Below are 72,089 nucleotides of genomic sequence, written 5' to 3'. Positions count from 1 at the left end.
ATGCATATGGCTCATGGATTAGTGGAAACGGACAAGCCAAGATTGAATGTTGAAACAGTTTCAGCAAGTGTAAAACAGCAACATTATGATAGCATGTTTGCAAGCATGGAACAGAGGCATGTGATATCCAAAATTATCAAACTTGGCATGTGGACAAAGAACTCATAACATACTTCAAAACATGTAATTGGAGCATCTCCAAAAGAGGCATAGATTAATTAATATCAAGCTCACAACATAGCATCATGAAGTTAACAGAAAACTAGAACATCATATAGGCATGTTCATGACAATGAAAACACAAGCTACAAGACATATATAGGGCAACAAAAGGCATTGGCATGATATATCATAACATGTACAACAAAACACGTAGCCTACTTCACAAGCTTGATGCACTCACCACAGGGCATATCAGAATAAATGGATTGCACCACTGCAAATATGGCATGATTATGCTCCTAAAACATGTAGATATGATGCTCAAAAGAAAATCACACAAAAAGATACAAAAATGACAAAAGGGCAAGTTATATCAGTTTTCAACAGTTAACAGCAACATGCACTTTTGCAACAGAGATTAAGATATCTATATGAACTCAAACAAGCAAGATAATGACACCAGCATGTAGAGCATGAAGAGCATAACATGTGCATATCAAGATCATCATCATAGGATCAACATGGACAAAGTTATAGTATTCACAAGACACCTAAATGATGTTAACATGCAGCAGGTTTCAGCAATTTATCTCACTTAGCAGTTTTGCAACGAAGATTAAGACATCAATATAAACAGTAACATGAATGCAAATGCAACTCTCATGTAGAGCATCAAGAGATGAACATTTTAACATGTCATACACGCGAAACGAAGCAACATGCACAAAGTTACATCATGTTAAACAAGCACACATGAGATGATCTTTTCAGGGACTTACGAAAAACAACCTCGGAGGGGGGTTCTGGGGCGGACATGTCCGGGCTCCTGCAGATGTGTCCGGCGCGGGGCAGAGGAGGCCGACACCCATGGCGGCTCTGGCGACGGGGCCGAGGCAACGAGGTGCCGGCCGGGTCAGGGACGCAGGAATCCGGCCGCGGGCTCCCTGGATCTGGTGGTGCCGCGACGAAACGGGGCTGGCGGCGAGCTTGGGCGGTGAGGGACGGCGCTGGAGAGCGACGGGAGGTGCGGGTGCGGAGGCGGTGGCCTTCGGGCGCGGGGCGGCGGTTCCGGGGAAGCCGTGGTGCAGCTCCGGCGGGTGGCAGCGGTCGGAGGAGGACGACGGGGCGAATGGCGGCAGGCGAAGCTCCAAGGCGGCGGGGGCGCTAGGACGGAGGCGAGCGGTCGAGGGAGGAGCGGGGAGACGGGCGAGGGAGGAGCGGGGAGCCAGGCTCGCGCGGCCCGGGGTGGGCCTCCCATGGGCCTGGCGGGCTGGCGACGGAGGGAGGAGGTCGAGGGCGACATGTCGCGCCCAGAGTGGTCGCAGGCAACGGTGGGTGGCGCAGAGGCCAGCGACAAGTGGCGGCGGGGTGCTGGTGGGCGCGATTTTCGAGGAGGAGGTGGAAGGTGCGGCTGGGAGGTTAGGGAAGGAGGTCTAGGTTGCCCAAAAATGGACTAGGGTGTCCATATATAGCAGATTTGCTAGGGTTTGGGGTCTAGGGGTTTTTGGGACCCTCGGATCACGATCCCACGGTTTCGGACGCGAGGGGGGTTAGGACGGGCCAGGTGGTCTATGTAGAGGGGTTGGGCTAGGGGGAGAGAAGAGAAGTGCAGCCCGACACTGTTTCCGGGAACCGAGACGACCGACGAATACACCGGCTATACTACGGCTATATGTTTAACAGTTGGGCTATCAAACGGACTCCGAATGCGACAAAATTTGACAGACGGTCTACCTACACTATAACAAGACCGCATGCCAACTTTCACCCCATTCTGAGAACATTTTATGCCACTTATTAAATAATATTTCGGAGGTGCCGCGGGCGCGTGCGAGTGTGTCTGGACTTCGAACGGACAACAGAGAGAACTAGGAGGACCCAAACTGATGCAAGTTTTGACAAACATGCTGATGAAATGCACATGATGACATGGCAAAGTGCAACACGCAAGCGAATTACATGGCAACGACAGCGAATAACTGGAAGACAACTGGCGCATCGGTCTCGGGGCGTTACATAATGGCCCATGTTGGCCCATTATTTCCCCAGGGGGTTCCGGTAACCTCCCGGTACTCCGAAAATCATCTGAAACTTCGCGAAACCATTCCGGTGTCCGAATGTAACCTTTCAATATATTAATCTTTACCTGTCGACCATTTTGAGACTCCTCGTCATGTCCGTGATCTCATGCGGGACTCCGAACAACCTTCGGTCACCAAAACACATAACTCATATAATACCAGTCGTCATCGAACGTTAAGCGTGCGGACCCTACGGGTTCGAGAACTATGTAGACATGATCGAGACACCTCTTCGGTCAATAACCAGTAGCGGAACCTGAATGCTCATATTGGTTCCCACATATTCTACGAAGACCTTTATCGGTCGAACCGCAATGTCAACATACATTATTTCCTTTGTCATCGGTATGTTACTTGCCCGAGATTCGATCGTCGGTATCTCCATACCTAGTTCAATCTCATTACCGGCAAGTCTCTTTACTCGTTCCATAATGCATCACCCGCAACTTACTCATTAGTCACATTGCTTGCGGGCTTCATATGATGTGCATTACCGAGAGGGCCCAGAGATACTTCTCCGATACTCGGAGTGACAAATCCTAATCTCAATCTATGCCAACCGAACAAACACCTTCAGAGATACCTGTAGAGCATCTTTATAATCACCTAATTACGTTGTGATGTTTGATAGCACATAAGGCATTCCTCTGGTGTCCGGGAGTTGCATAATCTCATAGTCGGAGGAATATATATATATGACATGAAGAAAGCAGTAGCAATAAAACTGAACGATCATTATGCTAAGCTAACGGATGGGTATTGTCCATCACATTGTTCTACTAATGATGTAATCCCGTTATCAAATGACAACTCATGTCCATGGCTAGGAAACTTAACCATTTTTTGATCAACGAGCTAGTCTAGTAGAGGCATACCAGGGACACGTAGTTTTGTCTATGTATTCACACATGTATCAAGTTTTCGTTTAATACAATTCTAGCACGAGCAATAAAAATTTATCATGAATAAGGAAATATAAAATAAAAACTTTATTATTGCCTCTAGGGCATGTTTCCTTTGGTGCCCCCTTATGGGTTTTAAATTATGTTTATGAGTACACACATGTGAAAGTCACTGAGGATTTGGTTTAACCAGTGGACGATGAGCCCTAAATGATGCGAGAAGATTGAAGTCTTTGGAATGCCCGTTGAAGAACTAGAAATTGTTGTGTAGACTTTTGCTTACCAGTTTTTATATCCTTCATTTGAGTCATTGGGCAAAACGTGTTGTTAATTGGGGGGGGGGGGGGGGGCTATTGAAGCAAAATTAAACCTTCGTGCGTGTGTGCACGCGCGCTTAGTCGAATTTATTGTTTAATCTGTAAGACTTGGAAATTTCCTTCCAAGCGAGTTATTTATCATCGGTGTTGAAGTTAAGTCTTCAAAGCACCCAGGTTAAATTTCTCGCCGAGGAGTTGGAAAACTTGTCGCCCAAATTGTCCATTAGAGCCGAGTTTAAAATTTAGACTGTTTTCACGTGTCACGTGTACATTTTGGTGAGTGTGTCTCCAACGGCCATATTATATCAATCAGATGGGCTTCCTCGCCAGCTATAATTAGTCATCCAGCCCCCAACCATTTGCAGTTGGGTGCACCAAGTTAATTTGAGATAAGTGTTGTCTAAGCGACCCACTTTGCAATGATTTGAGAGAAATCCCAAGTGAGGAAATTTCACAAGGCCTAAATGTGAGAAATGACTTAGCATCATCGGAGAAAATGATTGAGTCTAACTTGGACTTGTAACTCTTGAGGATTGTGCATCCCCTAGACGATTAGCAGTTGTTTAGATCATCCAAAGTGTTGAACTGTCAAGAACAAGCTTTTACCGGTCCAGAGATCACCGCAAGATCTACCACGAGTGATTGTTCAAGTACTGAAGAACTTAGCTCAAAGAGAACACTCATGTTTCTTCAAAGTTGTGGCTAAGCCTATCGACCTCACGATGTAGAACTAGTAAACACATTGTGTGTCTTCATCGAGCAATAGGTTCTAATTCCTTGCTCAACTTCACTTTATCTAATATGTTGAGTCTTGAAGAGTTTTCCCTTCCTCCTTTCTCTCTGGTTGATGCAAAAGTATCTTTGTACTTTCATTATGTTCTGCTCTTTAGTTTTTGCTAAGTGTTGTAATCGGTTTACTATACGAAGACTTTGTCTCTGCTTAACTGGATATATTTTCTAGCATATGTAGCCTTTTGTCTTTTGTTTTTGTGATAGCATGTTTTTTGTTGTTATACGTGTAACAGTAGTTTTATTGCATGCCCCTTAGTTCATCTAGTTCTTCTGATATAATTCCTAAGTATCGTTCTTTTGCTATCATGTCATTCTTTAGCTTACACAATTATTTCATAATTTCTGAAGAATATGTTAAAATCTTTTTTTCATCCTCTTTGGCTGATTTGATCCTATGCAAGTGCATCGTCATGCTAGGCACGAGAGGGCTTCATGTCCATATGGTGGGTCTAAATTTGGTTTCGAGACCATGACCTTGGGACTTTGACTTCTCATTGAATTTTGGAGGCCTTCTAGTCTCTCATGATTAGGCTCTTTAAACTTTGGGCACCTTGCGTTAAGCTGTGACTCTTTAATATTTGTGCACCTTGGCCTAATATGTGACTCTTTAATATTTTCACACCTTGTCCTAATCTACGATTTGTCTTGGGGTGGTTCCCTTGTGTGGGCCGGTAGGATCCACTCGTGTTGTAGGTATCACTCCTAAAACTATTAGAAGATATGCCCTAGAGGTAATCAAATACATGCTTATATTTTGTTGTATTCATGATTTATATTATTGACTAGCAAGTAAGTGACTTGTCTGTGAAACCCTGTGCTTCAATGATTATTCTAAATTAGGTCCCTAGTCAGAAGTCAAAGAGGACACATATATGGATGTTACACTACGATAGAGGCAAAGGTGTCCCGTCTTTCGATGAGATAGTGATTATCATTTTGGTGGAGTAGACTTTCACAATTCGACTACGAACGTGCGAAGATATCGCACCTTAGCAATGGCTAAGCCAACTCCGAGAGGTTATTGACCACGCCGGAGCACGATCAACCTGACCACGAGAGTCTATTTCCTGCAGGCAAACGAAGAACAAGGAAGAAACTGATATTGCAATCTGGATATTGTGAATATAAGATGAAAAATTTATTGATGAAAGTGGGTTCTGTGACGTCTTGGTCTGGTTGTTGGACACAAACGAAGTACGCGAGTTGCAGCTATGGCGAACTTTAATCTAGACAAAATCCAAGCAAAAAAATTACTAAATTGATCTACTTATATAGGAGCAAGAGGTGGCAACCAAGGAGGTGGAGTACGTCCCAAGGTAGCCTAAAACTAACCCTGGGTCGTACAAGGCCTATGGGCCCAAGTGAAGGTGATGCAACATTTTTTGACTTGTAGTTTGACTCGAATTCAGCTGTAGTGTCAGATTATTTTGTCAATATCTCAACGCTTCGGACGAATTTGAAGGTGGGTCCAATTGGGTTGGAAAGTGCATGAAATAAACTTTTCAGCAAAAATGAATCATCCAATTCGGAGTCCGGATGAAAGAAATCTTGATGTTTTGAGTTAGGTATGTCTGTGCAATCCGAATATGAGTTCAGAAGGGAGACTTGGACTCTATCTTCTTTTGGGCTAAAAGTAACATGAGAGAACTTCTTGAATAGCACCTAAACGACTTTTTTTACCTTATCTTCATATGTGAATTTTATAAGCGTTCGGTAGTCCTGCAATTAGGCATGAAACAAAAAGAGATGGAGTACTTTTGTTCTGGATAGCATAAATAAATTATTGCACAACTTTTACCAGAAATCACCTCAAATAAATACGCATATGCAATATTTGTGATCATATTCAAGGTAGTCATGTCCTCATCACACTGACGTCTGTATGCGTATTTGTGATCATATTCAAGGTAGTCATGTCAGCATATCATATGAAATAGTTGTTGATTGTGTTCCATGGTCACGTACATGATGTCGAACCAATAATGTGAACAGAGATGATGAAACCTGGATTGTGGGGCCTGGTCGACGCATCCTCATCGTTTCTCTCATGCAATGTTCGTCACTCGAGTTGGGGTTGCCTGATTACCTAAACAGGTGGTCGACTGTGTAGCATGACAGACATGGATTTCAGTACCTATCGTGGCGAGGACTTCGTTTGTGGTCGAATTGGGTGAAGTCAGATTAGCTGGCTCCTGCAGGAGAGATGACGATGACGTTGGATGGTAACCTCGTCGGTGTCTCTTTTCTTGATGGCGTGTGTGAGCTTTGTGCTGGTAGCCATGTTGGTATTTGTTTTGCCCTGTGTGGCGTTTGTGACGTTTTTGTGTGCGTTTCAAAAAAAGATAATTCGCACGCAAACACCAAGGAGAATAAAAATTAAGGCGTTGCCGATGCACGGTGCCCCGTCCGGCACGGAAGAAGAGCCTCATTGCGTTCTTGATATGCTGAGGAAGTAAATGGGGTTGCTTCAAGCAAAGCAGGTGGTACGCACCCAACCCGACATCAGCCGCGGGGTAGCGTATCCAGCGGCGAGGAGACAGGTTAAGGAGAGGAAGCTCCCGTGGAAGATGATGCTGACGCTTGTTACCTGTTGCTCCCATCTTAGTGTGTCAGTCACAAGATTGAGCAAAGAAATGCCACTCCAGCATATCTAAACTTCTTTGCTGCCGGTCTCTTTGTTCCTCGAAGAAGCACTTGAAAGCTTTGTGTCTAACTGCCGCTCATTCCATAGAGAAAATGACTTTGTTGCCGCGATCCTAGCAACAGATTTTCCTGAATGTTTAAAAAGTCTTATGTTTTATTGTAATGCGGAGGGAGTAAATTGTTTATTCACGTCAACATTCCCAGTCATTGCAATGATTTATTTTCTCGCTCCCATTTGGACTGGGAATAAAAAGTGAACAGTCAAGACGGTGCAGCGCCCAACACGGCTCCATCGATACAGGCAAGTGCTGGCGTGGGGTCAAGCAAAGTGCTATCACAGAAAACCAACTAGGGCCAGCTTTAGCGAAAAGCCAAAATATATGCAGCTCGCGTCTTTCACAGTCTCTATTTAGTTTACTACTCCCTCCGATCCATATTACTTGTCGCTCAAATGTATGTATGTAGTACTAAAATACATCTAGATACATCCGTTTGAACAACAAGTAATTTGAATCGGAGGGAGTATTTAGTTTACGAGAAAGCTAAAAAACTGCCTACTGGTAGTTAGTATCAGGCGCGTACGACGCGATAGCCGACCGATCCGAATCGAACATCGCGCGTCGTCCGTGTTGCGCGCAGCGCGCGTGGCGATAGCCGTTACGCCGATTCCATGACGATGACAAGCGCCCCCCCCCCAACCCGCCCGTCCCACCCAATGCGCACGATCCCCACTCGCCCCCTCTGCCTCTTCGCCCGCATTACATCTTCTTCCTCTGTTGCTGCCGTTTCCAGTCGAATCCCCTCTCGCTCCCCCTCCCCCTCGTCCGCGACGTTTCCTGGTGGTGGCGTGTTCCGGTTGGCGGCGGACGGCGTCTGAATCTGCGGTGAGGAACGCATTCCCCACCCTTGTTTCCTTCCTGTTCTGCTCTGCTCACACATTCCCGCCGGTCCGCCATTGATTTAGGCTGCACGGAGCCTTCGAATCCGGTGGTTTGTTGTTCCCATTAGGTTAGATTAAGGCCGGCTTCTAGTTTCTGAATCGGCGCTGAGCAGCGCATCCCCCCTTCCCCGCCCCCACACCCGCCCCCGCTCTGTATCCCTGTTGCTCCGCCCTGCATGCTTCGCCGTTGATTTTTGGTGTTCGGACCCTTCGATTGTGGCCGGATGTTGTTCCTATTAGGTTAGATTAGGTCGCCTTCTAGTTCCAGTTGAAGTTGGCTCGGGAATCTGGTTCAATTTGTGGTAAATTATTTTGCTGGTGGGTGTGGATAGGTCTTCATGGTGGTAAGCGTGGTCGGTTTCTGATAAGGATTGTGGTCTCGTGTTAGTGTTGTGGATGTGGATTTTTAGGACATCCAATAGTGTTTGGTGTTTATGGATTTTAAATTGTGCATTAGTGGCTCAGGATTTGAAAAGTAACCCTAAGTCTATTATGTTGGTTTTGTTTGATGCGGTCTGTCTATCGATTAGGCTTTGTGGTGCTCCAATTAGCATGTTTACAATGCTTGAATTTCTTGTGATGTTTTGTTTTGTTTAATTATCATGATGTTTATATTGAACTTGCCAATGACATTGCACTCAAATTACCACATGCTGAAACACTGCTATTATCGGTGTTGTTTTGTTATGGTTAAATTATCATGATGATGGTATTACACTTACCATTGTCATGTTTCTGTAGTTACCAGCAGTTTTCTAGTCTAACTACATGCAGCACAATGCTAAATTCTTATTCAATGGTCTGGTTAATTTTTTTTGTGCTTACCGACATCATTTTTGTGATTATTAATGAACATGTGTGAATGCTAATTTTATGACTGGTAATTTGGTTGTACATCATCAAATTGATGCCGCCTTTCTAACTTACCAATTTCATTGTGCCTCAATTATCAGTCACACATGCTTTTATATACCTGTGCCATCTGTTTTACTATAGTTTATCAGGTGTGATGAACCAATGTCCATTGCAGTTTGCTTGATTTCTTTATCAGCTGTATTATTGCTTTGTCAAACACCAGTTTTATAAATGTTGCTGTTAATTGTGATATCAGTTTTTCACAAGTCATCTAATGGTTTCATTCGCTTTTTTTTTCTACGTGTCAGGGACACAGTGCCGAGGAAGCTCAAAGGAGATGGTGATGGAATCGATGAGGTTCCTTTGAAAAAGGCGAAACGCCCTCCTCCGCGGAACAGAGCCTCACCCAGTTTGCTTCTTCTAGCATGCAAGGGCATGAATGATGACCGGAAGGCTGCCATTGATGATATGGATTTAACAAGCCTTCGGAATATCCAGTGTGACCATCTATTCAACAATCTCAGTGTGTGGCTTTCTGATCTGTACGAACCCAATTCCCGTGAGGTGGTCGTACCAGGGCGAGGCAGGCTTCTGGTCAATGAGAAATACGTGCATCGTGTTATGGGCGTGCCGCGTGGAGGGAAGGATGTCCCTTACAACCTCCCTACTGAATCTGATATTGAGTTAGGGCTTGAGTTGTTTGGCGAGCTTGGATATGCCCCTAAAATGACTGATCTTGTTGATCTCATAAAGAGTTCTGAAAATGCTGATGATACTTTCAAGCGTATGTGGTTTTTGCTTGCGGGGAATACAGTCATTGCCCCGACCACCTCCAACAAAGTTAGCCCCAGATGGTATGTTGTGCTGGTAAGTTTTTATGTAATTCTGTCATTTTCTTTCTTGTGTGCCTGATAACTTTACTGTATGTCAGTGTGGTAACTTTCATATTTTTTTGTGGTGCATTCGGTGAACTTCAGTTTCTTTTTGTTTTTCAACTTGCAGCGTGACATTGATGATATTAAAAATCTCAATTGGTCCAAATTTATTGCTGATGAACTACACAAGGCGATGCTGAAACGCAAGCCTACAAGGGGTTGCCTTCTCTTCTACAATGTAAGTGACGATACTTTCCTCTTACCTTCTCTTTTGTCATATGTCGTTTCCTTGTCATTTTGTGTTTGATTTTTATTTGTGTTTACCATGACGCTTGTATTTTTCTTATCAGCTACTGTACATTCATGCGATTGATCTTTCTGGACTTGGCATCGTATTGCATGATGGTCCTTTTCCCATCAATGTTTGGACAAAGAAGCTGATAACTCTTGTCCTCAACAAGGATGTTCAGGCTGACAAAGTTTCATTCGGGAAGCTACCGGTAATCTATATCTATGTTTTTCAGTTCACACACTGCTTTGCAACTGCATTTTCTTTTCATTGTTTTTTGTTGTTACTTATCTGACTTGTCGCTACATCTTTTTCCAGTTGAAACCTGAGTTTGGCATGAATTTCTGTCTGTTTGGTGGTCTGGAAGGTCTTGACAAGTTTATGCGTGTTCATACTTCCCCAAGCTGTAGTCAGGAGGTGAGCATGTTGAAGGAAATATGCCCTAGAGGCAATAATAAAGTTATTATTTATTTCCTTATTTCATGATAAATGTTTATTATTCATGCTAGAATTGTATTAACCGGAAACATAATACATGTGTGAATACATAGACAAACAGAGTGTCACTAGTATGCCTCTACTTGACTAGCTCGTTAATCAAAGATGGTTATGTTTCCTAACCATAGACAAAGAAGTTGTTATTTGATTAACGAGGTCACATCATTAGTAGAATGATCTGATTGACATGACCCATTCCATTAGCTTAGCACCCGATCGTTTAGTGTGTTGCTATTGCTTTCTTCATGACTTATACATGTTCCTATGACTATGAGATTATGCAACTCCCGTTTACCGGAGGAACACTTTGGGTACTACCAAACGTCACAACGTAACTGGGTGATTATAAAGGAGTACTACAGGTGTCTCCAATGGTCGATGTTGGGTTGGCGTATTTCGAGATTAGGATTTGTCACTCCGATTGTCGGAGAGGTATCTCTGGGCCCTCTCGGTAATACACATCACATAAAGCCTTGCAAGCATTACAACTAATATGTTAGTTGTGAGATGATGTATTACGGAACGAGTAAAGAGACTTGCCGGTAACGAGATTGAACTAGGTATTGGATACCGACGATCGAATCTCGGGCAAGTAACATACCGATGACAAAGGGAACAACGTATGTTGTTATGCAGTCTGACCGATAAAGATCTTCGCAGAATATGTAGGAGCCAATATGGGCATCCAGGTCCCGCTATTGGTTATTGACTAGAGACGTGTCTCGGTCATGTCTACATTGTTCTCGAACCCGTAGGGTCCGCACGCTTAAGGTTACGATGACAGTTATATTATGAGTTTATGCATTTTGATGTACCGAAGGTTGTTCGGAGTCCCGGATGTGATCACGGACATGAAGAGGAGTCTCGAAATGGTCGAGACATAAAGATTTATATATTGGAAGTCTATGTTTGGACATCGGAAGTGTTCCGGGTGAAATCGGGATTTTACCGGGTTACCGGGAGGTTACCGGAACCCCCCGGGAGCCATATGGGCCATCATGGGCCTTAGTGGAAAGGAGAAAGGGGCAGCCCAAGGGGGCTGCGCGCCTCCCCCCTTCCCCTAGTCCTATTAGGACTAGGAGAGGTGGCCGGCCACCCCTCTCCCTCTTTCCCCCTTGGGAATCCTAGTTGGAATAGGATTGGGGGGGGAGTCCTACTCCCGGTAGGAGTAGGACTCCTCCTGCGCCTCTCCCTCTTGGCCGGCGCACCCTCCCCCCTTGGCTCCTTTATATACGGAGGCAGGGGCACCTCTAAACATACAAGTTGACACAAGTTGATCCACGTGATCGATTCCTTAGCCGTGTGCGGTGCCCCCTGCCACCATATTCCTCGATAATACCGTAGCGGAGTTTAGGCGAAGCCCTGCTGCTGTAGTTCATCAAGATCGTCACCACGCCGTCGTGCTGACGAAACTCTTCCCCGACACTTTGCTGGATCGGAGTCCGGGGATCGTCATCGAGCTGAACGTGTGCTCGAACTCGGAGGTGCCGTAGTTTCGGTGCTTGATCGGTTGGATCGTGAAGACGTACGACTACTTCCTCTACGTCGTGTCATCGCTTCCGCAGTCGGTCTGCGTTGGGTACGTAGACAATACTCTCCCCCTCGTTGCTATGCATCACATGATCCTGTGTGCGCGTAGGAAAATTTTTGAAATTACTACGAAACCCAACAGTGGTATCAGAGCCTAGGTTATTTATGTTGATGTTATATGCACGAGTAGAACACAAGTGAGTTGTGGACGATACAAGTCATACTGCCTACCAGCATGTCATACTTTGGTTCGGCGGTATTGTTGGACGAGACGACCCGGACCAACCTTACGCGTACGCTTACGCGAGACTGGTTCCCTCGACATGCTTTGCACAGAGATGGCTTGCGGGCGACTGCCTCTCCAACTTTAGTTGAACCAAGTATGGCTACGCCCGGTCCTTGCGAAGGTTAAAACGGAGTCTATTTGACAAACTATCGTTGTGGTTTTGATGCGTAGGTGAGATTGGTTCTTACTTAACCCGTAGCAGCCACGTAAAACATGCAACAACAAAGTAGAGGACGTCTAACTTGTTTTTGCAGGGCATGTTGTGATGTGATATGGTCAAGGCATGATGCTGAATTTTATTGTATGAGATGATCATGTTTTGTAACCGAGTTATCGGCAACTGGCAGGAGCCATATGGTTGTCGCTTTATTGTATGCAATGCAATCGCGATGTAATGCTTTACTTTATTACTAAACGGTAGTGATAGTCGTGGAAGCATAAGATTGGCGAGACGACAACGATGCTATGATGGAGATCAAGGTGTCGCGCCGGTGACGATGGTGATCATGACGGTGCTTCGGAGATGGAGATCACAAGCACAAGATGATGATGGCCATATCATATCACTTATATTGATTGCATGTGATGTTTATCTTTTTATGCATCTTATCTTGCTTTGATTGACGGTAGCATTATAAGATGATCTCTCACTAAATTATCAAGAAGTGTTCTCCCTGAGTATGCACCGTTGCGAAAGTTCTTCGTGCTGAGACACCACGTGATGATCGGGTGTGATAGGCTCTACGTTCAAATACAACGGGTGCAAAACAGTTGCGCACGCAGAATACTCAGGTTAAACTTGACGAGCCTAGCATATGCAGATATGGCCTCGGAACACGGAGACCGAAAGGTCGAGCGTGAATCATATAGTAGATATGATCAACATAATGATGTTCACCGATGAAACTACTCCATCTCACGTGATGATCGGACATGGTTTAGTTGATTTGGATCACGTGATCACTTAGAGGATTAGAGGGATATCTATCTAAGTGGGAGTTCTTAAGTAATATGATTAAATTGAACTTAAATTTATAGTGAACTTAGTCCTGGTAGTATTTTGCAAATCATGTTGTAGATCAATAGCTCGCATTGTTGCTTCCCTGTGTTTATTTTAATATGTTCCTAGAGAAAATTATGTTGAAAAATGTTAGTAACAATGTTGCGGATTTGATCCGCGATCTGAGGTTTATCCTCATTGCTGCACAGAAGAATTATGTCCTTGATGCACCGCTAGGTGACGGACCTATTGCAGGAGCAGATGCAGACGTTATGAACGTTTGGCTAGCTCAATATGATGACTACTTGATAGTTATGTGCACCATGCTTTATGGCTTAGAATCGGGACTTCAAAGATGTTTTGAACATCATGGACCATATGAGATGTTCCAGTAATTGAAGTTAATATTTCAAGCAAATACCCGAGTTGAGAGATGTGAAGTCTCCAACAAGTTCTATAGCTAAAAGATGGAGGAGAATCGCTCAACTAGTGAGCATGTGCTCAGATTGTCTGGGTACTTCAATTGCTTGAATCAAGTGGGAGTTAATCTTCCAGATAAGATAGTGATTGACAGAGTTCTCTAGTCACCATCACTAAGTTACTGAACTTAATGATGAACTATAGTATGCAAGGGATGACGAAAACGATTCCCGAGCTCTTCGTGATATTGAAATCGACGAAGGTAGAAATCAAGAAAGAGCATCAAGCGTTGATGATTGACAAGACCACTAGTTTCAAGAAAAGGGCAAAGGGAAGAAGGGGAACTTCAAGAAGAACAGCAAGCAAGTTGCTGCTCAAGTGAAGAAGCCCAAGTCTGGTCCTAAGCCTGAGACTAAGAGCTTCTACTGCAAAGGGACTGGTCACTGGAAGCGGATCTACCCCAAGTGATTGGCGGAAAAGAAGGATGGCAAAGTGAGCATAAGTATATTTGATATACATGTTATTGATGTGTACTTTACTAGTGTTTATAGAAACCCCTCAGTATTTGATACTAGTTCAGTTGCTAAGATTAGTAACTCAAAACGGGAGTTGCAGAATAAACAGAGACTAGTTAAGGGTGAAGTGACGATGTATGTTGGAAGTGGTTCCAAGATTGATATGATCATCGTCACACACTCCCTATACTTTCGGGATTAGTGTTGAACCTGAATAAGTGTTATTTGGTGTTGGCGTTGAGCATGAATATGATTTGATCATGTTTATTGTAATACGGTTATTCATTTAAGTAAGAGAATAAATTGTTGTTCTGTTTACATGAATGAAACCTTATATGGTTACACACCCAATGAAAATAGTTCGTTGGATCTCGATCATAGTGATACACATAATCATAATATTGAAACCAAAAGATGCAAAGTTAATAATGATAAGTGCAACTTGTTTGTAGCACTGCCGTTTAGGTCATATTGGTGTAAAGCGCATGAAGAAACTCCATACTGATGGGTTTTTTGAATCACTTGATTATGAATCAGTTGATGCTTGCGAACCATGCCTCATGGGCAAGATGACTAAGACTCTGTTCTTCGGAACAATGGAGCGAGCAATAGATTTGTTGAAAAACATACATACTGATGTATGTGGTCCGATGAATATTGAGGCTCGCGACAGGTATCATTATTTTCTGATCTTCACAGATGATTTGAACAGATATGAGTATATCTACTTGATGAAACATAAGTCTGAAACATTTGAAAAGTTCAAAGAATTTCAGAGTGAAGTGAAAAATCATCGTAACAAGAAAATAAAGTTTCTACGATCTGATCGTAGAGAAGAGTATTTGAGTTACGAGTTTGGCCTTCAGTTAAAAACAATGTGAAATAGTTTCACTACTCATGCCACCTAGAATACCACAATGTAATGGTGTGTCCGAACGTCATAATCGTACTTTATTAGATATGGTGCGATCTATGATGTGTCTTACCGATCTACCACTATCGTTTTGGGGTTATGCATTAGAGACAGCTGCATTCACGTTAAATAGGGCACCATCTAAATCCGTTGAGACGACACCGTGTGAACTATGGTTTGGCAAGAAACCTAAGCTGTCGTTTCTTAAATTTGGGGTTGCGATGCTTATATGAAAAGGTTTCATCCTGATAAGCTCAAACTCAAATCGGAGAAGTGCGTCTTCATAGGATATCCAAAGGAAACTATTGGATACACCTTCTATCACAGATCCGAAAGGCAAGACTTTTTGTTGCTAAATTCGGAAACTTTCTGGAGAAGGAGTTTCTCTCGAAAGAAGTGAGTGGAAGGAAAGTAGAACTTGACGAGGTAACTGTACCTGCTCCCTTATTGGAAAGTAGTACATCACAGAAAACTGTTTCAGTGACACCTACACCGGTTAGTGAGGAAGCCAATGATAATGATCATGAAACTTCAGATCAAGATACTACTGAACCACGTAGATCAACCAGAGTAAGATCCGCACCAGAGTGGTACGGTAATCCTGTTCTGGAAGTCATGCTACTAGATCATGATGAACCTACGAACTATGAAGAAGCGATGGTGAGCCCAGATTCCGCAAAGTGGCTTGAAGCCATGAAATCTGAGATGGGATCCATGTATGAGAACAAAGTTTGGACTTTGGTTGACTTGCCCGATGATCGGCAAGCAATTGAGAATAAATGGATCTTCAAGAGGAAGACGGACGCTGATAGTAGTGTTACTATCTACAAAGCTAGAATTGTCGCAAAAGGTTTTTCGACAAGTTCGAGGTGTTGACTACGATGAGAGCTTCTCACTCGTATCTATGCTTGAGTCTGTCTGAATCATGTTAGTAATTGCCGCATTTTATGAAATCTGGCAAATGGATGTCAAAACTGCATTCCTTAATGGATTTATTAAAGAAGAGTTGTATATGATGCAACCAGAAGGTTTTGTCAATCCTAAAGGTGCTAACAAAATGTGCAAGCCCCAGCAATCCATCTATGGACTGGTGCAAGCATCTCGGAGTTGGAATATACGCTTTGATAAGTTGATCAAAGCATATAGTTTTGTACAGACTTATGATGAAGCCTGTATTGACAAGAAAGTGAGTGGGAGCACTACAGCATTTCTGATAAGTATATGTGAATGACATATTGTTGATCGGAAATAATGTAGAATTATTCTGCAAAGCATGAAAGGATACTTGAATAAAAGTTTTTCAAAGAAAGACCTCGGTGAAGCTGCTTGCACATTGAGCATCAAGATCTATATAGATAGATGAAGACGCTTGATAAGATTTTCAATGAATACATACCTTGATAAATTTTTGAAATAGTTCAAAATGGAACAGTTAAAGAAAGAGTTCTTGCCTGTGTTGCAAAGGTATGAAATTGAGTAAGACTCAAATCCCGACCACAGCAGAAAATAGAAAAAGAATGAAAAGTCATTCCCTATGCCTCAGTCATAGGTTCTATAAAGTATGCTATGCTTTGTACCAGACATATTGTATACCTTGCTCTGAGTTTGGCAAGGGAGTACAATAGTGATCTAGGAGTAGATCACTGGACAGCGGTCAAAATTATCCTTAGTGAAATAAGGATATGTTTCTCGATTATGGAAGTGGAAAAAGGTTCGTCGTAAAGGGTTACGCCGATGCAAGTTTGACACTAATCTAGATGACTCTAAGTCTCGGTCTAGATACATACTGAAAGTGGGAGCAATTAGCTAGAGTAGCTCCATGCAGAGCATTGTTGACATAGAAATTTGCAAAATACATGTGGATCTGAATGTGGCAGACCCGTTGACTAAGATTCTCTCACAAGCAAAACATGATCACACCTTAGTACTCCTTGGGTGTTAATCACATAGCGATGTGAACTAGATCACTGAATCTAGTAAACCCTTTGGGTGTTGGTCACATGGCGATGTGAACTATGGGTGTTAATCACATGATGATGTGAACTATCGATGTTAATCACATGGTGATGTGATCTAGATTATTGACTCTAGTGCAAGTGGGAGACTGAAGGAAATATGCCCTAGAGGCAATAATAAAGTTATTATTTATTTCCTTATTTCATGATAAATGTTTATTATTCATGCTAGAATTGTATTAACCGGAAACATAATACATGTGTGAATACATAGACAAACAGAGTGTCACTAGTATGCCTCTACTTGACTAGCTCGTTAATCAAAGATGGTTATGTTTCCTAACCATAGACAAAGAAGTTGTTATTTGATTAACGAGGTCACATCATTAGTAGAATGATCTGATTGACATGACCCATTCCATTAGCTTAGCACCCGATCGTTTAGTGTGTTGCTATTGCTTTCTTCATGACTTATACATGTTCCTATGACTATGAGATTATGCAACTCCCGTTTACCGGAGGAACACTTTGGGTACTACCAAACGTCACAACGTAACTGGGTGATTATAAAGGAGTACTACAGGTGTCTCCAATGGTCGATGTTGGGTTGGCGTATTTCGAGATTAGGATTTGTCACTCCGATTGTCGGAGAGGTATCTCTGGGCCCTCTCGGTAATACACATCACATAAAGCCTTGCAAGCATTACAACTAATATGTTAGTTGTGAGATGATGTATTACGGAACGAGTAAAGAGACTTGCCGGTAACGAGATTGAACTAGGTATTGGATACCGACGATCGAATCTCGGGCAAGTAACATACCGATGACAAAGGGAACAACGTATGTTGTTATGCGGTCTGACTGATAAAGATCTTCGTAGAATATGTAGGAGCCAATATGGGCATCCAGGTCCCGCTATTGGTTATTGACTAGAGACGTGTCTCGGTCATGTCTACATTGTTCTCGAACCCGTAGGGTCCGCACGCTTAAGGTTACGATGACAGTTATATTATGAGTTTATGCATTTTGATGTACCGAAGGTTGTTCGGAGTCCCGGATGTGATCACGGACATGACGAGGAGTCTCGAAATGGTCGAGACATAAAGATTGATATATTGGAAGTCTATGTTTGGACATCGGAAGTGTTCCGGGTGAAATCGGGATTTTATCGGGTTACCGGGAGGTTACCGGAACCCCCCGGGAGCCATATGGGCCATCATGGGCCTTAGTGGAAAGGAGAAAGGGGCAGCCCAAGGGGGCTGCGCGCCTCCCCCCTTCCCCTAGTCCTATTAGGACTAGGAGAGGTGGCCGGCCACCCCTCTCCCTCTTTCCCCCTTGGGAATCCTAGTTGGAATAGGATTGGGGGGGGGAGTCCTACTCCCGGTAGGAGTAGGACTCCTCCTGCGCCTCTCCCTCTTGGCCGGCGCACCCTCCCCCCTTGGCTCCTTTATATACGGAGGCAGGGGCACCTCTAAACATACAAGTTGACACAAGTTGATCCACGTGATCGATTCCTTAGCCGTGTGCGGTGCCCCCTGCCACCATATTCCTCGATAATACCGTAGCGGAGTTTAGGCGAAGCCCTGCTGCTGTAGTTCATCAAGATCGTCACCACGCCGTCGTGCTGACGAAACTCTTCCCCGACACTTTGCTGGATCGGAGTCCGGGGATCATCATCGAGCTGAACGTGTGCTCGAACTCGGAGGTGCCGTAGTTTCGGTGCTTGATCGGTTGGATCGTGAAGACGTACGACTACTTCCTCTACGTCGTGTCATCGCTTCCGCAGTCGGTCTGCGTTGGGTACGTAGACAATACTCTCCCCCTCGTTGCTATGCATCACATGATCCTGTGTGCGCGTAGGAAAATTTTTGAAATTACTACGAAACCCAACACATGTAACCTTGTTTTTTTTGCTATTCTATGTTTTTTCATAGGCTGATAACTTATTTGTTGCACTCAATGTGGTGACCCTCTTTTGATGTCAACTTGACACTCTTTACTAACTTGTTTGTTTCCAATGTTTCATATCCTCTATGAAGGATAGTAATTATGATGCAACCATGTAATAATTCTTAGTGTAATGCCTTGATAACTTTGTTGCATTCCTATGATAACTTGATATCATTATAACTTTGGTTGCATTCATGTGATGATTCTTTTTTTCTAAAGCCTTAGATAACTTAAGTTTTTTTACTGATATCTAAATATGCTATTTTAGCTTTCTCGTATATTGATCTTCATTTTCATGGTGACTGAATGTTTGTTAAATCATGAATACATTCATTTCTTTAGTGCAACGACACCACACATTTGTTTGATATTGTTATTTGTGTGTGTTTTTTGTGAACTCATAATAACTTTTGTTGCATTTTGGTGATAACTTACTAATTATTTTTATCTTTTTTGCATTTTTTATGTTGAACAGAAATTTGCCAAATCAACTCAGATAGTTGCTCAGTTCACGTCCGCCATGGCTGGCATCATAGGCAATCTTATGCAATCATTGACCGCTTTGGATGATGAGGGCCATTCAGATGCATCCCGTCAGCTAGACGCTGGATTGAACGTTCTTTCTTCTGTCGCCCGTATGACGGCAAGGACCACACGCTCATCGCAAGGCATGCGTCCAGAAAGCCCTGGAAAGAATGTTGCTGAAGATTCTGACAGTGATGACGAGTATCACGGAGGCAATGATTCTGAGTCTGATGCTGACTCCGATGATGATGACGATTTTAATGATATGGATTATCGAGTTGTTCGTCGTCGTCGTAACGATCCTTTTGTTGCTTCAGGCAGTGGTACCACGAATGTAGATATGGGCAGCGGTCCAACTAATGATGACACCACACATCTGGATGATGCAACTGTCAAAGCTCATGAGGATACAGGACCAGATGTTGAATACACGCCTGTCTGCCCTATTGAAGATAACCTCAATGAGTGTCAGATCTTACTCACTGGCACATCTCATGCAGCATCCGTCGGATCAGGTGATGGAGGGCTTAGCCAGCAAGGTCTGACAGACACGCAAGCTGAGGCGGCCACTGAATCTTCTGTCAAGCGGTGTGGTTCTCAGCTTCTGGAAAATTTGGCTTACCAGAGGCGCAAGAAACTGAGGCTACCATCACCCCCCCCCACGTTCAGCTTCACCAATTGTGCCATCACCCCCCCCCCCCCGTTCAACTTCATCAGTTATTCCTCCCAGCCCATCGCAAAGGTCGTCTACACCAATTGCACTCTCAGCAGCTGAAATTCATTTAGCTGTGAAGAAAGTTGTGGTCCAGGAGCTTGGTATACATGTGGCTGAAAAGGAAACTGGTGTCGTCGTCCCACTATCCACCATGCCGAAGGAGGCCCCACGCAGGTGAATGATTATTTCCATGGTCTTTTTTATCAATTATGTGCCTGAAACAACATGGTAAATCCAGTTGTTTGAGTAAGGTAGTTTGGGTAATTTCATGCTGGTAATTAACTTGCTCATTTTTCCCTTGCAGGGCAGCCGACAAACAATCTATTGCTGCTAAGGATTCAGATATTGCACCGGTGAAAAGGTATTCACATTCTTATTTTCGTTTATGTTCAGTAGTTCTTTTCTGTTTTTCTATACTATTTTCATGTGCACTGAAACTATACTTCTGTTTCAGTGATAACTCAACTTTGCCCCCATGATAATTTAGAGTTACCAATCTTGGTAACTGTATGTGCTTGTAACATTTGGTTTTTTTCTTTTAGTGCACCTATGAAACAAGTTGCTGCTGCTAAGGGTTCACCAAGTGTATCAGGAAAAAGGTATTCACATACCTTTCTAGTTTGCAGTTATTCAAAACAAATTGCTGTTTTTTTTGTTCATATCATTTGATAACTTTATATTTCTAGTCCTTGATAACTCTGTAATTTTTTCCCTGGATGCTACTTACACCTGAAGTATGTAACATCTTTTTTTGTTTGAAACATGTGGTAACTTAGGTTTAACAACATGTGTAATCTCACTACTACCCTTGTGTACCCATATTTTCAGTCGTTCAAACGATAAATTTGCTGTGAAAAAGGTGAAATTTGCCAAGACCAGATCCTCTCCACGAGTAAGGGCAGCATTGTCGCAGAAAACGTCATCGTAGACAACAAAAGTTATCCATCTTGATGAATCTCCCACGGCGACATCTCCGTCTGATAAAGCAGCAACAACTAGCAAGGGCGCATCTGATGCTATTGCAGCGACATCAGCTGGTGTTTCTGATGATGCTGTAGATCAGCTTGCTGCAGCGGCAACTGTTACTGATGTTGTTGAAGATATCGCCAGCGCGGCTGAGGCTGTTAAATGTGAAAATGAAGTCGTTCCCAATATTGTGCAAGATGAAAGTGAAGGTATTTCTGTGTGCCATCACCTTTCTTTTTCTTGTATGCAATGATGTTTTATGTTGATGATGTGTTGAATCTTTTTCCCCTGTAGCCTTTCGTGTCAGTGAGGAAGTGGTGGGAGGTAGCCGAGTTAATATGCCTATTGATATGGCTACAGCTGGAGGTCAAGAGAATGATGCCCATAATCCTGAGGCCACAGGTTGGTAACTTTACTTTCTTATGTTTATAACTTGTGTGTTTAAGCCATGATAACTCAAGTTAATGTTCTGGCATTAACAAATACAATGTCCTCTACATATTTTTCTGATGCATTTTTTCCTTATTTGTGTGTTACTTTTGGTGTTTGTTGCAGTAGCTGACCCTATGTTGGAGTCGAGCACCCCTGGAGCTGGAGAATACGATGGTAATTTTACGCCACCCAGTTGCTCTCTTGGTCTTGATGCCATCTTTGGTGTGAGTCCACAAGTGCCACCATCTACTGAAGCAACTCCAACGGCTCAAGCTGCACCAGCATTGGCTCAAGTACCACCTGCAGCACCACAAGCATCGGCGGTGGCGCCATCATCTCTAGTTCCACCTGTAGCACCACAAGCATCGGCGGTGGCGCCATCTGCTCAAGTACCACCTGCAGCACCAGAAGCACCTGCGGTGGCGCCATCGGCTCAAGTACCACCTGCAGCACCAGAAGCACCTGCGGCGACGCCATCGGCTCAAATACCACCTGCAACACCAGCTACTGGCCCTATCGTCGTTCTAGGGGTCGCATCTCCTATTGCTGCTGGCTCGAAGGACAAGACAGTGATGAAAGTTACCAATGCGCAACCGGTTGCTTGGGCTCCGCCACCCAACTCTCGTAAGTGAAGACCTTGTGTCTTCGCTTTTCTGCAGTGAGAGTGATGGATTGAGATATGTTAGTGTACATCGTATTGTTTATGGCTTGGTGTACTCTTTTTATTTATGTGCTTGGAATTTGCTATCCTTTCGTGTGTATGGATGAATGTAATACTACTTCTATGCTTTGTGTGATGTAAATGAACATATGTGCTTTCAGTACCCGTAATATATATTTCTGTTGTGTCTACTACAATATTTTGTACGATGCTAGCATAGACGATAACTCCAACCTCTCGCCCCCTTCCTGGTAACTTTGTCAGTTCTGAAAGCTGATGTTATCCGTTACTCACTTTAGTAAGCGCGTGATACATACATCTCCTATCATTGCCTTTTTTTCCTTAATTTGTTGTCATGCTTACAAAACAATACTGCACTAGTAGTAGCAGGTGTGTATTTTAGGATACTGCACTGGTAGTAGCAGGTGTGTACTCTCATTCATCTGAAATTTGTTATTATTCCCTCATTTTTTTAATTACCCTGATAAGTCTATATGACACTATATTGATAACTCAAATGTTCAAATCCTGACAATTTACGAACCATTAACATCATAACTCCAGCCACATATGCATTCTTTACCAATTCTGGGCTATACAATTCTTTTTGGTCTTCTTTTACATGTTATGATGATTTGATGATATCACAGTTGTCCCTCATTGTGCACCAGTGCTATCTAATTTGTTCTTTAAAAAGCCCATACCAGTGTGTTGGTAATCCACATTCACATTTGCCTGGTATTTTCTATATTGTGTTCCTGATAACTTATTGTATATTGTCTCAATTTTTTATACTTGTTTGTTTGCAATAATTTATCTTGTTTATCACTACTGTTCATGTCCTCATTGCTTTTTCTTTATTTATGTAACACCGGAAGGTGGTCGTGTGCAAGTGTACGATGCCGAGATTGATGATGATGAGGTTCTCATGTTGTGGGAAGAATTTGAACCTGACAATCCAGCATTAAAAGGAAAATCTAATGTTCAAATAGGTGATTTTTTTTCCTGCTCCATGAACATTGCAACCCCTTGCATAAACCCCTTTCTTTGTTTTCCAACTATGGACCACCACTTGATAATTAAAACATGTGCCAGTTGATAAGTTATGACCCACCACTTGATAATTCTTTCACCCTTCTGCTGATAACTCATGTTTTCAATGTTTTTTTTGACTTTTTGCTTTACTCGTGTCCTTGATGCATTATACATCTTAGTTATGTTTTTTCTGTTTTTACCAGACAACCCTCAAAGTCCAACATTTGTTACACCAGAGTTACCACCTCACACAGAGCATTTAGTACGCAGTTTAACGCCTAAATCCTTTATTCGGAAAGTTAGGGTCACCCACCCGTACAAATACCTGCTCCTGCCTTTTGCCACCCTCACACCGAGCGAGGAGGAAGAGTTTGTTTACAATAAAGTTATCAAGCAAACTACTGATTCTAACTTTGAGATCAAAGAGTATGTTTCCATCCTTTTTCTCATTTTTAACATAAATCATTATTTGTGTGCCATTTTTGAAATGTATTTTTTAAATCTTTTTTTGTATTGTAGTGTTAGGGTCATTGACATTGATAGTAGGTGGGTCACCCTCGGTGAGCTTGCCAATTGTGTGAAGGGAATTGGGCAACTATCAACTAGCATTGCTGAATTACATGTTCGCATTCGTCAGCATAAGGAAACCCCAACTAGGCTCATCTTCCCTTGGGTGTTGTCTGTGTATCTGTTTATAGGAGACTTCACATTCAAGTGTCTATTGAAGTATTTCCGACGGGATCAATTTTACATTCTTAGTCACCAGGATCAGGTATGTTATGTTTGCTGGATCTGGTATGTTATGTTTGCTGGATCTGGTAACTTTACAGTTAGTGTCTTGGTAACTTCCTGTTAATATCAGTACTCTTTTTTTACCCTGATATTGTTTGTTCTTCATGTCATGATAACCTCTTTCATGCACACTAGCAATTTTGACCTTTCTACCCTGATAATTTTTTCTAGTTGCCTCCCATGTGATTTTCATGACCATTTGTTATCTTGGTAATTTTGTTTCTTTTATCTCCTTCCATGCTTACTGCCTTTTAATTTAGTGCAGCTGCTATTCCCTGCTTTGCAAAAGTTGGGCCTCGGTCCAGATGACGGGCATTGGTATGTGTTGTCACTAAATCTTAGGGCGAAGCGGTTCGAAGTTCTAAATTCATTGCGTGAACAAGATAGTCCTTCTCTTCTCGAGCATGCGACAAGATATATGAACGCTATAAAGAAGGCTTGGTTGATAAATTACAAGGACTCGCATAAGCAGATTCAGGACTATGAACTTATGTACATTGATGTGTTGAAACATGATAATGGGTTAGTTGTGGATTATTCACTCTCTTTTTAACACCCCACTATATGTTCTTATCCCTGTTTACTGACCCGGTCGCAAGCTCCAATTAAACTGATTTTGTGTTGTTTTTTTCATCACAAATATTTCAGCATTGATTGTGGTTTTTTCGCCTACACGTACCTTGAGGTGTGGGATGGCAAAAATGTTCCAGGCTTAACTCATGAACAAATTCCAGCTCTCCAGAAAATTTTGACATTGAGGTGGTTAGATCATGATCAAAACAAATGCAAACAGTGGCATTATCATTTGTTCGGCAGTGGGTGATGAGGTGATATTTTTTTACGGCAGTGTGACAACTTCTACCAAACTATAGTGATAACTTTTTTACATGAATCTGTCATGACAATGCCATGGAGCAAAGTGATGACATGCTGTTTTACTATAGTATACACAGTCCAAAGTCACTGACTAGATGATAAATTCACTACTGTGATTATAATTTGTATCACATTTGATTTGATAACTGCAATCATCTTCTGGATGAAGACAGAGATTACTTTATTCTATTTTTTAGAAGTGCAAGCAGGCCTAATTTTTTGTTCATAAGTAATACAATGCAGTGTTGGTATCCTTCAAAAAATATAGATATAAAAATATTGGATTTATAAATGCATGTCAATTCCATCATACATTGCTAGTAACTGGCATAATAGGGTACTGATAGCTTCCTTAAGATATAAAAATTTTGGATTTACAAATCCACGTCAATTCCATCATACATTTGCTGGTAACTGGCATAATAGGGTACTGATAGCTTCCTTAAGATATGAAAATTTTGGATTTACAAATCCATGTCAATTCCATCATACATTTGCTGGTAACTGGCATAATAGGGTACTGATAGCTTGCTTAAAATATAGATATACACTGTTTTGCATTACAAAGCCCTGATAAATCCATGATAGAATGCTGATAATTGGAATGTTATGGGGCTTGTAGCTTGCACAATATGGTCCATGGAAAGAATGTAGCCACCATCTTCACCTTGAATAGCACCTTCTTCATTTATCTTGCTAGGGGAGATTTGCATTTGCGTTTGTCATGCTCCAGCCTCCCACACACACCACATTTCCTTTTTGGCTTGGGTTTTGCAATCTCAAAACCTGATTGCTTTCTTTTTGACTTCGGCCGCCCCTTCGTTGTAGTCTTGGGAGGGTCTAGTATCAACTTTGTGTTTGAGGACGGAGCTGCATCAGGATGTGGGGGCTGGATGACAAAAGCATGATTGTTTTTGCTAGCATGTATCGTCACACACACACTTTCTTGCTGTGTGGCAGGGTTACCCTATCGCTGCACATTAGTAGCATTTTCTTGTTGTGTGGCGGGGTTCTCCTATCACTGCACATTAGTGGCACTTGTTTGCTGTGTGGCTGGGTTCTCCTGATGTCTTGCATCGGGGGTGTTTTGGTGCTATGTGACGGAGTTGTCTTCATTCACCCGCCCCACAGGTATCGAGCAGGGATCTGGCTGTTCTTGAAATGATCCTTTTGCTTCTTCCTTTTCCTTTCTTGCTTTTTTAAGTTGATTGTTCTTCAGGGTTTCAAGCTCCTCCTTGAAATTATACAGGTGTTTTCTTGCCAATCTAGTCCCGTCATCTGTTAGGCAAGCGTCTTTGGCTGATGCCTTAAATTCTTTAAGAATTGACGTGTATCGCATGACGCTTTTCCCCTCCTCTGGCATCGATTTCTTAACTGTCGGCTGTTCGAAATCAGGTTGAATAAGATCCTCCTCTGGATCCCAGGTCCACCTCTTTAGGATGTACTTTTCAGGTATCTCGTATACCCCAATTTGGTCCATAACTCGTAGTACATGCGCGCATAGTAGCCCGTCACGATCAAACTTGTAGCAAGTACACGAGTATGTCTGTTCATCCATGTTTGCTTGCACATGGTAGTCCCTGTCTCCATATTTTGGTATTATCCCCCGCACTGAGCTGACCTTGAAAGTACCATCATCCAATGCGTCGCATCTGTAGGCCAATTTCACCTTCATCTCCACCAGGAACTTGCAAAACAAGTTATGTGTGTACAACCCTCGCACCTACATCTCCAGCGGGTTCATCGAGTACATTTCGGTTTCTTTGTACATTGTTTCCAACTGCTCTTTTGACACGCTAGCCATCACCTTATCATGTATCGCAGTGTATTGTTGTGCGAATTCGACAAGTGAGTTGTTTGGGTTGACATACTTTTTGAGCATAGAGTTAAAACCCTCGCTTCTTGCCGTGGTTTGCAAGAACGGGAAAAAATCGTGCATATAGTATACCGGGACCCAACACTTCCTGTTTTCCCAGAACCATTGGAAATGCTCGTTATCGGTTTGGCCATATGCTTCCATCATCACCCACCACTTGTGCTCAAACTCCTCAACTGCATTCATAACATAAACATGGTAACATCAAGTATTGAAGGATGGTAACATTGGTTCAAACATATTTGGTAACTAGGAAACACCACTGCCGTTGATAATTCTGTCACACACACTTGGTTACTTTAGTTCAAGCATCATGGTAAGTACTTTGCACACATGATGATTTTTTTCCCACAACGAATACCATTTTGTGTGTGTAGTACAAGCAACATTTTTAACTAGCAACAAAAAAGAGACTCATATCAATCAACACTAGCTGGTGATTGAAAAGTTTTGTTGTAACTAGTGGGGTGAACAACTGAAACGTGTCCATCAAACATGAACATGATAGGGGTAGTTCAGAAAAATAATTAATGTAGGTAATTTTGTTATAATGCTCTGGTAACTTGGCACCTTATTAGATGGCAACTATTGATATCATGCATCTAAACCCATTTCTCTGTGTTTTAAGTTAGTGAGGGGTGGAAAGTAAAATACCAGTCAGGCTGTTGTCAACACAATCCTTGAATGCATTTATTAGTGGCTCATCGTCAGCCATCAGCTTCCCAAGCTTCTCCTGTGCTTTTTTCATTATATGCCAGCGGCAATTCCTATGTACTATCCCAATGAACACCTCATCAATAGCACTCCTCATTGCAAAATCTTGATCTGTTATTATGTTCTTTGGCGCAATTCCACCCATTGCATGCATGAATGCATTAAAAAACCACACAAAGTTACCAGATAGTTCGTTTTGAACAAACTCACAACCAAACTGGATTGACTGCCCATGGTTATTAATGCCAATGAAGGGCGCACAGGGCATTTTGTACATGTTTGTCATGTATGTTGTGTCGAATGAGATGACATCATTGTATCTAGCATATGACCTGCGCGACGCACCATCTATCTAGAATAAATTTTCCACTCTGTCCTCATCATCAAGCTTTATTCTCCAATAGAAATCTGGATCTTGTGCCTTCATATCTTGGAAGTACGAGATTGTGCTCCCCACATCAGCATGGCGGTACTCCATCCGGAATTTAGCTCGCTGGTTTGTGATGTCCTTTGTTGTGTATGGTACATCTTTAGGAGACCCGTAGAACCATGACATTAGTTGCATCTGTCTTGCTGTCTCTATGTTGCATCTGTGCAATATCTTCAAGAAGTCCTGCTCATCTTTTGGAATGTTCCTATGTGATGATAGGAACTTTGTCAAGGACGGCTTTCTTATCAGAGGGTGGTTGTGGTCGTCGTTGAAGCGTTTGACTCTCCACCTCACCACCTTCCCTCTTTTCCTCTTCTTCACGATGCCTTTTGGGTCCTTCACATCCTATGCCTCCTCCTTGTTTGTTTTTGGCTTGCTGTATTTCCCACAAACCAAGAGGACTCTGCTTACAGTATCGTCTTTAACTGTTTTCCTGTATTCTAGTCTCACTAGTAGAAGGCTCGTGCATTGCCACGGGCATTTCTGTATTTTTGTTGGTTGCATATATAAATATAATGCATGTCAAATTTATGCATGTATAGAAAAGATGACCAATACAATCAGAAAATAAATAAAATTTACTTCACTTGCAATGTATAAGTTGACAAAAATTACAATATGGTGATTTATACATAGGGAGCAATGATTCAACTAATTATCTGTTACAAACTAAAATCTACTTGATGCGTTTAAGATATCCCCGTATGACGTTAGGAATGGTTGTCTTTAGCTTCATTTGCATGGTTCTAACACGTAAGGTTATGATAATTCAATATATGTTTATGATAATTTACACACAATTGTAGATCCATAAAGTGTATAGGAGGGTCTAGAACCAAGAAGACCTCATCGCATCCAAGCATCCATATGGCCATGTTGAAACAAATCCAAAGAGTGCTCCCTGTTAAGTAGGGTTTAGGGTTAGGCCTACCAATTGTAGGGTTTAGGGTTAGGCCTACCTATTGTAGGGTTTAGGGTTTAGTATATCATCAAAAGAAATCAAAAAATTGCTTTAGTATATCGTCCACACGATTAACAAGCCTACATGTAGGAGTGGACTAATAAAGATTTTTTTATCAATTTTGCTTTCTCAAGAGTTCATGTAACATAATAAGTTTGTGTTGATGAATATATAAACTTAATTTTTGAGTTTGACAAGTGTTTACCCATCAGTTTGCATTTGATTTATGAATCTATTTTACACGGACCAGTATGTAACATTGAGATCACTTGTTGGTGATTATTCTCAAGAAATTACTTGGGGCATGTGATAGTTTCATTAAACAAAAAAGTATGTGGCAACTCTCACAGCAAACAACCACTTTTCCCTTACACATACACACAATAAAAACAACTATACCTTTATTCCAAAAAACCAAACGCACATTTCTCGACATTCATTTTGTTCCTTAGCAATTTCCCCCGACCCACGCGTTGCCTAGCTCTGGCGGCTCGAGGGAAACCTAGCCGTGTCGTCGTCCCTTCCCCTCGCTAGCTCCTCCCTTGACCGCTACCGCCAGACCATGTCGCAGTGGCAGCGAACCCCATTCCCACAGGGGATGGGGATCGCCGGTCGTCCTTGCACGGCGGAGCATGTCTGCCAGGGCAGCAGGCCTGGGCTAGTGATGGGGGCACTCTACGACATGGCGGCGGTGCATTGCATGCCTGCTTGCAGTGGTTATGATGCGGTGGCAGGGATTCATCTCGCGCATTGGTGCTGTTCACGGCAGGGGAGGCGTCGGCCCTTCCCAATATGTGTGACGTGGGCTTTGGCTGCGCATTTTCCCGTCCCTGCGACGTGATTCCGGTGGCTGGGGGCTTGGGTTGAAGCTCTGCTAGGTTTGCATCAGTGGTGACCGCTGCTTCTGTTGGCGGCTCGCCCGCTTGGTGCGATTGTGTGGCAGCCCACCCTCCTGGCTCTCTGGTATTGTGCATCGCATCGCCTTCAGTTTTCTTCGGTGTCTTGGCTTGGGAGACTGCCAAAACGGTCCGTCCTCGGGCGGATCTAGCTCGCTAGTTCTTTCCGACTGGCGGCGAGGATTGTGGTAGCTCCTACATGGTCAGGGTGTGGTGGATCCATGTGAGGTGTGTGGTCCAGCGGAGGTGCTGTGCGTGGGGGTGTGGGTTTGGGTGGTGCTCCGGGCGAAAGCTTGTCGGGCTCTTGCTGGCTGACGGCGTCGGCGTCTGTGGACGTCGTTTCATGTCCTTGGAGATGCCACTGTGGATTCCACCCTTTGCGCACCCTTGGATCCAGTTCATCGGGCAAAAGCCTAAGGCCTGGTCAGGTCGGACGACCGACATCGCCGCTTCCCTCTTTGGGCCGTCGCCTGGAAGAACTTTGGATCCCGTTTGTGCGCTCCATGGGCTGGATGTTCGCCATTACGGTCGGCAGGTGCCCGTTCAACAATGTTTTTGATCTCCCTATTAAGTAGGGTTTAGGGTTAGGCCTACCAATTGTAGGGTTTAGGGTTAGGCCTACCTATTGTAGGGTTTAGGGTTTAGTATATCATCAAAAGAAATCAAAAAATTGCTTTAGTATATCATCCACACGATTAACAAGCCTACATGTAGGAGTGGACTAATAAAGATTTTTTTATCAATTTTGCTTTCTCAAGAGTTCATGTAACATAATAAGTTTGTGTTGATGAATATATAAACTTAATTTTTGAGATTGACAAGTGTTTACCCATCAGTTTGCATTTGATTTATGAATCTATTTTACACGGACCAGTATGTAACATTGAGATCACTTGTTGGTGATTATTCTCAAGAAATTACTTGGGGCATGTGATATTTTCATTAAATAAAAAAGTATGTGGCAACTCTCATAGCAAACAGCCACTTTTCCCTTACACATACACACAATAAAAACAACTATACCTTTATTCCAAAAAACCAAACGCACATTTCTCGACATTCATTTTTTCCTCAGCAATTTCCCCGACCCACGCATTGCCTAGCTCTGGCGGCTCGAGGGAAACCTAGCTGTGCCGTCGTCCCTTCCCCTCGCTGGCTCCTCCCTTGACCGCTACCGCCAGACCATGTCGCAGTGGCGGCGAACCCCATTCCCACAGGGGATGGGGATCGCCGATCGTCCTTGCACGACGGAGCATGTCTGCCGGGGCAGCAGGCCTGGGCTAGTGATGGGGGCACTCTACGGCGTGGCGGCGGTGCATTGCACGCCTGCTTGTAGTGGTTACAATGCGGTGGCAGGGATTCATCTCGCGCATTGGTGCTATTCACGGCAGGGGAAGCGTCGGCCCTTCCCAATATGTGTGGCATGAGCTTTGGCTGCGCATTTGCTTGTCCCTGCAACGCGATTCCGGTGGCTGGGGGCTTGGGTTGAAGCTCTGCTAGGTTTGCATCAGTGGTGACCGCTGCTTCTGTTGGCGGCTCGCCCGCTTGGTGCGATTGTGTGGCAGCCCACCCTCCTGGCTCTCTGGTATTGTGCATCGCGTCGCCTTCAGTTTTCTTCGGTGTCTTGGCTCGGGAGACTGCCAAAACGGTCCGTCCTCGGGCGGATCTAGCTCGCTAGTTCTTTCCGACTGGCGGCGAGGATTGTGGTAGCTCCTACATGGTCAGGGTGTGGTGGCTCCATGTGAGGTGTGTGGTCCAGCGGAGGTGCTGTGCGTGGGGGTGTGGGTTTGGGTGGTGCTCCGGGCGAAAGCTTGTCGGGCTCTTGCTGGCTGACGGCGTCGGCGTCTGTGGACGTCGTTTCATGTCCTTGGAGACGCCATTGTGGATTCCACCCTTTGCGCACCGTTGGATCCAGTTCATCGGGCAAAAGCCTAAGGCCTGGTCAGGTCGGACGACGATGTCGGCATCACCGCTTCCCTCTTTGGGCCATCGCCTGGAAGAACTTTGGATCCCGTTTGTGCGCTCCATGGGCTGGACGTTCGCCATTACGGTCGGCAGGTGCCCGTTCAACAATGTTTTTGATCTGCGAGGCTTCTTTTCTGTGGCAATGATGGCGGCTTCGGGCAGAGATGGCTTGCTGATGGTGTTGGTAGTTGGTCTCTTTCGGCGTGTTCGAGGGGTCGCCGTGCCTTGCTTTGTCTTCCTAAAGTCGGAGCTGCTGAGGAGGGGCCATTGCGGTGACGATGACACGAGACAGGTGGTCGGCTTTGTGGCTGGCTCGACGCAAACCCAACGCTTTTCTCCCACAATGCTCATCGACAGAGTCAGAGCTGCTTGGTCGCCGGCGCAGGTGGGTGACTGTTTGGCATCAACCGCCGCAAGCCTTGACGCTTGTTTGCAGTGAGGGCTTCTTTGGTGGTCGTCGATTGTGGAGTTGGAGTCACCCTCAGGGAGGGGTGATGACGGTGATGTTGAGCTGCAACCTCGACGACACTTTTTTCTTGTATGTTCTTGTGCGAGTTGTCGGGTCGCCTCATGCGGCTTGTTTTTGTGGGTGTGATATGTGACGTTTTTAATCCTTTTTTGTTAATTAAGCAAGTAATTCTCTTTGACCTTTTTAATGAATCGGACCTAAGGACCGCGTTAAAAAAACACGCTCCTTTTCTTCTTATTATCTTGGAAAAAATATCACTCTCTCACTGCACGGTCACGACACAAGCCTTCACTCTCTCCCTGCAAGGCGGCGGCGCTGCCATCTCTCCTTATCTCCCCGCCACAGCGTGGCCGCCGCCATATCTCCCCTCATGGCTACTCCCAGCTGCCTCCCCTCCATGGCGTGTCAATCAACCCACACCCTTCTCTCACCGCCGCCTCCCATCCCCCATGGCGTCGCTCATCCCGTCCACTCCCCGCCACGGCGTTGCCAACACATCTGGCACGGCGAGCAGCGAGATCCGACCGGGAGGCGCAGAAGGCCTCATCGTTATCCGTTCGCAGAAGTCCACATAGCTGGCCCGTCCGGATTTGGGCGAGATGACCTCAGGCACGAGGTGTGGCTCGACGAGTTGGAGGGATGGCCCCCTGGTCGTCAGGCCCGGTCTTCTACTTCAGCCGAGACGCGCCGTCCATCTCCATAGCGGGGACATCCCAGGCAGCGGCGGAGTAGCCTCCAGGGAAAGCTGGACCGAGCACGAGCACGACAAGTAACTCGAGGCGCTGCAGCGGTGACCGATGAGTGTCCCCTCCCAATCCCATCCCCCCTCTGTAACTATAAGGGTTTCGTTCTGATTCATGTTGGTGACGGGGAAGTACACTTGCTCTTGCGCATTTGGTCTGCTAAATGTGAAGATTTTTCTGGTTTACATGCATTATCTGCTACCAGTTCGAGCATATACACAGTATGACATCCTAGCCCAAGAATCTAGTTCAAGCGATGCTGTAATCTTAAAGAATTGTACTCCCTCCGTAAACTAATATAAGAGCATTTAGATTACTATTTTAGTTATCTAAACACTCTTATATTAGTTTACAGAGGGAGTACTTGGTATTACAATAACTGAGTGTCTTACTGAATTCCTTGATCGAACTTGAAATTTTGGTGTGTCTCAGAATGATGCTCCTTCTGATGGACTGAATGATTTTACGGAATTTATTCTCATGTCTGTGCAGTGGGAGTCTTGTACACGAAGAAGTACTACAAATTGGCCAAGCACCAGTATTGGATGCGTCATATATCGGACTGATCAAACCCAACAGCCTCGTTCGGTTCAGGGGGATGGTTCAGGACATGCTCGGGGCGGGTTCTATGCCGACTCTTTAAAGGTACTGAAATGATTTTATTGATAGGCTGTGGTGAAGCTACAGCTCATGCTTCTTATGCTCATCTATAAAAAACATTGTTTGTGAAGGATGTGCTACCTGGAGGACAAAAAAGTTCACAGACTTCTCACCATTCTCGATGATGTACCCATGTGATTCACATCTCTGGGTGCGCCATCTCTGCCATTGCGTGCCTGTATGTTACTACATGCCTGACCACTTGTTTTTTTCACTTTCTTACCATTAGTGTAGTTCACCTGGAACTTATGAATAACTTCTTTAAGGTGCATAGGCAGAATTCTTGGATACTGGAGTCTCCCCCTGGACCTGTCTTTCGCCAGATGGCAAACTGGTTGACACCTGAAAAAAGAGATAAAAGGAAGAGGGATGGGGATGGTGATGTCAATGTAAGCTCTTGGCATGTTTGTTACAATAATGATTCTCAACAGTTTTGATGTCCACTAACCATCATTGTCATCTAATGCATTGCTTGCTATAGGTTTCATTGTCATCTAATCATTCTCAACAGTTTTTTTCACTTTCATGCAGTAAGAAACCAGTAAGAACCGAACTTAGTTTTCTACCATTGTGAAGGGCAAAGTTTAGGAAGCAACTTAATCTTTAAGCTCTCTAAATTTTCATTCCCCCATATGAAATTGTCTCATAATCTAGTTGTATTTTTTCCTGGATGCTATGCTTTCATCATAGGCCTTTTATTCTTTAGGTAAATTGGAGCTTTATCAAATTATGTATATAACGGGTGATCTTATCGGAAACATAATTTGAGAACTACTGTATAATTCATGTTTTTAGTTGCTGTTTTTTAGGGACAATTATTGAACGGTTTGTGCATAAATATCAGACCATCCAGCCTAACGCAGTGAAGTCACTGCCCTATTAGGAGTAGGAAAAAAATCAGTTATTCGACCACACAACTGAAGCCTGATTGTACTTCAGTTTACCATCAAATGGCCAGTTAGTAAGGTCTAGTAAGCAATCTAGGCAGACACATACAAAGTTAACATCAAGTGGTTGAGTTAGCAAGATCTAGCAAGCAATCTAGACACGTGACCTACATGGGAAAGAAGAAGACACGGTAGGAAAAGAAAGGCAGTGAGAACCTTTACCTAGACAAATTAGTTCGTTTGCCAGGCCATCGTTAGCTGGGCCAACCTTCGTCTTTCTCCTCCGAGCCAGCACCAAGATGCCCATCTCATCCTGGCCGAGGAACCGCGACCCCGGCAGCTCGCCACTGGCACCAAAACAGCATCTATCCGTCCTGCCAGCGCATGTCCCGACCATGTAGGCTGCAAGGGGCCTGACAAATAATTTTGTTCCACAAATTCTTGTGTAAACGAACAACACTGAACAAGGATCCCTACAATAGTGTTCCTAGATACCAAAAATGTTATGCTAAACATGCTACTGATTGTGCGAAACTCAAATACAATGCTTACCAACCAATCAATATGCCAAAGTAGTATTTTTTGCATTCCTTCAGGCCAACACAAATTCAGCCCAGGTTTGAAGCCATACGTGTAGTGTCTGAGTAAACCTTGTTGTAATATAAAAAGTGACTACACAAATGTCTTCTGCACAGTGGGATGTTGGTGCATCTGTTGCATCGTTGAAGTGGTTGGTGTACTGACTACTGAGTAGTGCCCAGGTTCTGTAGCTAGTCAACACCAATCATGAGGAACATATAACTTCATGATCCTCATGTACATCAGATAACTTTATCAACGGGCATATCTAGTCATCATTTAAGGACAGAATCAAGAAAGCAGAGGCAAATGCAAGGAGAGAACAAAACCATTACGTCATATTACTGGTCGAATATAACTGAAGCATAAATCTATTGTCGGGGATAGCTAGCTCCCAGTAAGCAAAGATGATATCAGTTGAAAGAATAACTGCTGCTGAAATAACATGTTTTCATGACCAATCTAATTTGCTTGTAACAAAAAAATCTATGTCTTATCTTATATAAGAAGAAAATCTACACCAGCAACCAACAGAACAGGGGAAGAATGGAAATTTCGTAGGAGAAATTGTGTTGGTCATTGCTATAGCTGCAAGTTGATGAACCTAAATATTCTCCAACTCAAGGGAGGCACCACCGTACATGTAAGCTATATAGTAACTATCTTCTCTGAACGGGCCGTCGTCATTTACCGTTTACACCATTTTCTAGTTGTTATTACATTTAGAAAAACCAAACTAATACTGAAAACACATATGATATTTAAAAAAATAACACATATGAAATTATGAACTAATTTAGAACATTTTTTCATAAGAAAAGGTAAAATAGAGTCATAGGCTATCATATTGTTGCAAGAACACTTTCTGGAAATCAAAATGAAATGAAATAATCATACATCAGTCTCCGCAAGTCTCACATAGACCATCTCATATATGCCAATTTCATGTCAAATAATGAGATCATCATCAAGATATATCTTCCTCATTACAGTGCAAAGTAATAGCCTACCCCAACTTGTTTGGGACTAAAGGCTTTGTTGCTGTTGTATTACAGTGCAAGGTAATCACAAATGGCTGTAAATCAATAGTAATTATGTATAAGCATGCATGAGATCAATACTCAGGCTGTAGTGGAAATTAGTGGTAAATCGATAAATAAAATCTGTATACGCATGAGAGAAAATTAGAAGTGCATCTAACCATAGCATGTGCAGGTCACATACCAATAATAGAATAGTTGGCATCGGGAGAATCCACCAGATCTTTAATCAACAGAAAGAAAGCGACCCTCATCCTCTAGTCGGCTGTCATCCTATAACCAGCACTCCATCGTGAATATCAATGCTTCCTTTCATATCCTTCCCAAACCTTCTTCTTTCACATTTTCTTGTAATGATTCCTTTGAACAAATATCTAACCACACATGCTTGTGCAAGTGCTGCTCGCATCATGTTCTCCTGGAATCTAATATGTAGGTCTAAATGTTCCATTACCAAAAAAACTGGACACTGAAGATTTGCATTACCAGTAGCTTACTTATTACTGACATTCATGTGGGATTGGAAGAAAATTCAATTTGCCTTTATTTTAGAAAAGGTTACCTAAATAGTCCTAGGAGACGCAGCGGCCACAGTCCAGGAGGTAGCGTCTATGTGTACTGGGCCTTTGGTGCACGACCGTGTCGGTTGGGGCCTCACATGCTACCCGGCACAGTCCTGCACTAACGAACTTTTGATGTTTCCCTCCTCCAAGGTTATGAACATGAGACAAAAGTTTTTTGTCTTCGACCACTAATCAAGTTTAGAACTGGTCCAACAATTTCGTGAGATCTGAAAGAAAAAGACATGATGCCACATGGAAATATCATGGCCACCGAAGTGTAGCACTTATGAGTTCATGAAACCACTTTCGTGAAGGAAAAGAAGAAGAATACTGCTGGCAGTACATGAAGTAGCAAGCATAATTCAAACAAATAGTCATGCTTAGAATTAGAGAGCAAAGATGACTTCAAGAATAAAAGCAAAAATTAACTCAGCAGTTCTCACATTAGCGGTGTTGTACCGCAACATGGATGCGGTGCGGAAAGGGATAGGTGCATCCAGCGCCAGCTAGAGGCGGACGGAAGTGAAAGGCACCATGGCATCAAAACAAGGGCTGAGAGGACAAGCGCATGCCTCCGCCTCATCACTGATCTTAGGCATCCCTGATTTCTCCATTACGCAACCAGGGATAAGTTCTGTCAAATTACAAATCACTATGGCTGGGAGCTGGTGTCACCATGGCTTATCCAAATCAAGCACTTAGTTCTTCTGGATTGGAAAGACAACAAACTGAATAATTAGTGCAGAATCACCCTGCAAATCAAACATGTTTCTTGTTTCTTCGTGCAACATAAGCCCTGCAAATCAAACATGTCATCAGCTAACTGAACAATTTCCACAAGCACTCTCCATGCCCTACAAATCAAACATGTCATCACATAGATTAGAACAAAATTTGGACTTGTTATTTTTGACACTGTAATACATTTAATCAAGTGATTTCTAGATAAATGTGGAATTAGGAAACAAAAACTTGACAGTGATTTAGGAAATTGCAAAACATTTGTGCAGCAATATTACCAACAATTCTGGTCCTTTTAGTATCTCCATACACACAAAAACGTAACAACATTATAGACGCTTCATGTGCAATGGAGATAGACAAATTGCCTCCTTTCATAAAGGTCCATTATGGGTGAGAAAATTTAAATGGAAGAAATTGAGGTTTTTGAGCTTAGAAAACATGATAAGGAAGCATTCGCATAAATATTTGCAGTAGAAATCATGTATTTGAATACCAATAACTGGTAATGGTTCCAATACAGATGTCCACTTGCAACATTACTACTCTAGCTGTCTGACACATAACCCGGGAGGGAATATAACTCTATTGTAGCATCTACCACATTATATATAGGTGCAGTCTGCAAAAACCTAGTGAGTAACCGTGATTATTTTAGGTCTGCCAAACCAAATGCAACCAAGAAAAAATACATTGATGAGATGATTGGCTGCTTACTTCTCCCCGGGTTTAGAGTGTATTCCTTTTAGCATTCTTTAAACTTCTCTGGTAGCTGGAATAGCAAGAGAGAATTATTAGGTAGTAACTTCTTTGAATTTACATAGCAAGGTCGCTGCATTGGAACTACCAATAAGACTGGAACTTCAACATGCACAAAGCTATGATTAGGTTTAAGAAGCAATAGAGCTTCAAATATGACAATATTTCTTAAAAAAGTAATAATTATCACAAAATATTTCACCTCTAAGTTCCGATCCCCCACATTCTTCCATCAAAACCCAACATTCAATAGGATGCCAGTAAAGATAAACCATATGGGAGACATAACATGTGCAGCAGCACAAAAACTTTAAGAAGTGCAACCTGTCGAAAACAAAACCCATACAAAGATATTTGCACTGTTAAGGAGGTATATAAGTGTGAGAGTCAAATGTCACAACTTGGTAGCTGTGAAAATTCATTTGCAAACCATTTCGTTTGTGGCTATGGAGGTCGTGATGGTCTAGCATAACCACCCCATACAAATGTTGCCCTCCTAACTGATGGATAGTAATTTCCGAACATGTGGTGTAGCATGAATCTAGTAGTATACGCGCGCTTTGCCACGCCGTTTTGTTTCTAACGTTCATAGGTTTGCGAGGTGTGATAAAAATAGTTTGACCTTTGTAATTTTGGCTCATGTACAGTATCTCCCATGATATACCTAAGTGGATGTGAGGAACAATATAGATCATGCTATTCAATTGACAAATAAAGATACAAAAAAAAGATAAGCTATGCAAAATAAGATAAAATGGTTCTCATCTAACCTCAAATAATGCCTGCTCAAATGCAACATTAATCAGCTTATTCTGAAAATGTAAATACATGAAGTCAAGACAACTTGAATCACCAATGATACTAAAAAGATTTACAGGAAGTAAAGAAACATCGGATAAGCATGCGGCCATCCTAAAATTTTCTGGAAAATGAGTCAGATCAGATTCGTGAGCAACATACAACAGAAATCAAACCTGCATATTTTGTTCCTCATACTGAGATACATTTTGGTTTCAACAAGTTCTCAATGGGAAAACAAACTCTTTATACTCCATTGATGTACTACAATAGCATTTAAGAAAATTAGAATTATCACAAGTTATCATTTATAGGAGAAGCGACAATCATATATCTCCAAAATCACTGAACAACAAGATTTGGTCACAAGCAACTGCAAAATCATTTTTTTTAGAAAAGAGGGATGACCCCCGGCCTCTGCATCCGGGAGATGCATACGGCCATTTTATTGATTATTCTCGAGGACCTTACAAAGTATTACAACAATAAGTCTGAATCCACCGTCTTGGCAACACATGCCACTACTCCTACCCAAAATGATGAAGGGGTGCTAGCTGGGCCACTACCCAAACCACTCACCTAAGCCTAACATCAAAAGCCGGAAACCGAAACATATTCGGAATCCCCAGCCGAGCCACATACCGGGTCTGGGGCACAATCCGGTCAGACGCACTCGTGTGTCGTCGCCACCATCTTCCGTAGGTCCGTCTTCAGATCATATTGAGGCTTCTACCTTGTCTGGCCACTCAGCCATCGGCGTCACCATGACGCCAGACAGCAACCTCCTCCTGCGCGAGTCCATCTCCGCGCATCGGGCGGCGAACCTCCACAGCGCCATGCCGCCGATCCTCACCGCCATCAATGAGTGAGATGAAGTACCGCTCCACCACGACATGTACATTAGTGCTAAGCGGAACGGCTCACAACCGCAAGTCATCGGACGAAGGCGAAGATCCATGGAGAAGGCCAAAAGGGGCATAGCCAAAGCGGTGGTCAGGGATTGGACCGAGACCACGGCCGCCGCCACTGAGAAGAACAGGCTACCTCACACCGTCACCACGCCACCAGCAGCTCCACCCCACACGAGCAATCCCCGGAAGACGCCTTCAAGGAGCACGGCACCGGATGCCGCCATCGACCATGCAAGGGGAGGGCAGGTCTTCACCTGTGCTCGAGGGAAAGGTGGGAGGGGAGAACCACACCAAAGCCTCCAGGAAGGACCACGGCGCCGAAGACGTCGCCTTTGGTGAGGCCGCCGCGCCGGCCAGGGGTTTCCCCCGGAATCACGCCCAACCACCAGATCCGTCCGTCCAGACCCCCAAGACGGCGACTGAAACCACCAGGGGCTGGAGCAGGGCGCAGATCGGAGCAGATCACGGGCGGGAACGGAGCTTCTCCAGGAGCGCAGGACAACCCACGCGGGGGCGCCGCCTCGCCAACGCCCGCCACCCCCCCCCCCCCCCCCCGCGACCGCACGGCCAGGGAGGCAGCCCGCCGGCGCAGCCCGCCGCCCCGGCCACGCCGGACACCTCCCATCGGAGCCGCCGCCCCGGACACCGTGGCCCTCCGCGAAGGCGAAGCCACCAGATCCCCGCCGCCACCTTCATAGGTGTCGCGCGGCCGGGCCGGCGAGCACCTCAGGCGGCGGCGGAGGGAAGGGAGAGGGAGGGGAAGGCGCGGAGGGGATTAGGGTTCGCCCCCGGGTCGCCTCAGGCGAGGCGACGCGAAATCATTTATAGGAGAAGCATTACATCATATTGCTATGAAATATCTCCAAAGTCACCCACCATCACTTCAGGTTGAATAGCATTATCTAAGGTCTATTGTAGGCAGAATAATCATGAGGGGCACATGAAGGAAGTAAATTTCTTACATGAACAACAGTCAGCTGGTCCGCGTCTAATGCAAGTCAGTGCAGCCTCTAATCAACATGCTTGAGCGAACATGTTGAGCAAACATACTGTGGATCACATATATTCATGTCTAGCAAAAAAAAAGGTCGATTATAGATTAATCAAGGGTAGTAGTTCAAAGTAGCATCAGACAAACCCGTATATGTGGAATACTTAATCTTATCTAGCTCATCCTCCTCACCCTTTGTTCCATAATGTGCCACTGCAGCAGCAGTAGCAGCTTAACACAAATTAGGAGTGAACAACCAACCAATCAAATCTGCAACATGAGGGAGAGGCTTGAGACGGAAGAGCCATGGCGGCAGTGCCAGGTTCTCTCCATCCGCAAGACAAAGAGGACTATCAGTGTACTTATCAGCCGCACCGTCCGTCCATGACGGCGCCGCTGGACGGCACCGACCCATGGTTTGAGGCCAGTATTACCCTGCTTTTCTGCAACATAAAACCATCTACCGGAGTAACAGGCGCTGACAGACAACAACCCGCTCAAGAAATTAAAGGAGGAAAGAAGAAGGGCAAACCTAAAAGTAACGAAGAAGGAAGACCAAGTAACGGGAGCTGCGGCAGGGACGGCTCCCCTCAGAACCACAGCACAAGTAACATTCATCACCGGCATCAGGTCGTCCGATGCCTGAAAAAATCAAATAAAAATACAAGAAATAAAGGGATGAACATCCCTGACCTCTGTGCTAAGACATGGACGGCAGCCTCCTCCACCAGCGATTGGGGTGGCCTCAAATACGCCCTCCGCGGCCGCATACTTGGCCGTTGCCTCGCCGACCTTCACGACACAGAGCCCCTCCCTCCGAGCTCTAGCACGAGCCCCCGCTCCTCGCCCTCCTCGAGCTCATACACACCGCGGGTGTTCCGGAAGCCGCCGAGGCAGACAAACGGCGCTTTGTCCCCGCCGACGCCGTACTCGTCGGAGACGAGCCGGACGAAGGGGGAGTCGACCGCGCCGAGACGGGCGGGGTTGTCGATGTAGGTGAGGGCGAGGGCGGGGTCGAGGGGCTCCACGAACTCCTCAATGCAACTGACGCCGGCATCGATGCACGGGCGGCGCTTGAGCATGAGGACGACACGGGAGGGGTCGCGGTCGTCGGTGCCGTAGAGGCGGACCCGCTGGGCGGCGGTGGCGGCGGCGAGGGGCCGCGCGGGGGCGTCAATGCGGAGCAGGAGGGGCGCGATGTAGGAGCCTAGGAGGAGAGGCGTCGGTGTGCGGCCGCGTCGGGGAGCCGGAGCTTGATCTCGACCTCCATGGGGTTGGGGTTGCGGCTAGGGCTGGGGGGCGGGGGCTGGAAGGGGCGGGCGGCGGTGTCTACTCTGGGAGTTCTAGGGAGCGAGAGGAGAGGAGCGGGAGGAGAAGAGTAGCAGGCGCGGGGGGAGCCGCCAACGACCGCGGCGTTCGTGGCGGCGCGCGGTGCCGGGGAGGGCGGCGGTCGGCAGGAGGTGGGATCGGGAGGCAGATTTTTTTTTGCACAGGAGGGTTGCGAGTATATCTGGCCATGGGCCGGGCCGGGCCGGGCTTGGGCCGGGCCTAAAAAAGCCCATGGCAAAAAACTGAGGCCCAGGCCCTCCCAGGCCCTACCACCGGGCCTACTTTTCAAGCCCAAGCCCGGCCCATATAGTAAAAAGCCCTCAAAAGCCCTTAGGGCTTAGGGCCGTGGGCCGGGCCTCTTCCTTAAAATGCTAGTATGCCAAGCCCAAGCCCGTCCAAGCCCTGCTGGTGGGCTCAAAACTTAGGCCCAAGCCCGGCCCACGAGCAAGCCCATCGGGCCTAGGCCCTGGATTTTAGGGCTGGGCCTGGGTGGGCCGGCAGGGCCGGGCCTGAGATGGCCAGGACTAGTTGCGAGTTAACGGAGGTGCGAGGATGACGAAAAAAAAATCGGAGGTGGGAGGATGACGAAAAAAATCAGCGAAATTAAACCGCGCAGACTATTCACCAAGTCGTCCATTAGGAGTAGAGATTCCAAACCCATTTCTCAGTGCATATTGCTTGTAGTGACCATAAGCTTCCTCAAAAGTATCAAACTTCATCGTTTCATCAGGAGGTTTCGGTGTGGAGTATGCCTCGGTGTTTTTGTCTCCCTGTTCAGGATTCTCTCCTCCTGTTTCTGGACTCGCTGGCTCGCTGACTGAATGATCAAAGAAGCTTTCTCTCCCCCTATGCTGCTAGTAGTCGATTCTTTGCTTGTCTCTCGGACCATCGGGTTGCTTCTAGATGTAGCACCTGTAATGTTTTTGAAGTTGTTATTTTGTGTTATATTTCTGCACGCCAAAACTAGTGGTAACTTGTACTCCAGTTGCCTGGTAAAGTTTGCATGCAGCTGTAAAGTGAAAGCATGTAGTTCCTTTTGTAATACAAATTGCAAAGATAATTCTTGTGCAGTAAGAGTGGTAATTCTACCTAATTTCATGGTAACTATTTTTGGTATGCATTAAGCTTTGGTGATTGTTAACTGATTCATGTTGAATGTGGTAGTTGTAAATAACATAGGTGGTAGTTGCAATTCAAGTATGATGGTAATAAGTCTGTGTATAAAAATGTGGTAGCATGGTAAATGTTTTACCTTTGTCTATTTTGTTGATGTTTGCAGAACCAAAGCTTGTCGTGTGCTTGTTCACACTGTTGGTTTGTCCCCACACCACTCATCGTGATACCCACATTACCCCCGTTGTCATGCGCCATTTTTTTGTTGCGTGATGTTTACTACACAACCTTCTTCTTGTAGACGTTGTTGGGCCTGCAAGTGAACAAGTTTGTAGGACAGTAGCAAATTTTCCTCAAGTGGATGACCTAAGGTTTATCAATCCGTAGGAGGCATAGGATGAAGATGGTCTCTCTCAAACAACCCTAATGACGAGCCAAGTAATTGTTTCATACTTTAATAATCTCAAACTTTTTCAACTTTCACGCAATACATGAGCGTGAGCCATGGACATAACACTATATGTGGAATAGAATGGTGGTTGTGGAGAAAACAAAAAGGAGAAGATAGTCTCACATCGACTAGGCGTATCAACGGGCTATGAAGATGCCCATTAATAGATATCAATGTGAGTGAGTAGGGATTGCCATGCAACGGATGCACTAGAGCTATAAGTATATGAAAGCTCAACAAAAGAAACTAAGTGGGTGCGCATCCAACTTGCTTGCTCACGAAGACCTAGGGCACTTTTGAGGAATCCCATCATTGGAATATACAAGCCAAGTTCTATAATGAAAAATCCCCACTAGTATATGAAAGTGACAACATATGAGACTCTTTATCATGAAGATCATGGTGCTACTTTGAAGCACAAGTGTGGTAAAAGGATAGTAGCATTGTCCCTTCTCTCTTTTTTTCTAATTTTTTTTTAATTTTTTAATTTGGCCTTTCCCTTTTTTTTGGCCACTCTTTTTTTTCGTCCGGAGTCTCATCCCGACTTATGGAGGAATCATAGTCTCCATCATCCTTTTCTCACTGGGACAATGCTCTAATAATGATGATCATCACACTTTTATTTTTCTTACAACTCAACAATTACAACTCGATACTTAGAACAAAATATGACTCTATATGAATGCCTCCGGCGGTGTACCGGGATATGCAATGAATCAAGAGCGACATGTATGAAAATTATGAAGGTGGCCTTGCCACAAATACAATGTCAATTATATGTTCATGCAAAAAGCAACATGACAAAAGTAATGTGTGTCATATGAACGGAACGGTGGAAAGTTGCATGGCAATATATCTCGGAATGGCTATGGAAATGCCATGATAGGTAGGTATGGTGGCTGTTTTGAGAAAGGTATATGGTGGGTGTATGATACCAACGAAAAGTGCACGGTATTAGAGAGGCTAGCAATGGTGGAAGGGTGAGAGTGCGTATAATCCATGGACTCGACATTAATCAAAAGAACTCATGCACTTGTTGCAAAAATTTAGAAGTCATCAAAAACCAAAGCACTAAACGCATACTCCTAGGGGGATAGATTGGTAGGAAAAGACCATGGCTCGTTCCCGACTGCCACTCATAAGGAAGACAATCAATAAATAAAATTGTGCTCCGACTTCATCATAAAGCGGTTCACCATACGTGCATGCTACGGAAATCACAAACTTCAACACAAGCATTCTTTAAATTCATAATCACCCCAACTAGCATTGCTTTGATATTATCACCTCCATATCTCAAAACAATTATCAAGCATCAAACTTATCTTAGTATTCAACGCACTCAAAAGAAAGTTTCACATATCTTGAATACCAAGTATATTATCTTTAAGCAAATTACCATGCTATTAACAACTCTCAAAATAATATAAGTGAAGCATGAGAGATCAATAGTTTCTTTAAAACAAATCCACCACCGTGCTCTAAAAGATCTAAGTGAAGTACTAGAGCAAAAATTATCACGCTCAAAAGATATAAGTGAAGCACAAAGAGTATTCTAGCAAATTCCAATTTGTGTGTGGCTCTCTCTCATTAAATAATTTTAGATCTTGGTATCTTATTCAGCAAGCAAAACAAAATAAATGACAATGCAAGGATAGCACAACTCATGTGAAGAAGCAAAAACGTAGGCTCAACCGATACTAACCGATGTTGTTGAAGAAGAAAGGTGGGATGGCTATCGGGGCATCCCCAAGCTTAGATGCTTGAGACTTCTTGAAATATTATTTTGGGGTGCCTTGGGCATCCCCAAGCTTGAACTTTTGTGTCTCCTTAATTCCTCTCATATCATAATTTCTCTTCTTTTTATCAAAAGCTTCATTCACAACAAACTCAACAAGAATTCGTGAGATAGGTTAGTATAAACCAATGCAAAACCATAACATCTTCTACTGTAACAAATCACTAACATTATTATTCAACATTTAATAATAAATTTCTCTGCATATTTAATACTCCTATCATCAAATAGAATCATTAAACAAGCAAACATATGCAAACAATGCAACCATAACAGCAATCTGTCAAAACAGTACAGTCTGTAAAGAATGCAAGAGTATCAATACTTCCCTGACTCCAAAAATTATGAACTAAAATTCCCACTGTAATAAATTTATCAGAGCTCAATATGCAAAAATATTAAACATTATACCATTCTCTGACTTTTCTAGGGAATTTCTGCAACAGCGGTAAACTTTCTGTTTTCAAACAGCAACATGTATACTAGCAAAATAAGCATGGCAAAGGCTATCCTTGACTTTTTTATTGAAACTAAAGATGCAAAACATTATTCTAACTAACAGCAAGCAAAAACTAGCAAGATAAAATGACGCTCCAAGCAAAACACATATCATGTGGCGAATAAAAATATAGCTCCAAGTAAAGTTACCGATGAATGAGGACGAAAGAGGGGATGCTTTCCGGGGCATCCCCAAGCTTAGGCTCTTGGTTGTCCTTGAATATTACCTTGGGGTGCCTTGGGCATCCCCAAGTTTAGTCTCTTGCCACTCCTTATTCCATAGTCCATCGAATTTTTACCCAAAACTTGAAAACTTCAACCACACAAAACTCAAAACACAACTTGTAAGCTCCGTTAGTATAAGAAAATAAAACCACCACTTAGGTACTGTAATGAACTCATTGTAATATCTACTGTATTCTAACATCTCTATGGTTCATACCACTTAATACTAGCCATAGATGCATCAAAATAAGCAAACAACACAATGAAAACAGAATCTGTCAAAAACAGAACAGTCTGTAGTAATCTATATCAAATGTATACTTCTGGAACCCCAAAAATTCTGAAATAAATTGCTGGACTTGAGGAATTTGTCTATTAATCATCTGCAAAAAGAATCAACCTAAAAGCACTCTCTAGTAAAAAAGGCAGCTATTCTCGTGAGCGTTAAAGTTTCTGTTTTTTACAGCAAGATCATAAAGACTTCACCCAAGTCTTCCGAAAGGCTCTACTTGGCACTTTATTGAAAGAAAAGCTATAAAACATGATTACTACAGTTGCATAATCATGTGGACACACAAAAACAGTAAGGATAAATATTGGGTTGTCTCCCAACAAGCGTTTTTCTTTAATGCCTTTTTAGCTAGGCATGATGATGGCAATGATGCTCACATAAAAGATAAGAATTGAAACATAACGGGAGCATCATGAAGCATATGACTAGCACATTTAAGTCTAACCCACTTCCTATGCATAGGGATTTTGTTAGCAAATAACTTATGGGAACAATAATCAATTAGCATAGGAAGATAAAACAAGCATAGCTTCAAAACTTTAAGCACATAGAGAGGAAACTTGATATTATTGCAATTCCTAAAAGCATATGTTCCTCTCTCATAATAATTTTTATTAGCATCATGAATGAATTCAACAATATAACCAGCACCTAAAGCATTCTTTTCATGATCTACAAGCATAGAAAATTTACTACTCTCAACGTAAGCAAATTTCTTCTCATGAATAGTAGTGGGAGCAAACTCAACAAAAATAACTATCATGTGATTGAAAATTAAGATCAAGATGACACGTTTCATGGTTATCATTATTCTTTAAAGCATACGTGTCATCACAATAATCATCATAGATAGGAGGCATGCTTTCATCATAGTAAATTTGCTCATCAAAGCTTGGGGTACACAAAATATCATCTCCATCAAACATAGCTTCCCCAAGCTTGTGGCTTTGCATATCATTAGCATCATGGGTATTCAAGGAATTCATACTAAGAACATTGCAATCATGCTCATCATTCACATATTTTATGCCAAGCATTCTATGTAATTCTTCTTCTAGCACTTGAGCACAATTTTCCTTTCCATCATTCTCACGAAAGATATTAAAAAGACGAAGCGTGTGAGACAAACTCAACTCCATTTTTTTGTAGTTTTCTTTTATAAAATAAACTACTGATAAAACAAGAAACAAAAAGATTCGATTGCAAGATCTAAAGATATACCTTCAAGCGCTAGCCTCCCCGGCAACGGTGCCAGAAAAGAGCTTGATGTCTACTACACAACCTTCTTCTTGTAGACGTTGTTGGGCCAGCAAGTGCACAGGTTTGTAGGACAGTAGCAAATTTCCCTCAAGTGGATGACCTAAGGTTTATCAATCCGTAGGAGGCGTAGGATGAAGATGGTCTCTCTCAAACAACCCTGCAACCAAATAACAAAGAGTCTCTTGTGTCCCCAACACACCCAATACAATGGTAAATTGTATAGGTGCACTAGTTCGGCGAAGAGATGGTGATACAAGTGCAAAATAGATAGCAGATATAGGTAATTGTAATCTGAAATTGTAAAAACAACAAGGTAACAAGTGGTAAAAGTGAGCGTAAACGGTATTGCAATGATAGGAAACAAGGCCTAGGGTTCATACTTTCACTAGTGCAAGTTCTCTCAACAATAATAACATAGATAGATCATATAACAAGCCCTCAACATGCAACAAAGAGTCACTCCAAAGCCACTAATAGCGGAGAACAAACATAGAGATTATGGTAGGGTACGAAACCACCTCAAAGTTATTCTTTCGGATCGATCTATAAAAGAGTTCGTACTAGAATAACACCTTAAGACACAAATCAACCAAAACCCTAATATCACCTAGATACTCCATTGTCACCTCAAGTATCCGTGGGCATGATTATATGATATGCATCACACAATCTCAGATTCATCCAACCAACATAAAAGTACTTCAAAGAGTGCCCAAAGCTACTACCGGAGAGTCAAGAACGTGTGCCAACCCCTATGCATAGGTTCCCAATGTCACGAAACCCGCAAGTTGATCACCAAGATATACATCAAGTGTTCTCATAAAAGACTCAATCCGATAAGATAACTTCAAAGGGGAAACTCAATTCATCACAAGAGAGTAGAGTGGGAGAAACATCATAAGATCCAACTACAATAGCAAAGCTCGGGATACATCAAGATCGTGCCATAGAGGGAACACGAGAGAGAGAGACCAAACACATAGCTACTGGTACATACCCTCAGCCCCGAGGGTGAACTACTCCCTCCCCATCATGGATAGCGCCGGGATGATGAAGATGGCCACCAGTGATGGGTTCCCCTCCGGCAGGGTGCCGAAATGGGCTCCTGAGAGGTTTTTGGTGGCTACAAAGGCTTGCGGCGGCGGAACTCCCGATCTATCTTCTGTTCTGGAATTTTAGGGTACGTAGGTATATATGGGTGCAAGGGGTATGTCGGTGGACCTCCGGGGTGCTCACGAGGCAGGGGGGCGCGCCCAGGGGGGTAGGGCGCGCCCCCCACCCTCGTGGGCAGCCCGGGACTCCCCTGACGTGCACTCCAAGTCTATCAGGTTGCTTTCCTTCCAAAAATAACTTCTCCAGTTGATTTCGTTCCGTTTTGACTCCGTCCGATATTCCTTTTCCTCGAAACACTGAAATAGGCATAAAACAGCAAATCTGGGCTGGGCCTCCGGTTAATAGGTTAGTCCCAAAAATAATATAAAAGTGGATAATAAAGCCCAATATTGCCTAAAACAGTAGATAAAGTAGCATGGAGCAATCAAAAATTATAGATACGTTGGAGACGTATCATTGCGGCACCTGCTAGCACATATAATTGCATCCATCAATTCCACACTTACAAGAAATTTTGATTATTTTTTCACAACAACTATAATTTTTCACTTTTCTACACTGATTACTTCATTTTTTATAGCAGGTAACATTTTTGGAGTAACCAGCGTATGGGAGTACAACATCGATAGTTCCTATCAACCTCATTTCATGAACAACATTTCTTATCAAAAAATTCTGGTGGCAATAATGTAAATCAACACATGGTATTCTTGTAGTGTTTTAGCACCTTTGGTTCTGAGTTTTCCTGGTAAATTGTAATGAATTAGCATGATAACTTGTTCTGACATGGGTTGGTTCAATATAAAAAGGATCTTTTTTTATGTTGAATAAGTGTTAAATGATGCTGATTACTCAACGCACACACTCTGGTAATCTATATTCAATCGAAATGGTAAGTCAGTTTTAATGAGAAATTTCATACATGTAGTTCTAGCATGCTTCAAAAAAGATAGCTTGATAAAGTGATGATAATAACCTGCATGTTTTTATGTTGGTAACTTAATGATTAGGTAACTCAATGATGTAATCTGTAGGTAGGAACATGGATCAATTTTACCAACTTTTTTGGCTGTAAAAGAGAAAAATTTAGTCAATCTTTTGTTGGTAACCTTACTGAATTTGAGTGGTAACTCAATTACAACCGAGGAATTACACACATGCAGTAAAAGTACTACCTTTTTTTGCATCCTTTTGGCTTTCTTGTTTAGTTCTTGTTGTTCTTTTCTCATGTTTTTTCCTCCTTGATTTTATTGGTATGAAATGTAAATACAGCATATGTATAGAGGTTGAATCACTTACCTCCTTTCTTTTTTGCCTGATTATGATGAAATTGAGACGAACTGATGTATTTCTCCTTTCTCCTGGTAGCATGCGATAACCCTTGTGATGTTGTTGTGGTAAACCGAGCCCTCTCTCAAATCCTTGCGTTTGGTGGTGTTTTTCGTGGTTTTTTTGTTGGATCAGATCTGGGGTGGAGGTCGCCGGCAATGGAGGCGCGTTGGGGAGAGAGGAGAGAACTGATCGAGGCAGGTGGCTGTTTCTTGCAATGGAGGTAATAAATAGGTTTTGGGGTGGTAAGTCACGTGCGGGAGGGGGGAGGTGGGCCAAAGGGGATGTGTTCTCTATCTTGGGCCTCATGCGTTGCGCATGGTGGGCCTCATGAAAGCAGGCTGGTTCGTGGGTGGATCTGCCGAAGTGGGTCACACGCGGGAGGGACGCGGTTCTACGACCGTGCGGATTTGTCGCTAACCAACAGTCGACTGGTGGTTAGTCGCGTCCTTTTGTTTAACGAAGAACTGTAGCCTAGACCAACTCCAACGGGCCGACCCAAACATATGGCGATTTTGTCCGCTTTTGTTCGTTTGGGTCGGCCAGACAGACACGAATGTCCGCTTCCGCGTCTGGGTTGGCGCATGCGCCCAACGTTGGCCCGACCCATTTTGACGGTGCGAGAAAAAAAGAGAGTGCATGCATACTTAAAATAAAAACAACAGTAATTAAACATTGAAGCCAGCCAGGAAGGCCAGTGAGAGTCCAGCGTCCACATTTGCATTAAAGAAAACTAAAAACAACCTAAACTACTAGGCGGCGCACTGCCCTAGGCGTCGGCGTCGTCGTCCTCAGGGTCGGTGAGGTCGATGAGCGTCGGCGCAGGGCCGACCCAGGGGAACGTCGCGTTTCAGAGGCCGTTCATGTCGGGCGCGGGCTGTGCCACCGCGGGGGGCTGTGCGGCCGCCTGTGCCGCCGCGGTCTGGCGCGCCTCCTCCTCGGCCTCGCGCTGCTCATCCTCGAGATCGCGCTCGAGCATCTCGAGGTACTCGCCGTGGCGGCGCTCCTCGGCCAGCCATCACTGGCGCCACATCTCGAGATACACCGCCTCCTGTGCTGGTGTCGCCCCCACCCAGACCGGTGGCGCGCTGAACCACTTGCACGGGCCACCGACGGCAGGACGCAGTCGCCCACCGCGGAGAGGGCAATGGCCTGCGCCATGGCCGCCTCGTACGCCGCCGCCTCTTCCTCGACCGCCTCCGTCCTGCGCCGCACAATCGGCTTAAAAAGGACGACCGCCATCGCTGACGCGTGGGCCTGAGATCATAAATTAAGTTGACCAGGTAGGCCACGGGTAGTTGGACGACCACCAGGTGGGGACCGGCGGACACTGAGAAGACGCGCGTGGCGTCCGTTCCACGTCCGCGCCGACGCATTTGGGGCGCAAATTTCGGCCGCAAATGCGTCGGCGCGGACGCGAAGCGGACACGATTTGGATTTGGATCGGCGCATTGGGCCTCCTATTTTGTTCGTGCCGATACAAACGAACGGCAGCAGACGAAATGGGTCGCCCCATTGAAGTTTTTTTCTTCGAAAAGGGGGGACTCCCCAGTCTCTGCACCAGAACGATGCATTCGGCCAACTTTATTAAAAAGCAAATAGGTTCAACAAAGGTCTTAAAGTTGTAATGAAAGTAAAAAAAACTCACATAGAGCCTATAAAGAAGTAACCATAGCGCCACAACCGGTCGGCATAAACAAGATAAGGAAACTAATTGCCTATCCTATTACATGACCGCCATCCAAATCGGTTAAAGATATCGCGTGCTACCATCTCCCAACGGATAGATCCAGTAACCAAACGCTCTCTGGGCTCCGTCGGAGTAAGTAGCAACTACGTACGGATCAATGCAGTGGCTCCGAAGATAACCTGCAAAAAATGAAGTTACTCTTAGCTGCATGATGAAGGCTCCGCTTTATTGCTTGGTGTCACACCAACTTCAATTTCGAAGTGGCGCTAAAGATTACACCTGCATCTCTTACCATGAGTCCATGAGCGTCAAGGAAAGACGCAAATAAAAATTCCCACGATAGTCTCTACTCCTAATTGACGACTTGATGAATAGTCCACGCGGTTTATTTTTACTGGTTTATTTTCGTCATTCTCTCACCTCCGTTTTATTTTCGTTATCCTCCCACCTCCGTTAACTCACTATCCTTCTGCGAAACAAATCGGTGCCAAAAAAACCCAACGATCGCTCCCTCTCTCTCTCCCTCCCGCTGCGACCCCTCCTCTCGATCCACCCCCTCCCGCTGCGACCTCTCTCTTTCCCTCTTTCTCCCACTCTGCCGCCGCCCCGCCTCCTGCTCCGCCGCCGAGAGGCTATCGAGGAGCCGGCATCGATATCCGAGAGGAGCCGCCACGCTAATCCCGCTCCCCCTTTTTCCACGTCTTCGTCTTCATGATTGTCCTGCGTTCAGTCTCCGTGGTGCCACCGAGGACGAGACGCGGTCGGCTGTGCGAGGGCAAATCGAAAGAGGCCGGAAACGGGATCGGTGGCGGCCTACTCATCTCCCGCTCTGCCGGGGACAAGAGCAGTGTCGGCCAGGCCTGGAAGGGCCTCTCCTCTCCACACCACCAGACCGATGCCGCCAATCCCGTCCAACCGCATCTTTCCCACACCACCAGATCGATGTCGCCTCCCTATTCCACCCTTGCAACGAGAAGGGTCGCATGACGTCCCCTGATGGCGTCTTGGACAGCCCCTTTGGCTCGTATGCGCATGATGTTTCGTATAGCAGCGGCGCCGCCACCCATGCGTTCAGGTTCTGGCACCTGGATAGAAAAACGGTAAGCATCTCATGATCCATCCAGAGTTCACGAAATTTCACTGGTTTCTATGATTTAGTATTGCACATGCAACAGTTTCAGAATCCGAGGAAAACTAGCCTGCTGCTTCTACTTACCCGACTTCTTCAGGTTAGTTGGATGGCTTGGATCGCTAATAAATTGAGAGAGTCGGTCTATGCATTTTTAGTTGCTGAACTTGTGATAACACTAGCAGCCTTATCTTAATTGTATTTTTAATCCTAGCTGATTACTTACCACGCATTGTATTTTTTTTAGTGTTCGGGTATATTTCTTGCCAATGACCAAAATATATGGATTGGTAAGTATGCTCTACTAAAACCAGATAGGAAAAATACTTGAAAAATAACTGCACTGTGAATAGTTGAAATAACTGACGGGATTATCTTGTGTTCTGAATATATTGTCTGAAACAAGTGATTTTTGGGCCGCCCAAAGTATCAACTTCTGATGATTTATTAGAGCCCTTAAGTTGTTTTGCTCAACCCATAGGAAGATGTTCTAATTAAGTTGCTTGTGATTTGATACATTATGTCTCTTCTGAGGTTGTAGGAACCAGTTACATGTTCTCTGAACTTCTTGCTGATATTCCATATGGCTCCAAGTCCAACATATGGTTGCTAGGCAAGTATTCAAATCTAATTAACATTTCGTTGCATGTGTTGCTCGCGTTATTCTCTTGGCTAAACATCTGCAATTTTCAGGTTGCTGCATCTATGAGATGACTTCGCTGAATCATGGATTCAAAGCATTTCTAGGTAGCTATGTTGTCATGCTCTTTAAGTTACAGTTCCTTCTTTCCCGCAAAAATAAAAGAAAAAATTACAGTTCCTTGTTGTAAGTTGTAATATATGATGTTTCACCAAAAGATGTATGTCAGATGATGTTTTTTCATAACATGATACGCAATATGCAGACACTGATAAACAAGATAAACAAGTCTGTTTTTTTAGATATAAACAAGTCTGTTGTTGCTCCTCTACCGACTATATTTTCGGGTGCATTCTAAGCACTTGTAATGCATTAACTTGTACCGTGTTCTTGTGAGCTATTCATGACACATCTGAAATTTTTATAGTATATTTATTTAAGTCATTCAGTAGGGGACTCTAAAGCATGTTGCGCAGAAGTCCATATCACAGATCAAGTGTGTCATTTTCATAGAGCATATTTATTTTATTTTTATATAAATGAATATACTCTTGTTTCTGCACTCATTTACGCACCACATTGTCTCATATTGATTGGGATTTTCATGCAGTTTGATGTAGTACATATTTTTCTTTAAAAAATGTGATCATTGTTTGATGTAGTATACTACATAACCAGGTAAGATTATCCATCTTTTCTTTGATAATATATTAAGTACTCTTTTGATGTAGTACTCTTTTGTGCTCTCTGTCAAGGCGTCGTGATGGCAAGAAGTCCAGGTAAGATTATCCATCTTTTCTTTGCTAATATTAAGTTTCTTAGCTAATGTCCTCCTAGCCTAGAGCATGTTCATCTGACTAATCAAGCTAACGCAAACCACTTGAATATGAAGTACACTTACCACAATTTGCTATGTGCTGACTTAAGTTTTCCTTTTAGTAAAAGAAACATGTCGTTTTTTTTGCGGTTTATGGCTTCCTGCTCAGTGTAAAACCATAAGGATCTCTATTCCTAATGTCTCACTTGGTATGATAGCCTCCACGGTTTTATTTCGTCTCCCACTTTCGTTTGGTTTATTTGTCGGGTTTTTTTTCGTCTCCACTTCCCCCTACGCACGCACAAAAAAACTCCACCCCCGCACGAAACTCCGCTCCTCTCGATCCCGATCTCTCTGGCCGTCGACCGTCTTCCTTCTCCACCCGGCGCTGCCGTCACATCGGAGGCGCCGGCCTGACCTGGATCCCTTAGAAGACAGGTTTGGACCATCCCTCGATGCCTTGCTCTGCCCCGATCTGCTAGAAAGGCAGGCGGCAACGGGGATTGGAGAGAGGAGACGAGAGGAAGGAGGCTGATCGCAGATAGACGGGATGTTTTCGGTTGGGAGTAATACGAGAACGACAGCTGGAAGGCTGGACGGCATTGGATGGAAGGGAGAGCGGGAGAGACAGGGTGGGCATGAGGTGACGAGGTTAGTTTGGTTGCCAGGGAGGTTGAGGGAGACAAGCCGCCGTATAGCTTTTTGTAGCCGATGGCATGTGTGCTTGCTTGCTGATGTGCGCTTGTTGCTATTGCTGCTTCGCATGTGTGTGTGGTGTGCCCCTGCCGCTGTGCGCTTGCTGTCATTACTGAGTGTGTGTGTGTTCTATGCGCCTGCTGCCGCGCTGTCTGATAAAATCGCATGCACTTCTTTTTGTTTTACTGAATAATTCATGACCACTCTTGAACAAAAGCCACCTGAACTTAGTTTGAGCTCTCATGGTGTTAAATGAAGCATGATTTTAGCAAGCTGAACAATGCTTCTGATTTCCTAACTTAACAGGAAATTTTCATTTCTGTTTGTATTGTTCCAATCAGTTTTTTACACTATTATGTAATCGCCATGCGTATATATCAAGTGATTACAACATCTTGATTATTATTTTTATGATTATTTCTTTTCTCATATTGCTGATCGACGATCTTCCTGCAGATTTCAATGTTGACTTGAATCCTGTTATGAGTTGATCAAGATATCTGCTATGTTCTGATGCAATCACTGATTAATTTGACAGAGAGAACGGCATGGCGGCAAAAGTAACGAGATGTGGTGTTCCAACTATAAGTGCCTAAATTGTCTTTACTATATGTCCATAATTGTAGTTTTCCAACTACTGAATCTTTGATCAAGTGGTTGTTTAATTCATATGTATCACAACTATTAAATTAATTAATTTTTTAGCTATATTATAGTTTGAGCCGAGGGCTTCTTACAATTCTTAATGCTACTAATTTACACTTGCTAGATTCATTTTCTCACATGAGTTTGTTTAGAGAAGGGTATTTGATAAATGAGTTTAGATCACTCTTATACTAGATGGATTGACACATACCAAAGATTGATCCCAAGCAGAACTACAATCTGTTCATGGATTACCCGCAGGCCCGCATTCTAATTAACCAACAACATTGGGCAACCTCGACATAATCAACGACTACACAGAGGCTGTGAAGAAGTTTGGATACGAGATCGACGACGTAGCTAGACGGGTGAGCGAGCTTTATTGTAAGTGATTTGTACACTTGGGACTAACACTATTTAATTGATGCTTTGTTTGATTGTGAAATTGTATAATTGAAGTACTAAGTTTTGTTTGGATTTTGTAGAAGCAGTTTACAAATTTGGTTGGGTGGCTTAGATTTTTTTATCCACTATTTAACTAAACAAAAAATATATAAATCTTACAACATGCACTATGCGAGAGAACCAGTATAGAACTAGATCTGAAGCCATAAATTTATCTTGATTAATATTGTACCCCTGTTGAAAGTATCTTTTGTGTGTCTTAGAATTCAGCAAATTAGTATGAATATTTCTAGAAACAATTTTATACCTAAACACTCGGCTTGGTTGCAGATTATTGGTAAAGAAGAACTGGCTACAAATTAGTATGAATTCCGACAAGGGTGTCAGGGAACTGCTGCAAATTAGTATGAATTCCGACAAGGGTGTCAGGGAACTGGCTGCAAATTAGCAAATTAGTATGACCTCCACATAGCTATGATATTGCTTAAACCGACTGTAACAACTAGATTCTCGTCAATACCTATGTTAATTTTTAGAAAGGGTCAGGTTTGGGAAATCCATGAACGAGAAGTTATATAGAAGGCTTCACAATGGCGACGTATTTCATTGTTTTCAGATGTCCCATATGCCTGGAAAGGAAATAGCAGAGGGTTTTCAATGGTGGAAATAGGTAGTGGTATTAATCTATTCACTCACACTCCAGTTGGAATGATCGTATTGCATGACTGAAGCATGGTTTTCTCTTCTCTACTTGTAACATTCAGAATCTAAAATAATATCACCTGAACACACGGTGAGTATGTGTAGAGCAAAGCGAGGGGAGAAACACAAACCAAAAGGACTCTAGGTGTTGCAATGCTATGCAAACAGATACCTTGTAGATTGCATGCTCATGCTAGGCAGAATAGCCTCATATATGTCAGCCTTCTTCCAGGCAAACATTGTTTGATATATTAACTTTCTATACTTGCTCTTTGGGATTCAGTACATTATTGAATATACATCAGTTCATTCTGCGCTTTTACAAATGTAGTTTTGGAAAATCACACACAAACTATTCAGTTTCTTACTCCTCATCAACCGAATGCAGTTCTGTAAGCTAACCGGATCAGCTAATGTTTTCTTTAAGTTCTTTTTTGAGTGCCGACAGAGCATAACGCTTGAAGATATGGAGGCGTCAAACCTGTGCCGACCCCCTCTTGGTGATGCCTCTAACGGAGCCCCTCTTGGCGACATCTCTAATGTTGATCATCATTCCCGAATGACTCCAGTGCCAATGCCAGGTAATTGCGAGCATAATCTCTTATTATTTATCACAATGAGCATACATATAGTTGATGAGGTTTTTCTACTGTTACTAAATGGTTGTAACATTTGTAGCCTCACTCGACCTTACCCTGTATGGATCTCACTGCGAAAGGGTAAATCTTGCTAGCAACACCAACATAGCAAGGAAAAATAAACGACCAATACAAAAAATGCCAGTCGCTGCCATCTTAGCGGCATCTCCACTATCGATTAACTCCCCAAATGCAGTCCAGGTATAATCGCACGACACAACCAAAAGGGCAATTCTTAATGTCTAATGTCTGGAGGTACTCTTCACTAGTTTTAATTGTCTTTCTACTCATTTTAGTAAAGATTGTTCCACAGGAAATATCGCAGACCACGACATCTAACCATAACATGCCAGATACGGTTCATGATGATGGGGAACATAACAGGACCTCATCAACAGAAAGAAGGTGCATTCTAAACGCGCGGAGAAGAGCAACTTGTAAGGAGCAAAAAGAAAAGGAAAGTACATCACTCCCAGCCTGACGGACAAACGTATTTATGAACATGATGCATTGACGGGACGGTTAAAAATCACAAAAGGTAAATGTGTCCCCAATTTTGTCTGATTACATACTTGATAAATCGCTTCTTCTTAAAGTTGTTACTGCTGCTGCTGATGGATCCACTTAATGAATTAAACTAACCATTTGTTTTGGATTGTACATGAGCTACCATTGTGGTACATCTACTAATATATTTTTTGGTAGTTTTGTTTGTATGTGAACGTTCTATACATGCCATATACTATGAAAGAACAGTATGTACATGCCGTATATTTGTTTGTGTCACAGACTTTCATGTCTTAGTCTGATCCTATCATTCTCCCTATATCTCGTTCAAAGACATCCATGTGAACCTATATGTCGTGGAAGTGCATATGTACTTCTCAATTGTTATAGAGAACGAAAACTGGGTGGCATGTGTTATCATAAGTTATGTATAATCATTTAGGGAAATATCAAAATTTAAAAATCCCATGAGTTGGGAATAGGGAAATTCAAGTAGGTAGGAAGTACTGACATACCAAGTAATAATAAAGAATAGCACCCTGTAGCTACAAAATCACAATCATTTGTTCAAAGATCTGAACTCAATTCACCCTGAAAAATAATTACTCAGCTTAATTAAGTCAGACTGCATGATAGTCGGATGGGACAAAAGCAATACTGAAGCAAATAGGCAAACTAATGAGTAAGCCAAATGCAAAATCAAAGAGAGATTATCTCTACAAAGCAGATGATATGGGAAAACAGGACCAACTGCAAGGAGATGAAAAATCACAAGTAACAGTTAATAGCGTCTACAAATTAACAGCTACTATAAGTAAGTATTTACCATTCATTCGTTCCTAATCAAAAGAATCTGTGTGAAGGTTTTTGAGCTATGACTTAAATTTGTTCTGAAGAACATGATAGTAGAGATTCATGCATTTTCAATGGACATGATAAACCTAATATGGAGAGAGATTATCCTATACCTAAATCAGAGGGGCGTAGTTCTGAGGAAATTTTCCTACACCTAAATCAGAGACTGTAGTCCTGAACAAATTAACCCAACACCTTGTATTTCACTACAGTTGCAAACTGGGTGTTTTGATGTGAGATTCACTCAGCGTGAACAATGGATATTAAGTGATTTGGTTTACTACTAAACAGTCGGATCAATGCTCAAATCTGAAGTTTGCTATGGGTGTAAAACAGAGAACAACTGTGGATCACTTAATTCACTCCTTTCGGCCGTACCTACCGCCGTCGTCGCGCAGACCTCCTGAGAACGGCCTCCTGCTAGCCTTGCCAATGCAAGCCTCCCTGTGCATCTCACCGCATCAGAATTAATTGGCGCACTTGCTCCTGTCCAAACTACACCAGTCGCTGCCGCAACCCACAAGCACATGGCGATGAGAACTGAAACGAAGCAAACGAGCAGAGTGGAAGGAGGAGGGGGAGGAGGAGGGGGCGTACACAGAGGCGGGGCCATTTCGCCGTTGTGGCGGTCTTGGAGCCTGACGGGGGCGCGGGCGACCTGTCTGCCGTCGGGAACGTCGAGCCGCGACGCGACCTGTTGGCGCCGGATCCCCAATAGCGTCCCCATCGCCGGCACATCCATCCCCGCCGCCGCGTGCCGTCCTCCACCTCCTGCCCCCTCGATCCATCAATTTGATGTCCTCAACATAGTCGTGGAGCCAGTGCTGAAGTGTCCACTCTGGCACAGCCAAGAACGCACCAGTGAAGGTAGGCATTGAGGAGGGAAGGAAGGAAGGGCATGTGGAGCGAGGCGTAACTAGAGATTGAAGCAGCCTCCGTGGCGGCTGGGCGAGGCCGAATCCGGCTTGCATGCTCCCTCCCGATGCTTTCATCCATGCTTCCACTTCATCCTACGGCTGTTTTTTTTTCCTTTTCTTTTTTTAATCTAATCATCTCCCCCCTAATTTTAAGGGGTGGGTCGGGTCTTATTTTGTTCCAATCAAATCAAGCCACGTACGCGGAAGTACAGATGGGCACACGCGCGGGGAGCAGGCAAGTCTTGTCCGGCGAGGCCGTGGGAGCGGATGAGAATGGGGCTAGCAGAGTGAGGGGAATGGAGTGACGGAGTGGCTTGTCGGTGAGATTTTTTTGAGGGGTCGGTGAGAAAATCCAGCTACTGCCAAGTACTCCGTACAAATCCAGCTAAAGCCCAAGGCAGTTTACCTATTAAGGCTGACTGTGTCCATGGATGCCTTAAGTTTTTATTTTATTTTTTGAGCAAAGGATGCCTTTAGTTGAAAAATAAAGCTCTCTGTATTCCGGGTCCATATAGCCAGGTACTCGTTCTTTGTTTTTTGGGGTCAAAAAGATCGGTTGACTGGTTGCCAAATATCTTTACCTATAATTTTCAAAAAATCTCTTGAAATATATGCCCTATGATTGGTCAAGAAATTCCAATCGAAAATCAAAATTGTGGAATGTAACTCACTTATCATAAATTTATATGTACATTGGTTTCTGGGTCCTCTTTTATAATTTTTAGACTGAATGATGATAAATTCACTTGAAAGTTAAAATGTGGGTTACATCAATTATGTTTTATTACTAAGTGTACATACGATATTTGTGGCAACAGTCATATTCCACACATGACACACGCGTTGTGAATTACAATTATATTTTTATCGATCAGTGTCTCTATGTCAAAAAAGTTGCCCGTGACAACGCACGGGCAGTCTACTAGTAAATAGTAAAACATAAGAAGGAAGCATTCCCAAGTAGACTACAAAATTACATCTGCACCTGTTCCATAAAGATGTAAATAAAACATAAGAAGGAAGCGTTCCCACGCAACGAACAAACAAGTACTCTCTCGGTCTCATAATGTAAGACTTTTTTTATATTATTGTAGTGTTAAAAATGTCCTATATTATGAGACGGAGGGAGTAAATCAGCAACCGTCACCAACACTAGAAAAGTTAAATTATCAGAGTGTCTCCGGTACCCACCCCCAGTTACACCATCATCGGAGCACGATAGAAAGCGACCGTGCAACTCGTTTATTTCTCTGCCGAGACGCCACCTCCACTTGGTTTACAACGCCATACGTACCGTACCGTAGCGTGAAGCAAAGCGCTGGTGAACGGTGACAGTCTAGAGCTGTAACGTGCTCCCTCAAAAAAAAAAAAAGAGCTGTAACGTGCACGCTTCCGATCCACTGTTCCTTCCACCCTTCGCTCGCTAGCTGCTGCGTCGGTCGCATGGTGCCCTGCGCGAAGCGCCGGAGCCGTGCCGTTTCATCCCTTTTCTTCCCTTCTTTTTTGAAGGAAAGTTTCATCCCTTTTCCGGTGTTTGTTTCCTTCCGCAGCGTCACGCCACGATGTGGCACGGAAAATGGCAGTTTTGTTGTATAGGCTACTAGGGTCAGAGAGTCGTACTCTCTCTGCCTCATAACATAAGATGTTTTTGCAAGCTGGGGAGTACATTTTTACAAAGTTTAGGAACGTAAAAAAGACAAGGGCAAAGGTATCTGCAAATCATTGTTCATCTTCTATGGTGCTCCAGACCGCCCTTGCTGATCAGACTGAGTTGCTTCAAGGCTGGCAGGCACGAATTGAGAGCTTCCTGGAGCGCGCAGAGGCTGCTTTGAGTAGGCTCTTCCTTGTGCCGGCTATGTTGCAGGCCACGCTACAACCTCTTGGTGTGGCAGTTGTTGACTCCACGGAGGACCGGGGGACAGAGCCCTATGGTTGTTTCTCTCCTCGTGTTCGGGACAATTCACCATCGGTGTCTGCTTCTTCCGTTGTGTTGCCTCCCGCTGTGGGCGAGTCCATTGTCGGGCTTGCGGCTCCGGTGTTGCAACTCATGCCCGAGCTTCGGGATATATGTTCGAACCTTGCTTCGCCTTTGTCCTTGGAGCGATTGGAGGTGGACTCGTCGACGACGTTGTGTAAGGAACATGTTTCATCTCTATCATGTGAGCAACTAAAGGTGTCGAAGTCAATTGTGTCGTTGGTTCCTGCGGTGGAGGATGTTCTGTCGGTGGTTCCTCGGGTCGATGATGTTGATGCTGCCGGTTGGTTGGTGCCTGCTCCTATGAGCCCCTTGGTTGACGACAACGACACGAAGAAATTCAATGAGTTTTATGATTTTCTTGACAAATGGGTGGCTCAACAGCCGACATCTGGCAAGACAAGTGACCTTGTAAAGAAGATGCCAAGTAAGGAGAAACTAAAGAAGAAGAAAAACAAGAAGTGTGGCGCCATCCGAAAGGCGTCTGTGGTTTCATGATGGAGGGTGGTCAGTTTTCGTTAGTGTACTTGTTAGGAGTTTCATTGTGTTCTTCAAGTGTTGAGGGTTGCGGTTGTTGTTTGTATAAAGGGCCGCTTAAGCGGTTTTGGTGTTTCCTACTTTGCGAGTAGTCCGAATTTGGGAGTCTGTATCGGTTTTCGCCCGGTTTTTCGTAAATTAACTGGGCAATTCTCTTCTTCTTAATTAATCGTTGAGGCAAATATTTTTGCCTCCGTTTCGAAAAAAAATTATGTCAACGCACTGATGATGAACACATGGCATGTGGCAAGCTAATAATACGCATACATGTGCATTTGTTTCTTTACTATGGGCGTGTTTGGTTGCTTTCACTGGCGGGCCTGGCTCAGAGGGGAAAAACGAGCCAGGCTGAGCAGGGCCAGGGTAAGCAAAAACAGGGTCAAAAACGTAGATGACCAGTTGATTGGTTGCCTGCATTAGGTCTTGTCATCGAGATGCAACTTTCACCCGGCGTTTGGTTGCATACATGCATATGATTAGGAGTTAACAACAAAGCTTAACACCCACCAGGTTTGGCATCTCATTTCGTCGAACACGTTGGGCACGCCGGAGGTTCCTCTGCCCATCCGAGCCGTGGCTCACGCCGACGAGCGCCGCGGAGAAGGTGCGCAGCACGACGGAGTTGAGGATGAGCGCGGTGAACTTCTGCTTGTTGACGAAGTAGGAGAAGATGGCGTGGAAGGAGAGCTGCGTAGACTGCAGTCCTCACCTGCTCTGCTGCTACCTCCATGACCACTTCACCAGTTAGCCAGTTGCCGAAGCGAGCGCCAAGCACGAGACCGGCAATGATGAGCTTGACGCTCCCTTCCTCCTCCTTCTCCTCTTCATCCATGTCGCTGCCGCGGAGGCCTCGGAGGAGCGTCTGCGCGTCACCCCCACCTTGGTCCAGTGCCACCTGTCGCAGGCGCAGGCAAACTCCGCCACCGCGCTCTCCCTCCTCGCCAAGCTCCCCCTCCGCCACCGCTCCGCCGGAGTGTTCGCCCGTGGGCTCTACTTCCGGTACGCCACGCCGTTCTAGTGCCGCGAGTGCCCAGCCGCCACGGCCAGGAAGCTCGCCGACGCCTGGGGCACCCGCGGCCGGCGCGCTGGCGTCTGGATGGACGCCTGCTTCGCGTCCTACGCCGACACCAACCCGTCCTCGCCCATTTACGATGGCTTCCGCGCGCGCGTCATCACCGGCGCCAATGCGCTCGCCACCAGCTCGTCGTCCGAGCTGCAGAACCTCATCGACCTGGCCTCGCGCGGTAGTCGGCGCGGGCGGGGGACTCCTGCTGCTGGGACCTTGTCGCGTGGCGCGACGGCGTGGCCGGCGCCGTCGTCAACTTTGACTGCTACCTGCGCTCTGCCTCGTCGCCTTGAGCCCTGCGGCCGGTAACCTGGAGCTCCACCTCACGTCCGTGCTTGACCAGGCCACCACGGGCAACCTGCTCGCCTTCGCGCTCGATGGCGCCGGTGAGCGGCGGCTGCTTGAGCGGGAAGGACGGCACGGATGAGCGCCCGGGAGGAGGAGAGCTGCTAGAAGGAAGGACAGGTGGGTGCGGGCGGTGCGGCGCCGGCCTGCGGGCGCGCGGGGAGGGGAGTGGCGGAGCTGCAGGGAGTAAAGGGAGAGAGGGGATTGAGGATTAGGAAGAGAGAGGGATTAACAAGTCTCCAGAGAGCCACCTACGTGCGCCTCGCTGCATCGCTTGGGCCTGGCTCTCGGGAAACTGCCGATTCAGCCGTTCCCAACGGGCCAGGCCCAGGGGTGCTTTAAGAATCGTGCTATGCGGGCTCAACAGTGTATGCGGGCAACCAAACAACTGAGGTCCAAAAAGATGCTGCATCGTGCGGGCCTGGTTGGGCTCGATGCAGCCAACCAAACTCGCCCTATACTACTACTAGAACTTAAGAGAAGGAGAAGGTATCTCAACGCACCAATAGCGTCCTTGCTCCGGTCTTCACTGAAGCCGACAACGGCGGCGCCCGAGGGTGCCATGATCTTTCTTGGATGTGTCATCATGGAGGTGCTCCTCCTTCTATCCATGGCTTTGGCTCCGGAGGGAAACCTCAGATCCGCTGGATTGGGTGATGGAGGCGTCTTAGCGTCTTTCTCTTTTTAGGGGGCATCGTCTCGGAGCCGGCTACGATTGAGAGGCTGGTGAATGGTGGCATCTTCGCCATTGATGGCGGTATCTTCGCCGCGTGGTTTGCTGAGGCGGGGCACTGGTTTCTGTTTGGCAATGATGATGGCGTCGAGAGGAGCTTGGGTCGCGGCATGGTCTTCGGTGGTCGGTTCTTCCCGGCGTGTCCAAAGTGCTCTCCCGTGGTTGCTTGGTTGCTTTGAAGTCGGAGCTGCGTTTGAGCGAGCCCATATGGTTACGATGACAGACACTCGGCGGTCATGTGCGGAGGGCACGGTCGGTGCAAGTCCTGCTTATTTCCCTTCTGTTGTTCGTCGTCGAAGTCGGAGTTGTCGGTTGCTTGCGCGTGTGGCCATCTGTTGGCATGTGTCGTCGTGGATTCTGTTCCATGTCGGTGGCCAGGTTAGCCGGTGGTGCCCATGTCATGTGGGTTGTGTTGTATCGGTTTTAGCCCTATTTTTCATCAGTTAACCGGGCAATTCTCTTCTTCTTAATCAGTGAAAATGGCAAGCCTTTTGGCTCCTTTAAAAAGAACAGTGAACGTGGCCACGCTTGTACTCTTGACTCACGGTAACAGCTAGCATGAGACATGTTGAGTATGTATTTTGTATTGCACGTGTATTGAAGTTGTAACCCACCTCCTAGTCTTATATAGTTGAGGTAAAGGCTTTTTCTGTATTATATATACGTGTATCAGCACCCCATCAATACAACATTATTATATTGCAAACTATCTCGTCTACATGGTATCAGTTTTTTAGGTTACTTTCGTCGCTTCCGCTCCGCCGCCGTCGCTGCCGCGCCTCCCGTCGCGCGCGCCGCCGCCGCTCCTCATCTCTCGCCGCCGCCACTCGCTCCCCTTCCCTTGCGCCAGCCGCCGCCGCTCCAAGCCACCGCCGTCCGCGCCTCCCGTCGCGCGCGCCGCCCCTGCTCCTCATATCTCGCCGCCGCCACCGCTCCAAGCCACCGTCGCCCGCGCCTCCCGTCACGCGCGCCGCCTCCGCTCCTTATCTCCCGCCGCCGCCGCTCGCGTCCCTCCCCACGCACCAGCCGCCGCTCGCGCCCCTCCCCTCACGCCAGCCGCCACCAGTCATACCTTCTGCTGCCGCGGCTCCCTGTCTCTTCTCTCCACTACAAAAAAAACCTAGCCGCGCTGCCATGTCTTCCACAGGATCCTCCACCACCTGCTCGTCGAACCTGTTCGCGGGCCCAGCTGCGCCTCGTCAGCACGCGTCGCGTGCGCCGGCCGTCTACTTCCCCGCGCCCCCCGCACCGGGTCTCCTTGATCCTCGTCCCGTGGGCCACCAGGCCTTCCTTGGCACCCCCTACTAGCCCTACGGTGCTCCGCTCGCTCCGCCACCTCTCGTTGGCTATGGCGCACCCGCTCAGGCGCCACCCTATGGAGGCCAGCCGTCGTCGCCGGTTCCTGCACCGTGGGACCCCGCCCTCCCGGCCGCCCTACACTCGGCACCGTCGCCGAGTAACTACGGAGGTGGAGGCGACTGGTACATGGACTCGGATGCTACTGCTTGTTGGGTTCTATGGTAGGGTACATCGACTGTAAATTAAAAATTCCCGCGCGCAGAACATCCAGGAACATGCTAAGGGAGGTGGATCACAGATCGTTACTACTAGACGTGCAGTGCCGTGCAGCGGAAGTAGAGTTGAGGCAGCGCGTTCCCGGAGTCGCCTCGCGTTCCCAGAGTCATCTCCTCCTTGCCGGTCTCCCACGTAGCTGATCGGATCCCGCGAACAGGTTCGCTGGAGCGGCGCAAGTGCACTGCCTCTAACGGTATTCGCACGTGCAGGAGGAACATCGTGCGGCGGACTGCTAGGTCCGATCACACAACTAGTGGCGAGTGGAGGTGGCTAGTTGCAACACATGCAAAGCCCTAACGACGGTGTCGAAGCGATCAACTAAATAAGTGTGCCGCACCTCCACTATTTATAGGCATCCGTCGCGGGCTCAACACTTGGGCCTTGCACGGATCGTATAGCCCAAAGTCTACTCAGTCGTGTTCCAACTCCAGCTAGGATCACATCGGACTAGTGTCCTCCGAACCAACCTCGTAGGTTCCTTACCTTAAGCGCGTGACCCCTTAGGTTCAAGTCGGCTTGGTCACAGTTCGGATCACCTCTGACCTGCACGGCTGGTAGCGGCCTCTAGCAAGGCGTGCCGACCACCAAGCAGACTATGAGGCTGGTTAGGTGAACCTGTACAACGTGTCACACTTTTGTTCCCTTTGCCTCACGATATATGTTGCCGGGCTAAAGGCGAGAATGTCATCCTTGTGCTAGCCCGACAAACTTTCTCATTCCAGTGATACCGACCACAAACCGGATTATCTCATAATCCATGTCGCATGGCCATGCTTATTGATACATCTCCGTCGTATCTATAATTTTTGATTGTTCCATGCCAATATTATCCAACTTTCATATACTTTTGACAACTTTTTATACTATTTTTGGTACTAACATATTGATCCAGTGTCCAGTGCCAGTTCCTGTTTGTTGCATGTTTTATGTTTCGCAGAAACCCAATAACAAACGGAGTCCAAACGGGATAAAAACGGACGAAGAATTATTTTGGAATATTTGTGATTTTTGGGAAGTAAAATCAACGCGAGACGGCGCCCAAGGGGGCCACGAGGCAGGGGCGCGCGCACCTCATGGGCACCCCGTAAGGTGGTTGACGCTCTTCTTTTGCCACAAGAAATCTAATTTTATGAGAAAAATCTGGGCGAAAGATTCACCCCAATCGGAGTTATGAATCTTCGGATATAAAAGAAATGGTGAAGGGGCAGAATCTGAGAACGCAGAAATAGAGAGAGACAGAGATATATATCAAATCTCGGAGGGGCTCTCGCCCCTCCCGCGCCATGAGAGCCAAGGACCAGAGGGGAAACCCTTCTCCCATCTAGGGAGAAGGTCAAGGAAGAAGAAGAAGAAGGGGGGCTCTCTCCCCCTTGCTTCGGGTGGCGCCGGAACGCTGCCGAGGGCCATCATCATCACCGCGATCTTCACCAACACCTCCGCCATCTTCACCAACATCACCATCACCTTCCCCCATCTATATTCAGCGGTCCACTCTCCCGTAACCCGCTGTACCCTCTACTTGAACATGGTGCTTTATGCTTCATATTATTATCCAATGATGTGTTGCCATCCTATGATGTCTGAGTAGATTTTAGTTGTCCTATCGGTGATTGATGAATTGCTATGATTGGTTTAATTTGCTTATGGTTATGTTGCTGTCCTATTTTGCCCTCCGTGTCGCGCAAGTGTGAGGGTTTCCCGCTGTAGGGTGTTGCAATACGTTCATGATTCGCTTATAGTGGGTTGCTTGAGTGACAGAAGCATAAACCCGAGCAAGGGGGTTGTGGCGTATGGGATAAAGGGGATTTGATACTTTAATGCTATGGTTGGGTTTTACCTTAATGATCTTTACTAGTTGCAGATGCTTGCTAGAGTTCCAATCATAAGCTCCTTGTTGGGTTTGACACTCTTACGTATCGAAAGCGGCTACAATTATCCCCTACACTTGTGGGTTATCAAGACCTTTTCCTGGCGCCGTTGCTGGGGAGTCATAGCGTGGGGTGAATATTCTCGTGTGTGCTTGTTTGCTTTATCACTAAGTAATTTTTATTTGTTATTCTTAGTTGTTTTCTATCTTTAGTTATGGGTAGGAAACGCAAAATACCAAAAAAAATTAGTTGTACCTACTACACCAATGGCTGAAGAACCACTCAAAATCTACCACACTCCTGAAGCTTTTTACTTGGATCATTTTCGATCCCTTTGTGCTCGTGCTGAAACCCCCACTAGCTTACTTGAGGGCAAATCTTTGGATGAGCATGCTTGTTATGTGCGACATCGTATATCTGAAAAAAGGGAAACTTTTACTGGATCAAATTCATTGTTTGCAATGTTATGCTTGGATTTTATGTGAAATATATGATGTTACTTGCTGTTCTGAAAACCCTAAGAAACACCTTCCCTGCCAATGTGAGTTTATTGATAATGGAATCGTATCTTCGTATGCTAAAGGTGTTTATAATTACTATGATGTTCAACAAATTGAGGAATTTGTTGCTTTTAAGGGTGCTTATGAAATTGCTTCTTTGATTGAAAATTATGATGCTACTCTCTAAAAATATGAAAATTTTGCCATATTTAAATATTGCTATGATAATTATGCTTCTAATGCCTATGTTAAGCTATATATTGAGGACTTCTCCGCTGTCCAAGAAGAGACTAATATTTTGCAGGAGTCTATGGAAGATGAAATTGATGAAACTGTGAGCTCATTGGATGAAAAAGATGATGAGGAGAGCGAAGAACAAAAGGAGGAAGAGCGGATTAGCTACCCGTGCCCACCTTTTAATGATAGTAACTCTTCAACTTATACATTGTTTAATTCCCCTTCGTGCTTACCGAAGGATGATTGCTATGATGATTGTTATGATCCCATTGATTCTCTTGAAATATCCCTTTTTGATGATGATTGCTATGCTTGTGGCCAAGATACCAATATGAATTATGCTTATGGAGATGAACTTGCTATAGTTCCTTATGTTAAACATGAAATTGTTGCTATTGCACCCACGCATGATAGTCCTATTATCTTTTTGAATTGTCCCGACTACACCATATCGGAGAAGTTTGTGCCTATGAAAGATTATATTGATGGGTTGCCTTTTACCATTGCACATGATAATTTTGATGAATGTAATATGCATGTGCTTGCTGCTCCTACTTGCAATTATTATGAGAGAGGAACTATATCTCCACCTCTCTATGTTTCCCACACGATAAAATTGCAAGAAACTGCTTATACTATGCATTGGCCTTTACTTAGTGTGCATAAATTGTTCTTTTATGACATGCCGATTCATAGGAAGAGAGTTAGACTTCGTTGTTGCATAATATATGTTACTTTGTGCTCACTACTAAATGCCGAATCATTGTTAATTAAAATTGGCTTTGATATACCTTGGGATCCGGGTGGATTCATTACTTGAGCACTATATGCCTAGCTTAATGGCTTTAAAGAAAGCGCTGCCAGGGAGACAACCGGAAGTTTTAGAGAGTCATTTATTTCTGTTGAGTGGTTTTATATAGTTTAAAAACAAAAAAATAAAGAGGGGAACCGAAAACTTTTCAAAAAGGAAAGTGAAAGTGAGAAAGACAAGCACTGTTGAAGTGGGAGAGCTCCTTGAACTTTGTTCATGCTCACGGAAACTTTGTGAATCTTAATTACAGAAACTTTTCATCAAAAATAATTATCCCCTTGTACAATTCCATTGTATTATAAAAATAATGTGCCAAGGTTTGCCTTTAGGATGTTTACAATGCTTGTTGGTTTGTGCGGTGCAGGACAGAAACTTTGGCTGTAGTGCGTGATTTTACATTTTTTACTGGAACGTAAAATGGTTATGATTCCTTTTGCACTGTCTTGATATAGAATTTTTTTATTTTTCCTAATTCTGGTAGAATTTTTGGGGTACCAGAATTATGGTGAATGTTCAGATTTCTACAGACTGTTCTGTTTTTGACAGATTTTGTTTTTGATGCATAGTTTGCTTGTTTTGATGAAACTATCAATTTATATCAGTGGATTAAGCCATGGAAAAGTTATATTACAGTAGAAAAAATTAAAAAACAAAATATGAATTGGTTTACAACAGTACCTAGAGTATTAATTTGCTTTATTATACTAACGGATCTTACCGAGTTTTCTGTTGAAGTTTTGTGTGGATGAAGTGTTTGATCGAGGAGGTCTCGATATGAGGAAAAGGAAAAGAGGCAAGAGCTCAAGCTTGGGGATTCCCAAGGCACCCCAAGTAAATATTCAAGGAGACTCAAGCGTCTAAGCTTGGGGATGCCCCGGAAGGCATCCCCTCTTTCTTCAACAAGTATCCATATGTTTTCGTATTCGTTTCGTTCATGCGATATATGCAAGTCTTGGAGCGTCTCTTGCATTTAGTTTTTACTTTTCTTTTATGCACCATGCTGGTATGAGATAGTCCTTGGTTGATTTATAGAACACTCATTGCACTTCACTTAGATCTTTTGAGTATGGCTTTATAGAATGCTCTTTTGCTTCACTTATATTTGTTAGAGCATGGGCATATCTTTTGTAGAAAGAATTAAACTCTCTTGCTTCACTTACATCTATTTAGAGAGATGACAGGAATTGGTCATTCACATGGTTAGTCATAAAATCTTACATAAAACTTGTAGATCGCTGAATATGATATGTTTGATTCCTTGCAATAGTTTTGCGATATAACGATGGTGATATTAGAGTCATGCTAGTGGGTAGTTGTAGATTGTAGAAACACTTGTGTTGAGGTTTGCAAGTCCCGTAGCATGCACGTATGGTAACTGTTGTGTGAAAAATTTGAAGCATGGGGTGTTTCTTTGATTGTCTTCCTTATGAGTGGCGGTCGGGGACGAGCGATGGTATTTTCCTACCAATCTATCCCCCTAGGGGCATGCGTAGTAGTACTTTGCTTCGAGGGCTAATAAACTTTTGCAATAAGTATATGAGTTCTTTATGACTAATGTGAGTCCATGGATTATACGCACTTTTACCTTTCCATCATTGCTAGCCTCTTCGGTACCGTGCATTGCCCTTTCTCACCTTGAGAGTTGGTGCAAACTTCGTCTTTGCATCCAAACCCCGTGATACGATACGCTCTATCACACATAAGCCTCCTTATATCTTCCTCAAAACAACCACCATACCTACCTATTATGGCATTTCTATAGCCATTCCGAGATATATTGCCATGCAACTTCCATCATCATCATATACATGACTTGAGCATTCATTGTCATATTGCTTTGCATGATCACAAGATAGCTAGCATGATGGTCTCATGGCTTGTCCGTTTTTTGATGTCATTGCTACGCTAGATCATTGCACATCCCGGTACACCACCGGAAGCATTCATATAGAGTCATATCTTTGTTCTAGTATCGAGTTGTAATATCGAGTTCTAAGTAAATAAAAGTGTGATGGTCATCATTATAGAGCATTGCCCCATGAAAAAAAGAGAAAAAAAAGAATAAAAAAAGGAAAGGCTAAAGAAGCCTAAATAAAAAAAGGGGGCCAAAGAAGCCCACTCAAAAAAAGAAAAGGGGTTACTATCCTTTTACCACACTTGTGCTTCAAAGTAGCAACATGTTCTTCATATAGAGAGTCGCTTATGTTGTCACTTTCATATACTAGTGGGGATTTTCATTATAGAACTTGGCTTGTATATTCCAACGATGGGCTTCCTCAAATGCCCTAGGTCTTCATGAGCAAGCAAGTTGGATGCACACCCACTTAGTTTCAGTGTGAGCTTTCATACACTTATAGCTCTTAGTGCATCCGTTGCATGGCAATCTCTACTCCTCGCATTGACATCAATTGATGGGCATCTCCATAGCCTGTTGATCAGCCGCGTCGATGTGAGACTTTCTCCATTTTTGTCTTCTCCACATAA

At 44.4% G+C, this 72,089-nt stretch overlaps 1 protein-coding gene, 2 long non-coding RNA genes and 1 pseudogene across 15 annotated transcripts; 1 reads left to right on the top strand and 3 right to left on the bottom strand.

The window, feature by feature from the left end:
• The first annotated feature begins 32,484 nt into the window (after window positions 1–32,484).
• Window positions 32,485–34,133, top strand: LOC123156849 (uncharacterized). 2 transcript variants are annotated; one of them, XR_006478465.1, is made up of 3 exons: window positions 32,485–33,625; window positions 33,712–33,818; window positions 33,915–34,133. It is a non-coding gene; the product is annotated as an uncharacterized lncRNA (long non-coding RNA). The 2 variants fall into 2 exon arrangements; XR_006478464.1 differs by having other exon boundaries at window positions 33,907–34,133.
• A 3,167-nt stretch (window positions 34,134–37,300) lies between these two features.
• On the bottom strand, window positions 37,301–40,973 carry LOC123156850 (uncharacterized). Of its 2 annotated transcripts, none has more exons than XR_006478467.1 (4): window positions 40,881–40,973; window positions 38,980–39,021; window positions 38,168–38,222; window positions 37,301–37,563 (listed from the first exon to the last, which is right to left on the bottom strand). It is a non-coding gene; the product is annotated as an uncharacterized lncRNA (long non-coding RNA). The 2 variants fall into 2 exon arrangements; XR_006478466.1 differs by having other exon boundaries at window positions 37,301–37,505.
• Window positions 40,974–41,703: 730 nt separating this feature from the next.
• On the bottom strand, window positions 41,704–42,179 carry LOC123158114 (triphosphate tunnel metalloenzyme 3-like; annotated as a pseudogene).
• A 9,635-nt stretch (window positions 42,180–51,814) lies between these two features.
• On the bottom strand, window positions 51,815–60,024 carry LOC123160847 (uncharacterized). 11 transcript variants are annotated; one of them, XR_006480415.1, is made up of 4 exons: window positions 59,639–60,024; window positions 59,424–59,548; window positions 58,702–58,777; window positions 51,815–52,186 (listed from the first exon to the last, which is right to left on the bottom strand). XR_006480415.1 is itself a non-coding variant. In XM_044578697.1 (3 exons), exons 1-3 carry the CDS (start codon window positions 59,781–59,783, stop codon window positions 52,068–52,070), a joined length of 393 nt encoding a protein of 130 aa, XP_044434632.1. In that variant the 5' UTR covers window positions 59,784–60,019; the 3' UTR covers window positions 51,822–52,067. The 11 variants fall into 11 exon arrangements, 7 of the variants coding, with proteins under 7 accessions (XP_044434632.1, XP_044434634.1, XP_044434631.1 ...); XR_006480413.1 differs by having other exon boundaries at window positions 59,420–59,548; window positions 59,639–60,023; XR_006480414.1 differs by lacking the exon at window positions 51,815–52,186 and adding an exon at window positions 52,194–53,092 and having other exon boundaries at window positions 59,420–59,548.
• Window positions 60,025–72,089: the final 12,065 nt, after the last annotated feature.

The sequence above is a fragment of the Triticum aestivum genome, chromosome 7B (assembly GCF_018294505.1).
Source record: "Triticum aestivum cultivar Chinese Spring chromosome 7B, IWGSC CS RefSeq v2.1, whole genome shotgun sequence".
Taxonomy (NCBI): domain Eukaryota; kingdom Viridiplantae; phylum Streptophyta; class Magnoliopsida; order Poales; family Poaceae; genus Triticum; species Triticum aestivum.
This window is presented reverse-complemented; position numbering and strand designations above follow the sequence as displayed.

Bases quoted from the DNA above. Each gene is read 5' to 3' on its own strand.
- LOC123160847 (XM_044578696.1), bottom strand. From the start codon at position 59,783: ATGGATGTGCCGGCGATGGGGACGCTATTGGGGATCCGGCGCCAACAG. The intron at 59,549-59,638 runs GTACGCCCCCTC...GGGTTGCGGCAG, and splicing joins CGAAATGGCCCCGCCTCTGT to CGACTGGTGTAGTTTGGACA. The intron at 53,093-59,423 runs GTAGGTACGGCC...TTTTCTATCCAG, and splicing joins AGGTCTGCGCGACGACGGCG to GTGCCAGAACCTGAACGCAT.